The sequence below is a fragment of the Pavona decussata genome, unplaced genomic scaffold, assembly GCF_977016875.1.
Source record: "Pavona decussata unplaced genomic scaffold, jaPavDecu1.1 SCAFFOLD_184, whole genome shotgun sequence".
NCBI classification, from domain to species: Eukaryota; Metazoa; Cnidaria; class Anthozoa; order Scleractinia; family Agariciidae; genus Pavona; species Pavona decussata.
Genome location: NW_028145593.1, coordinates 1,826,902 through 1,898,574, shown reverse-complemented (window position 1 = coordinate 1,898,574; position 71,673 = coordinate 1,826,902). Strand labels below are relative to the sequence as shown.

Here is a 71,673-nt window from a genome sequence, read left to right as displayed (position 1 = left end):
TCATGGGCCTAAACATATTACAAACAATTTAATTTAATTAATTATGGTTTTAATGCTATAGAGAAAGACTTCTTCTTTCGCCATTGATCCACACACAGAAAAACTAATTACAAACAAAAAGACAAAAGACCTGTGCAAAGAAAATTATCGGTGCTCAGGGACAACGCTGGTCGCTCCAAAATATGTCGGTTGCATGCTGGAAGCCGTGGATTTAGTGGCACGGCGCTGAACCAAAAGGAGATCTGAGAAAAAAACTCCAGACTTTTTACACGTTTGTTGAATTTAAAAAATAGTAATATTTGATAATAATAATAATAATAATAATAATAATAATAATAATCATCATCATTACAGTTAAGACGCTATCCAGTCATATTTAGATTCTTTGAAATGTAAATACTTAAATTCATATGCAGAGGAATTAATATTTAGGAAACTGGTAAGGATATTTTATTATATCGCTTCGGGCAATACTCACCTTTGAGTACATTGTTTTCCATCGGAAAAGACTATTTCCACTTCTAGTGTATAAATTGAGCAATTAAATTTGTCGGTCGAGGGCGCCTTCAGTGTTCTCGAACTCAAACGGATTTTAGTTTTAACTAAATATAATAAATTTGATGAGCGCTATCGGGCCGACCCGCTCTTATGGCCCATATGTCATTTCAACGTAAGAACGAGATGTTATTCAACAGTTAGTATAGATGTTGACACCACGAAATGTAACATTCTTGAACAACTTTAATCAATTGGCGCGTATTAAACTGACTTTAGCATCTACAATTTTGGAGCACGAAGTAAGACATGATGTAGGGTCTTTGTCTCTTATTTAGTCATTTCTTAGCATGGGCAATTGAAAATGATCAATTAGCGTTTGCCCTGTCTAGTGCTTTATAATGCAAAATTTCCATTCTTTTTATTTTTCGGATTGGATGTATCGAAAACTGACCTTCCGTTAAGGTGACTTCCTATGTTCGACGGGAAAAATACGAGCAAAAATTTTATTCGACCAAAAATAAAGTTTAGTGTTAAATCTAAAATTTCCAGAAACAAAAATTTCAAAACTTAAATTTATATTGGAAATGCAAATGAAGACATGACAAAGGTGTCATTATCTCCTAAAAAAACCACCAACCCAAGAAAAGGGTGCGAAGAAATCAGCCGTAATAAAACCTCTGACGAAAAGGTTGCATACACTAAGGTCATTTTCGACTGATAATTGTTAAAGCTTGTCCCTTCATTTAAAAGTAAATAAATTTTCTTCGATTGGCTTTGGTCAATGGTCAATATTTGGCTGTCACGCTTTGTGCAAGTTCCTCGCACGGCTTTCGTGTTGTGCAATTTCACAAAGGGCAGTTTTGTTTCAAAACTTAACCCCCGTTATTGTTCGATGTCAACACGCTTCATTGTTTGACTTTGCCTGCTTCATTTTCTGAAGTATGTCATAAGAACAAAAGAAATCACTCACGAGATAATAATTATTTTGTTTCCAGGCTCGTACCAAGGCTAAAACAACTGAGGGGGCCGAGCAAGTTGGTTAAACAAAACTGCCCCCCCCCCCTCCCCGCCTCCCTTGTCACTAAAAAACCCCAGACCGATTTGGGAATTTAAGATGCAACGAGAACATCAAGAAAGCAGTAGATTTCGTAAGCTTTTTGCTTTTTTGGTCATCCTTTGTCGAAACAGCTGTGTAAAAACCCAAATTTCTGCAAGGCTGATCGGACTGCGAAGAAAACTTAACACGACAGCGACATGATAGAGACCAAATCGAGAATCAACAAAATACGGCAACCGTGGACAGCTGTTTAGAGCTGGTTGGCTCTCGTCAGCGCGGTGTAGCACAGCAAAAAGTAGAGCAACCAGAGCGAGCCGAGTGGTCTACCAAATGCACGTGGTAGTGATTTCGCATTCTGTTGATTCTCGGTTTGGTCTCTTTCATGTTGCTGTCGTGTTAAGTTTTCTACGCAGTCCAGTATCAGCCTTGGAGAAATTTGATTCATTTATATTTTTGGCTGATAAGATCTTTTACAAATCCTGCGTATACTTGCAACATTTTTGTGTGCGGTCCCTTGCTTATTGCTTACTTGTATAAAAACCAACTGTTCGCGAAGGAAACTGACAGAAAGTAAACAGATTATTAAAGGTTATGAAAAGGCACAGAATTCGAGACTGATGACGCACTTTAGCTTGTTTTAATTATGTATTTTTGGCACATTGTTTTTTAACTTTCAAAAATTTACGGGGGGCTCAAGCCACTCCGCCCCCCCCCCCCCCCCCTTCCCCTGCTACGGTTTTAGGGTTAGGGTTAGGGTTTCCAAGTGGAAGCGTGTTGTAAGCGTGCTCTCGCATTCATTTCAGTGAAATGAATGTGTTACTGTTTTCTTTCTCCGTTGACATGATCCACAAAAAGAAAAAAGAAAAAAGAAAACGAAATACGAACAACACAAAAAAACAAAAGACATGTGAAAAAATGACTATGGGTGCTCAGGGACAACGCTGGTCGCTCCAAAATATGTTTCATGCTAGAAGCCGTGGATTTTGTGTAAGGTGCTGCACCCAAAGGGGATCTGACAGAGAAGACTCCAGACTTTGAACACGTTTGTGTGAATCGAAAAAATTTTAAGAATAATCATTGCAGTTATATCGCTTCGGGCAACACTCAACTTTGAGTACATTGTTTTCCATCAGAAAAGACTGTTTCCACTCCTAGTGTAGAAATTGTGCTGTCAAATTTGTCGGTCGAGGTTCTCGAATTCAGACGGATTTTAGTTTTGACTAAATATAATAAAAGTTAATGTTAAAAAAGAACGACGTCTCCACCGTCCGACGGTCATTTTCAAGTTCAAGGTGAGAAGTGAAATTAGCATGTGCCTTTACACAATTGTGAAAGGACTAATGAGATACTGACTAGGAGCTTCACGATCTCTTCATCGAAACAATACAAGAAAATGATAGCGTGAATGGAAAAAAAAAAGGAACGCATCTCTCTACACAAGTCAGAAGATCAAGGGAAAAATCAAACCAAAGGAACATAAACCTCAATTTGTGAATAAACAAAACGTTGTTTATTATTTTAAGTGCGGACTGTGCGATGCCGACTATGTTGGCTTCACGAGTCGACACTTAACATCAACGTGTGGAGGAACACAAGCGATCAACAATCGGCAATCACATAACGGATAAGATGGAAAGGAAGGGGTATAGAATGGTAAAATCCGAGACCCGCCGAGACGCCGAGACCTTCATTTAAAATCCGAGACCGAGATTTAACTACTTTTTCTAATTCCGAGCCCGAGACGGTATTGCAAGCAACTTTAAAATCCTAAAACCGTGCCAGAGTAGACTCGACTGCTCGAGGAATAAACAATGCGACTCGATCCGTGCGAAGTTATTTGTTTAATTATTTCACTATTAAATACCTTTTATTGTTTTTAGCGTTCCATTTTAATCATTCACACTATTATTTTACTGTATTGTTTCGATATAGATATCTTGGAGCTTTTAGTCAGTATCTCATTAGTCCTTTCACAATTGTATACAAGCACATACTAATTTAAGGACGTTCGCGCTAATTGTTTATGCGCATCTTTAGTGCGCAAGTAACGCACACGCCACGCAATGTCACGCGCAATTCAGGGCTGACGATACACGGAGAAAACACACATGTCGGCCGATGTGACAGCATTAAAAAGGGGAAAGGGGGGAAATTCATTTCCGTTGCACAGTTTTAAAAACGAAAACTCGACGTGAAACGATTAGACGGGTTAAGGTTGCAACAAAAAGTTTAAGAAAAGGCGTTGGTACGGTCCTGCGGCTATTTCGCGCCAAGAGATTTATATATTTACTTGACTCTCGATATAACAAAATAATTGAAATGCAATACTTTATGTAGTCTATTCGTCAAACGAAGTCACCGGCTTTAAGCTTTTTAAGTTTTGATAGTAAACGAGAAAGTCTTACCTTACAAGAGAGCAATTTTATTGATCACCAATCCCGTGTACAATCAATCTCCACATACCCATTCTAGGTAAATAAATAAGCTTACTTCTCACATTTTCGCCTCGCTAACAGCTATAGATGCATTTTCTTGGCATTGGCTAAACAGCTGTATATGTTTTGAAGGTAGAATAACAATAAACAACTAAAACGATCAGAGTTTTGACAGCACACTCGAACGAAAACATTGACTCGAGCAATCATTGTGAGCTGTGCGTGATGGGATAGATATCGCTGTTTAGGTTCCAGTGCTTCTCTGACCTGTCACGAAAAAACGTGACTTTGGAATCTGTCACCACAGCGGCTAGCTTGTCTTCATTATAACTCTCTTAGATGTCTGGTGACCCCCACTTTTTTTTCAATTGATCACTTTCTTTATCGATTGTCTACGTTTTAGAGAAAAATGAAAAAAATCTATGGGGCAGAAGTTTGATTATTTTCTATTTTTCTGTCCACGCGACATCGAATTACACTCTTTTTTGTCTGTGTGACGATCGCGAATGTCCTCTTTGAGGGCTACATTTAATTACAAAGATGACACCAGTTGGACTAATTTACGAAACATATACGCTTAGATAAAATTTGACTAAAATAGTTTGTCTCCAGTTACTCATCTTGAATATTTTGAACTTAAAACTGTGGAGATCATTTTGAGTTACGAAGGCCCAACTTTTCAAAATCAGGGTATTTTTCCAGCGCTGTATCTCTGAAACGAAGTCGGTGACCCCCAATTTTTTTTGCATTTCTGACATCAATAAGTTATTAGCTGACCATACCTAAAGTATGAAAAAAATCTGTGCGGCAGAACTTTTTCGCGCGAACGTCCTTAACTTCTTACCTTGAACTTGAAAATGATCGTCGGACGGTTAAAACGTCGTTCTTTTTTAACGTAAACTTTTAGAGTTGTATCCGTTTCGAAAAATTTGTGGATTCGTAAATATAATAAATTTGTTGAACGCTATCGGGCCGACCAGCTCCTATGGCGCATATGTTATTTCAACTTAAGAACGAGATGTTATTTAATATTCAGTATGGATGTTGCTACTTCACCTTGCCGGGCCGGCTGTCCAAGACATCTTTGCTGCCTTATCTGACACTGAGACTAGCTATATGGAGACGCTTACCGCGCTGAACACTCACTTCACTCCTCAGAAGAGTTTACGATTCGAACGACACAACTTTCGCCAGGCTTATCAAGCGCCCAATGAATCGATTTCTCAATACGTAACACATCTACGTCGACTGGGAGAGCACTGTGACTTCGATAAATACTCGCTCGACGAGGCTATTAAGGACCAGCTAATTGAACATTGTCACTCCAACACACTTCCCCGAGGCCTCTTTCGAAAAAAATTATCTGTTTCTCTCAGTTCCTTGTTAGATATTACTCGCTCCATAGGGTCGGCCAATTTTCAGGCGGCGAACATTGAAAATGCCGCGTCCCAGGAACACTCGGAATTCGCTCACCAACTGACAACACCAACCATAAGCAAAGAAGACCAAACGAATTTTACTTCAGACAAACGGCAGCAATGTACACATTACGGTTGACGTGAAAACTGCAAAGGACCGCGAACGATAATGCTGTCAGTTGACGTAGGATCTAGGGCCGTAGGTCTTTACAGATCCGATATGCTGTGCCTTTTAAGCATGGTTTTGTCCATGCGTTTCAATGTTTAGATGGTTTTGGCCATCTACATTCAGTTGACTTTGCGAGACAGGAATTCGATGCTTTGTCTGCTTTCTCCCTGGGGCACGTGGTGTGGCAACGCGTGATTCGGGGAGCGGGCAGGTTCAAAGTACGAAACTTGATAGGACATGGGTTTTGTTGCATTTTGTTTGAGCTGGCTCTGTCGCTGGTTTCATATAGAACTGCTACACCGTGCTGACGAGTTCCAATAAGAACGAAACAGCTGTCCACGGTTGCAGCCCTGTTTTGTCGGTTTCTGTCGGGTTGTTGTCTCGCAAAGTCAACTCTTTCACGTAGTATCAGCCTTGCAGTTTGTGTTACATTACGGTTACCAGCCCGACCACCAGCCACGAACCCCCAGATTCCCTGCTTTTCGTAAGACGTTTTCCCAGTGCGGAACCCTACACCATTTTGGACGCGTGTGTATGAAAGAACCCCAAATTTAGGTCGCCCAAATGGCAAACAGGTGGGGCTACCCAAGGCCCGGTATGTTTGTTACTCTTCGGGTGACGACTGGAAAGTCACGTAGCATTTCAACTCAACCCTAACCAGGAAAAGTTAGATATCACAGTTACCATCGAAGGTACCCCAGTCAAAGTCTGCATTGATTCTGGTGCCACAGCAAACACCATTGACGATACCCGAAAATCTGAAACTTCGCCCTTATGGAGAAGATAACCCTGCGCCAATTCCCCTTGCCGGATCGTTTTTCGGACTGATCAATACTCCATCCGGGCAGATGGATCTAACAAGGCTCCTGGTGCTCAAAGCACGGAATGCTGGTTGTCTCCTGAGCCGTGAAACATCAACCCGGCTGGGAATGTTGCATATTGCTGCTTCTACCAGTACTGAGCATCCACCTGTACATGGTCAATACCAGTCTCTTTTACGGAAGTTCCCAGCAGTGTTTAGTGAACGGAAAACTAAAAGATTACCAACTCGAGCTCAACATTGATACAACTGTCCCATGTTGTAGTGAAAAATTCCCGCCCTACACCCTTACACTACCGTGGAGGAGAGCAGAAACAGCTTGAAGATCAAGATATCATTGAACAGGTCACAGGTCCAACACCATGGGTGTCACCACTCGTCATTGTCGATAAGCCAAATGGTGACGTAAAACTGTGTGTTTACATGTGTAAGCCCACTGAGGATCTTCACCGTACACACCCCCCATACCCAACATCTGAAGAAATTCTACAAGACCTAAACGGCTCCAAGTTCTTTTCCAAAATTGATCTCAAAGAATGTTATCACCAAATTGAACTAGCTGAATCATCTCGTTACCTGACAACATTCAAACCACACGTTGGCCTCCGCCGTTACAAACGTCTGCCATATGGAGCACCAGTAGGCTCTGAGATATGCCAACATGTAATTGGGCAGGTCCTCGAGGGATGCCATAATGTGAGGAATATTGCTGACGACATTCTTGTCCATGGTACCACTAAAGAGGAGCATGACAGATCCCTAGAAAATGGATCGCTACGTCTCCATGAGACAAAACTCACAGTCAACCCAGCCAAGTGTTTATTTGGCGTCACTGAACTGGACTATTATGAATTTCATATCTCAGCACAAGTTGTATCCCCCGACAAGGATCGCATACACGCAATCAAGCAAACGGAACCGTGGCCCGTTTCGTTCCAAACCTCGCTGCTATGACAGAGCTTATACGAAGAATCACACACAAGAACTACCCATGGTTGTGGGGCCCGGAGCAATCTAAAGCTTTTTAACAAACTGCGTGACCTCATGAGCGACACTGTTCTGACCCATTTTGACCCCCGCCCCTCCCCCACCCAGGTATGCTATGATGCCTGCAAAATTGGAATTGGTGGTGCCTTGACTCAGAAGCACCCTGATGGTTCTGTATGACCTGTTGCATATGCAAGCCGTAGTCTGTCACCCGTTGAACAGCGATATAGCCAAACTGAAAGAGAAGCTTTATCCGGAATATGGGCATGTGAGTTGTTTCATTTTTACATCCATGGCAGCCAGTTTGACTTAGTGGGCGATCACAAACCACTGGAAGTTCTCCTCCTGATGACCGTGGGAATCCTTCTCCAAGAATCGAACGTTGGCGGGTACGGCTTCAGAACTACAGCCCACGTATTGTCCACCAACCTGGTATCCAAAATGCTGTTGACTTTTTGTCGCGCAAACCTGTTGCAACCAACACACCCAGAGATCCTGTTGAGGAATACGTTAACTCCATTATAGTTGACTCCCTTCCTTTAGCCATCACTCTTCAACAGCTTCTTCTCGCTCCCGAATGTGACCCTACTTTAAACACCATCAAGAAGGCCCTGGACACTGGCAACTGGTCAGCTGCACCAACGCCCTTTGCAGATATAAAGGATGAACTTTGCCAGAAACGTGGGATGATTCTGCGGAACAATCGTATTGTTATTCCCGATGCACTGCGTCCTAGCATTCTTCAGTTAGCACATGGGGGGCACCAAGGCATCACTAAAGTTAAATAGCATCTCAGACAAAGAGTTTGGTGGCCTGACATAGATAGTCAAGCTGCGAGATATGTACGCGAATGCCTTGGTTGCCAAATTGTGGGCCCCACCCTCCCCCAGAGCCCCTCCGAATGACAGATCCACCTAAACAAATATGGCACACAGTCCATGTTGACTACTGTGGCCCATTCCCATCAGGAGAGTATCTTTTTGTCGCTGTTGATGAAACATCAAAGTATCCAGAGGTCCACATCACACGCTCAAGTTCGGCAGCCACAGCCATTACACACCTTACCCAGATGTTCGCAACACACGGTATCCCCGAAGTCATTACATCTGACAATGACCCTTTCGGGTCAGAGGAGTTTACAGCATGGTGTAAGCAAATAGGAATCAAGCATCGTAAAATTACGCCCCTGTGGCCAGCGGCAAATGCCCAAGTGAAACGGTTCAACAAAACCCTGGAGAAGACCATTGGCATTGCTTTGGTAGAAGGGAGGAACTGGCGGTCTGAACCGTTTGTGTTTCTAATGAATTACCGAAATACTCCCCATTCCTCCACTGGGGTATCACCCGCATCCCTTACTGTAAAATATATTGTATTTCGTTGTAATAAGTGTAAATAAAATTGAATTGAATTGAATTGATGAATCGTCATCTTCGGACCAAGATTCCCTGTTTGGATCTCTCTCACCCCGCCAAACTCCTCCAAATCGCACGCTCCAATGACAATTTGAGAAAGTCAAATGAAAAGTTATACATGGATAAACAACACAAAGCAACCCCTTCAGACATTCGGCAGGGAGATCAAGTGCTGCTGCTTCAGAAGCGTCCAAACAAGCTAACCACAAGATGCGACCCAAGGCCCTTTACCGTTGTCATTAAAAAAGGTCGTCAGCGTCGAACTTGCGGGAGGAGGAACATGGCTGGTTAGAAACGTATCCATGGTCAAGAAATTAAAGTGATTCCCACTGCAAGGAACACCGAACCCGTCGGAAGACCTACCCAAGGAGGGAGCGTCCCCAGTCATGGGAACATTACCTTAGAGAACAATGAATGCTTACTCAAATTCTTTTGTGAGCCTAGTTGAGTTTAGTAATGCTATCTTTGTTTTCTGTTACCCGTCCATGCCTCCATAGGAAAGGGGGGATATTGTATACGCATTGCGTAACTAGAGTTTTGTGCGCATGACTGAAAAAAACACGTGCTCGCCCGTCATTGAGGACAGTTGAAATATATAATTGTGTTCTGCCAAATGCTTTTGCTAATGCTTTGTGTTACAATACCTATGACAGGCCACAATCTGTTTACTACTCGATGAAACATAACCGAACTTGATAAACTTACTAAGGGGGTGTCGCACCGGTGCGAGTTTCATAACTGTATGGCATTGTGTTTTCACACCGTGTTTGCATTAAGGTAAGAGATCTTATTCTGTTTTTACATGAAGGGACACTTCATGTTGGCGGACGCCATTGTGACGCCATTTTGGATTGGATGTCGAAAATTACGCAAGCGCTACCCGTTCCAGTCTCCTGGGAGAGTGATTTCATGCCAGAAAGAACAGTCGCACTGCATTTAAATGACATCGGAAAAAGGTTTTCGTAGCGGGATTCAAAAACTTGCCAAACTCTCATCTGCATACACGCTCTGGTATGAGATTTTGTGCTTGTATCATGTAAACGAATACAGATCTAGACCTACAAGAAGGAACCGGATTGAACTCGTACCACCATCATTTTAACACCCCTTTATTTTTGAGTTATCTTTCTGGCGATGTGGTTCATTTCTTCATCGGGCGCAATTTGAACCATGTGTTAACTAAAGCCCAATACGTTTGCAAACTCCGGACAAGACAATTAAAGCGGCCATTTAAGGCCAGTTGTTTAAACAGAGTCTAACTTGGGCCTGAGACAATCGGTGGGCCTCGAAATCTGTTCATAAGTGGTTGATTTTACGTAAATAAATAGTTTCTAGTCTGGGATGCAACCCTTCTTGTTACCGTCAGCAGCAGACAATAGTGAGCTAGCTTACGCAACAGGACGGCTGAAGGAAGGGGACGGTGAAATATCGTTGGGTGACCAACGCGACATCTCAGTACCTTCACATTTTAGGCGATTTTCTCCTAAAACCGGTGTTCTCTCATCTGTGACAACCTGAGAACCCCGAGCTGTAGAAATGTTACAATCCATAATCATGAATACTTGGCCGTCACGTTCGTCACACAAGCACAATTTGCCGTCCCACCACATCAGCCGTCCTGTTGCGTAAACTCGCTATTGTCTAGATACGACTGTTGGCAAAATTGAAAATGGCTTAGAACGTGGTTTTTTTAAACACCGTCTAAACTGTCTTTTAATAACTGACACTTAGAGTTTATATCATCTTAGTGTTACAGCCTTGGTTTAAATTACACCTTGATCAAGTTTGGTCGTTGATCTGCCGAGGTTTTATGAAAAATATAACATCGACCAGTATCTGATTTCTCCCTTTAATATCACAGATTGAATAAAGCTACAGGTAACGAGAATAAAAGAAATCATCACCAAGAGCTATAATGTTTTGCGCTGCCTTCGAGATAAAAGGAAATATTTTAATTTTTTACTATAATTCTTTTAAGAGACTTTTTTGAAATTTTACCACTAGTCGAAAGTAATTTTTATTAGTGCTGTGTTAATACAACATCGAAGGAAGAGTGTCATCTATTTTTATTTAGTGTCACTTTAAATAGGGAAAAAAACATTGCATCAATGGAAACGTTAAATTCAAGTTCAAGTTCAAGTTTATTAAAAGATTTAAGAGTGCGTGCACACAAAAATCGAACATTGTGCGGCAAACTTTCAAATTTTAAAAATAGCTGAAACTTTGGCTATTAGTAGTCCATATTGAGTTATTCATTACTGTGTGGTCCATTTGTGAACTAACTTTTTGATTCGGCAGAAAATGACGAAGATTGATTCATAGCCAGACACGAGAAAATTTGGGTTGAAAAATCAGTCATTTTGAAGCAACCCACTTGCCCTACTGATAAAGCTAGAATACATCTATTTGTTATCAGCTTGTTCTACATTCTTTTTCGGTTTTATCTTTTTAATTCCCATCAAGATCGATAGAGCTTGTAACACTGAGTCCGACCAGAAAAAAAGGGACCCGTAACTCTATAGAAATCGCTTGCAAAATTGAAAACGTAATTTATCCTACTACCTTTATCACAAATCAAATAAAACTGTAAGGGTGAAGTAAGGAGGAAATGGGCTTTCAACTAAAATAAAAATTTTTCTGGGGAAACTTAATCGTGCTCTGTGAAAGAGCGCTCAAAATCTGACAAAATCGCAAATTCAAACCGAGATTGCGTGACGCAACGTGACAGATATTGCGAACGTATTTCGGGAAACATTCAGACATACATTAATGGCCTTGTTATTGTATCTGATTTTTATTATTCATCATTTTGTTTGATAAATAAAATGTTCAACAGCATAGTTTTTTCATTCAAGCTTTCCCTCGCTCCCTCCCCAATTTTCACGTAGCCAGTAGTGCACATACTTGTCTCTTTACTTGGATGATTAGGAGTTTCTTTACGAGTTCAAAAAAAAAAAAAACGAATGTCGATGATCACAAATTATAGAAAGCCGGAAAAACGGAGACTTCAAAATTTAAAGTCTCTAGTTTTTTGTTTAATATTAGACTCGGAAATAATTATTTTGCTGACTCTTGAAATTAACTATTTGAGCGTGTTGCTATACTGATAGCCAATTATAAACGAGTTCCAAGCAAAAGTTATGGAATTTTCCCACGGAACTTTCTTACTCAGAGTGATGAGCTTTGTAAAGTTAGCTAGTTTTCTTGTATTGTGCAGCACTAACCGATAGGAGCATTCACATCCGATAATATAGTGACTCCTACGATATTTGTGAGCTAGTTATTAACTCCAAGCTTAGCTCACTTTCAGTGTTAATGTGAAGCCTTCAGACTTGACACATCAGAAGTTAAAGTCAAACGGAAAAATGCATTCGTGGACATGATTTCAAACCTGGTGCAGGGCTGCAGTTATCAAGCCAGCAAATGCTTGTAATGAAAACACAAACCGTTTTGTAGATGTGAGGGTTCATTAGTAGTGAGGGGCGCACCAGTTAGGCCTCTTTTTCGCGGGGGAATCTCATTAATACGCGGGGGCATAAATTAACGACGATGACGTCACCGCCTATTGTCTTGATCACGCATTATAGGATGACGTCATATTTTAGTTTAGTCTTACCAACAGGTTATGAACTGGTTTGACAGGTTGATCAATGATGTCATGCTCTATTTTTAACTTATGGCAGTCATGGTCGGTATTACCGGTTTGACAGGTTTTTGAAGTTATTTTTGGATACATGACATCATAAAGTATATTACATACATACTTTATTGTATAGCTCCCCTTGGGGGGGTTTTTTCTGTCATACATGAAAATAAAAATAATAATAATGAAAACTATTTACATTTGGATGATAATATAGAGAGAGAAAAGAAAATACGATAATAAAAAAAAACGATGAATTAAAAAATTCTTAAAAAGTCTTTTTTTAAAAAAGACGCTGCGTTTTCCCGTGTTTCTGATATGCTTCAATAAATGATTGTAGATTTTTTTGCTCCACGGAAGATGAAAGCCCTTTGGCCCTTTGCAAGCCTACACTTGGGTAGTGTGAGGTCATTATTTTGCCTGGCGTTCCTTTGGTGAATTTTTGAACGGTGTTGAAGTCATTCTCAAAGATAACCGGGAGTTAGGTTGTTCATTCATTTGTATGCAGTAGTCTATTTTCATTGTCCGTAAGCGTATGAAAAAGCGATTACTGCCAAGCACATTATTCACGAATTGTGAGTTTCAGTAATAATCATACATTTTCAGTGATTCTATTTTGGATGAATTTGATCGAGATTGTGATTTTGTCGGTTATAAAAGATGAAATCATACATCAGACATCGGACGCGTGTTTCGATTCACGCACCGTTAGTTAAGCTATTATGTTAATTAAGTTGAGCTTTGTCGAGGATTAAACAGTAAAAACAGTCTTTTGTTCTCTTTGTTTATCAAATTGCTCCGAATAAGAATATTATTACGGTTGATCGATTCCTGGCTGCTTAAATTAATTTGCATGTTATGTTTGGCGCGCACTGAAAAAAGTAAACACTCAGAATTTACTGAAAATTCTTTATTTAAATCGTTCAACAATTCAAGTACAAAGCAAAGATCTTATGACAGCGTTAATCATCGTTATCCTCTTCATCGCTAGGGCGATAGAATGTCATTTTTGATGTCCTTTCATCCTTGTGTGTGATTGCGCCACAATCATAACATCGACGGAGAGATTCTTTCGCGTGCTTTCGTTCAAGAGGAATCTTGTGATCACATATAGGGCAAACTTTACAGTTATCTTCCCAAAAGCACTTAGGACATTTCATGACTACGGTATCATATCCATGTGAACTGTTGCAGTGTCGGCACGGATCACGAACTTTTGCCTGAACTATCGTTGAATTTTCAACTGAGTCGCTACTATTCTCGGCCTCGTCTTCTTCCCAATCACTTTCCAGGTCGCTGTTATGAGATACTTCGGATTGACTATTTTTAGAACTGGTTTCCTCTTCTTCACTGCTGTCCGACAAGTTTTCATCATTAGCCTCATTACCTGATTCGTCCTCTTTATCCTGGTATCCTCTTTCTTTTTCTAACAAATCGCTTAGAAGTTTTTTATTTTTTATCAGTCGCTTATTCACTCCGAGCTCTGCCAGCCCATCTAGGAAAGTATTGAGCGCACGGGGTTTGGCGACATCTTCGTTATGAGGGAGTAACACATACTCGACAAGCTCTGAGATGTTTGTTACTGGTATTGGGCGCTGGTTTCGGAGTAACAGTCCACTAGGTGTCCAGAACAAGATATTTTTAGAAGCAGCCATACTATGCAATAGTTCAGAAGCGTGCTTTCTGGAAACGGCGTTGGAAAGATTGTTCAAGACATCTTTTATCCGGGGTTCTTCTTCGTCACTTTCCTCATCAGAGGTTGAGTAATCCTCCATTTCACTTTCCTCCTCTTTATCCCAATCCATCTTTCTTTTCATATCGACCAGCACTCGTTAAAAAGAGAGACACAAATGACCAACATTCAGAATCCACGGTCTCTTTTATAACAGAAGATACCCCAAGCTACTAATTGCAGGGGTCAGTAATTCTTGTATAAACCCACTGCCCTCTTGCACAAGGATGCGTTTCTTTGTCTTGTAAGGAACATTTCGCTGAGCAAGATTTAGAAGAGCATCCTTATGCGAACGCAAGAAGGCCCTAACTTCTTCAGACACTGGTATGTTTTCTGTAAGTACATTATAAATAACTTGCAATAACGCATGCAACTGTTGTGGAGTAGCTGTTCTCAAGAGAAACTGACGCTGCTTGGAAGGGCAATCAGAAAGGAGCTGAAGGAAACCTCGGTTGTTCTTTACAACGCGAGAGATGATCATGGAATGAGTTTAAGAAAGTAAGTTCCCCCTTTTATTGTGTAGGATGTGGGGGAAGCAATAGACTTGAGGAGAAGGAAAACACTAGAAATAAGGAGGAGGGAAAACAATAGAAACGTGGTGGTGGAGGTGGGGGGGGGTGGTGGTGGTGGTGGCGTTGGTGGTGGTGGTGTCGGTGGTGGTGGTGGTGGTGTTAGTGGTGGTGTTAGTGGTGGTGTTGGTGGTGGTGTAGGTGGTGGTGGTGTCGGTGGTGGTGGTGGTGTTGGTGGTGGTGGTGGCGAGAGGGCGTAAACAATAGTCTTTTGGGTGTGGTTAAAGCCTATATAAATCTGAAAACATTTATCGTTTTCTCAGTTCTCGTCAAGTTTCCACAGAGTAGACATGAGTTGGACCTGTTCTGTTTGTCAAGAGAATTTTTCAAGGAAAGATAGTATGCGAAGACACATGAGCCGCAAACACCGCAATGCTGGTCTCACTCCTTTCAGAGCTATGCCGTTTTCTGTAGAAAAGTGTCAGCGGTTTCAATTTGTGCATCCATTTACTTGTATGGTTGCTGGGATGACCGGATCAGGAAAGACTGTCTGGGTAAAATCTTTGTTGCAACAGGCTCAAAGAGCAATCAACCTACCACCAGAGAGGATTGTTTGGTGTTATTCGCAGTGGCAGCCCGCTTATCTAGAATTGATGGCAATAATGCCAAATATAGAATTTATCAGAGGTATTCCTTCCAATCTAGAGCATGACTCCTATTTTGACATCCACCAACGCAACTTAATGGTGATCGATGATCAGATGGCTGATGCCGGTGAAGACAAGCGAATCGTCAACCTGTTTACAAGAGGATCCCATCATCGCAACCTAAGCATAATTTACATTGTGCAGAACTTATTTCATCAAGGAAAAGGCAGTCGAAGTATCAGCTTAAACAGTCACTACTTAGTCCTTTTCAAGAACCCCCGGGATAAACTTCAAGTGCTGACCCTGGCTAAGCAAATGTATCCCAGGCACACCGATTTCTTTATTAATCACTATGAGCAGGCCGTACAGAGGCACTTTGGTTATCTCCTAGTTGACCTTAAAACCACCACTCAAGACAACTGTAGATTGCGAACGAACGTTCTACCTGGCGAAGAACGATTTGATAACGTAGCGGTACCGGACAATATCTCGCAGGAACTACTACAGTACCTCAAACAACAGAACGTAATGACTCCCCCAGTAGTTCCAGTAATGAAGAAATTACAAGATTCAATGGATGGTCTTCTCTCACGATCAGACCTTGGAGATGACGAAAGAGCAAAGCATTACATGCAGCTGCAAAACAAGTATTTGACGTTTAAACAACAGTTGAATTCCAGACTCAAAGAATCAAATCCACCCTACTCTGAAGAACAGAGACAAATTTCTAGCAATCATATGCCAGATCAAGAACCAGTGACTGTACAGGCGGCCGCTGTCCAAACTCCCACGGTTATACAGGTGACCGCTGCCCAAGAACCAATCGCAACACAAGCGACGCCCGTGGAAGCGTCACTTCCCTCGTCCATCTTAACACCCCCTCCCACAGTACCCTCACCTACGCAGAAAAGAAAAAAAGCACCTCGAATTCGGTTTAAAAACTACCTGGATGACGATGATCGTCCCTCAAGAAGATCCCGGCGAACTCACAGAAATCATCCATATAAGGCTTCTCAAGAGGATGAATTTTAATTAAATTGTGGCGCAATCAGACACAAGGATGAAAGGACATCAAAAATGACATTCTATCCCCCTAGCGATGAAGAGGATAACGATGATTAACGCTGTCATAAGAACTTTACTTTGTACTTGAATTGTTGAACGATTTAAATAAAGAATTTTCAGTAAATTCTGAGAGTGTTTACTTTTTTTAGTGCGCGCCAAACATAACATGCAAATTAATTTAAGCAGCCAGGAATCGATCAACCGTAATAATATTCTTATTCGGAGCAATTTGATAAACAAAGAGAACAAAAGACTGTTTTTACTGTTTAATCCTCGACAAAGCTCAACTTAATTAACATAATAGCTTAACTAACGGTGCGTGAATCGAAACACGCGTCCGATGTCTGATGTATGATTTCATCTTTTATAACCGACAAAATCACAATCTCGATCAAATTCATCCAAAATAGAATCACTGAAAATGTATGATTATTACTGAAACTCACAATTCGTGAATAATGTGCTTGGCAGTAATCGCTTTTTCATACGCTTACGGACAATGAAAATAGACTACTGCATACAAATGAATGAACAACCTAACTCCCGGTTATCTTTGAGAATGACTTCAACACCGTTCAAAAATTCACCAAAGGAACGCCAGGCAAAATAATGACCTCACACTACCCAAGTGTAGGCTTGCAAAGGGCCAAAGGGCTTTCATCTTCCGTGGAGCAAAAAAATCTACAATCATTTATTGAAGCATATCAGAAACACGGGAAAACGCAGCGTCTTTTTTAAAAAAAGACTTTTTAAGAATTTTTTAATTCATCGTTTTTTTTTATTATCGTATTTTCTTTTCTCTCTCTATATTATCATCCAAATGTAAATAGTTTTCATTATTATTATTTTTATTTTCATGTATGACAGAAAAAACCCCCCCAAGGGGAGCTATACAATAAAGTATGTATGTAATATACTTTATGATGTCATGTATCCAAAAATAACTTCAAAAACCTGTCAAACCGGTAATACCGACCATGACTGCCATAAGTTAAAAATAGAGCATGACATCATTGATCAACCTGTCAAACCAGTTCATAACCTGTTGGTAAGACTAAACTAAAATATGACGTCATCCTATAATGCGTGATCAAGACAATAGGCGGTGACGTCATCGTCGTTAATTTATGCCCCCGCGTATTAATGAGATTCCCCCGCGAAAAAGAGGCCTAACTGGTGCGCCCCTCACTACTTTCATTTAGCAGTAATTTTTTATTGTATATATACAATTTAGCGGTATGAGTCCCTGACGAAACAAATAGTGTTCTAAAAGAGTACCCGTCCTTCGAGTACCCGCCTCCTTCCAGGAATCACTCCTCTTTGACGGAAATATTTCAAATAATCGCCTTCACCCCACCCCTTCCGGAATCTCCTTTTCTTTATCCAGCAAAACTGATCAGTGACGATTCAAGCTCAGACGCAAAGGACTTTGACATTGAAAATTAATCAAGGAACCAAATTAAAAACACTTTAAAAGCCTATTTTCAGTTTATTTGATGCGATTATTTCCTGATCGGTCTAAGAATAAAACAAAATATGTAGCGCACAAATTCTAGAGAGCAATATTTGAAATAATCGTCTCCGTCGAATATTCGCCTTCGCTCGAATAATTGCCCTCTTTTAGTGTGGAAAAAAATCGCCCCGGCTATTGCTCGAGGAAATACGGCATTCAGACACAACTCAGAGCTGAAATTTTGTTGCCAATCAAAGATGTCACAAGTAGGTAATGATGGCATTCAGTGTCATGATCAGATCTCGTGCTAAATGAAACGAGTGAGTTAGTAGTTCTCACAACCGAATAGAATAAAGACAAAGTACACGCAACAAAGAAAAAGGTAAGCTTCGAAAGGAAACTACAATTAAAGCATTGAGGGGTCTGAGACAAGAACACTTCCCGATGTCTCGCGATGTCAGGTCATAACCTTTTTTTTCCTTGGGAGTTATGAATTTGTTTACACGAGGTACGAACGAAGTTTCATATAATACGGGAAAACCATTACATTCTTAAAAGAGAATGCTGTTGTTTTATGAATAGCATTAATATCGAGTTCGGGCTTAAATATCCGTAAAACACAATTGTAACCTCTGTCACGGTCTGTCACGCAATCTCTTATTTGCCTGTATTTCAGTGGTTTTTAGTGCTCTGTTATAGACAACGATTTAATTTCCCCAGAACAAACGTTACATCAATTAAGAGCCCATTTCTTCCTAACCTTACAGTTGAAATTTCACCTCATTCGTGATAAAGGTAGTATGGTAAATGATCTTTTAAATTTAGCTCGTCATTTCCATAGAGTTACAGGGGGATTTCGTTCAGGTCCCTCTCGATGTCATGGTTTAAATCGTTGAAAAAATCTGCTGAATAGAGAATACGAATATTGGTTGCATCTAATACATGTTTGGACGATTTCATAATATGTTAAAAATAAGTGACATTCTACAAAAAGTTATCTATGTTTGAAACATGACATATTTTCAAGTCTGGATTTCGACGTTCGATTTAATGGCTTCATGAAAACAACTTCAAAGAGTTTGCGTATGCTTAAGATAGCCAATCAGAATTATTCAAACGATATTACTGACATTATCAATAACAAAGAACAATTTCATGGTTATAGAGAAAGTCCTTCGGGCATTATAAATGTTTTATACCGACAATAATCATAAAAAAAGGTCCAGTTAGCCTACATCTCGAAAGAATGTACCGGAAAGCAGAGAGAACAATGAAATTTGTAGCAGCGTTCCTTCAGTTTATTTACCTTGTAAAAGCACTGAGGCTCTCCGATCAGTTCGTACAAGTCCGATTCCAGTCTGACGACTCTCTTTATCTGAACGTTACACGGCTGAAAACGACTTTTGTCGATGACATCTTGGACTGCAGCTTCACATGCCTTCAACAAACTCGTTGTGTTTCATTCAACGTGGCTGTCTTCCCTAACAGTGAAGGAAGATTCTGGTGTGAACTTCTTCCATCAACCAAATACAGCAGCCCCCGGAAACTAACTTCAAACAGCCAATCTCGCCATTTCTACATTCAGGTTTGTAATTTGAATTTCGAATTTCTGGAGTTTTAATTTCTGCCAGCTTATAATATGAAAAATTGATAAATATTTCCCTCTTTGGGATGCTCGATAGTGATATATTATTGTTTACATTTTGTTTTCTTTCACACAGAATCCATGTTCCAGCGGGCCTTGTCTGAACAATGGAACATGTTCAATGATCTCGTTCCGAGATCGAACATACAAGTGCAACTGCCATCTGGGATACCTCGGCAATCGGTGTGAAGAAGAAGAAGAAGAAGAAGAAGAAGAAGAAGAAGAAGAAGAAGAAGAAGAAGAAGAAGAAGAAGAAGAAGAAGAAGGTAATAACAAAACGTTAGAATTGTCGCCGCAGATAGAACGTTCAAGCAGCACTAAAACTGCCAATCAGAGATTTAACTTATCTAGACTAAGATAGGAGGAGAGGTGGGGGGGGGGGGGGGGGGGAGAGGTGGGATTGGAGATGAAGGAGATTATAGACGCCACTAAACGTTACAGCTTTTCTGCTGTTTAAACTTTAGGGTCGTGTGATAAATATTGCGTCACTTATCACCGGCATCCATAGAGTCGGCGATCAACTTATCCAAACTCAACTTAGGTTATAGCCACGTCTTAACAAAAACATCGCTCATAGCCTTCGTGTTGTTCGTTTTATAGTTTTTCTCAAAAGCTAGATGACTTCTCATGGCCTAAAATAATCACAGCATAAGAGTAATGACATGTTTTGTTCTAAGATGTCGCTGTAGCTGTTCCCTCACCTTGTTAATGACTGTTTTATTTTATGTTTATTTTCTTTCGGTTCAGGAACCTGTGACTGCTGGCGTAGCCAATCCAGGAGTGCCTCAAGGTCATGGGGCTACTACAGTGAACGGGTTAACGCCATCGATTTCCAGACCAGCGGTGACGTTATTCTGCAGGGGTACCGCCTGTGGGGAGTGAATACCGGCTCAACTAGTTTCCAGGTTACCATTGGTTTGTATTGTGGAAGTACCTTGATTGCGCAAAGGAATGGATCCTATCCTACCAGTTCAAGTGCCAAGACGTTCGAAGTGCGTTTTTCTCAAGGAATTTCGATCCGTGCCGGTGTTAGATACACTGCGACTGCTAAAATAACAACAAGTGATCGTTCACACGCCCACACTGATGGCATGGCAAGCAATTCATGTTCTGGTGTCACAGTCACCTTTAAATCTTCATCAAAAAACTCGAACGGTTCTGGCGTGTCTAGAGGCCAAATTCCAGCTTTGATTTTCCGCTCATCACAGTGTTAGCGCAATTCGTGTTTAAAACACAAAGCGGTAATGCGTTTTTTTAAACGTCAAACTTTTCATGAACTGCATCGTCGACACAAACTATAACATTCTAATGAAATTTAATCTAATCTAATCTAATCTAATCTAATCTAATCTAATCTAATCTAATATTTGAAGATTTGAATAGTGTAAGTCCGCTTACTGCTTTGAACATTCACAGCTCTGTTAATATTTAATCGAACAACAGGATGCTTTGTAACAACAGTTTAGCATGAGAGAGCTGATTGTTCACTCGAGTTAATGTTTCCATGGCAATAAAAGTCTTCTTTTCAACATTTCGATTGTTTTAAACCTCTTCATGAAAAAAATATTCACTTTCTAGTTAAACTTACACTATTATAGCATTCCTTATTGGTTTTGGATGTTTAAATAACATTTCGCTTTTCTATAATCTTCAATAAGTAGGCGGTCAAATAAGTAGGTGTGAAAATACACTGACTGATTTATTATACTAAGGCATTTAAGCGACTTTTTTTCTGGATGTAAATAAAGCAAACCCACATGGCCTTTTGACACGCCGCATTTACTTGTTGTTTGTGTGGTTATTGGGTTATAACCTCCAACAGCCCATCGTACAGTAGCCGTAGATTAATTTCCGCGCGCTCTCATTGGACGAAACATGTCACATGGTAAAATATCGGACAGCCTTTATCAAACGATAACAGTCATCCTATTTGATATCCGTCACCCAATCTATCAGAGAAGATTAAATCTTTACATTTTCAGTTCTAATTTGTTTTAGTCTTGTCGTAGTATCATAAAACCGAGTAAAGCCGCAAAACTTCGACATCCATGTCATACGGTAGAATTACTAGTCGTGTTTTAGGTCGTTAAGGACGGTGCCTACTATTGTTACTGCGCATATGTTCTGCGCATCTCGAGATACTTGGGTTTCCTGTGGGTGGTACCTACTAATACAGGAATATTTTTGCGCGGTTTAAAACTATGCGGAGAAAGCAGAACTTAGCAAACGTTTTTGGGATCTCGAAAGAAAATTGGGGGTAACCATGCATTTTTCAGAGATAATTAAGCTTCAATTTAGGAAAAAAATCCCATACATTGCTTCATATTTTGGCGCTTTTTAGAGATATTATTGCTTAATTATCTCTGAAAAATGCGTGGTTACCCCTAATTTTCTTTTTGGATTCCAATAGGCCTTTCTAAGATCTGCTTTTCCCGCATAGCCATAAACCGCACAAAAATACTTCGATATTAGTAGGCACCGTTCTTAAGTCATCACTTTAACACAAAACATACCAAAGTATTTTTCGATCGATGTCTTTCGATTAAGTTTTGAAACTTGAGAAAAAATAAAGATTTTCAAATTTTAAGGGATTTTGGGCAGATTTTCTAGCACACTTACTCAAATGCTAGAACCACCTTGTCCATCATAATACCATGAGTAGGTAGGAGTACAGGCCCACAAATGATCCCCGGACCAGTGATGTGAGGGCAGGTAAGACAGATGGTCCGCCTACTGGGAAAAGTTCCCGGCTGGTGCGGTGGGTGCCATCTGCCGTACTTGCCCTCACATCACTGAGTCCACCTCAATTCCAGCACCAGGAGGACCCAAAGATCTCAGGGCATTTCACGTGCATTTCAGAAAACATCATTTACTGTATATCCTACCGGAAATGCCCCAAGGCGGTCTTCATTGGGGACCGGAGACGGGACGCAGATTGGCTGACCGATTCAGAGAACACTGCCTAGATGTGCTGCACAATAAGGAGAATCTGACTGTGGCGCAGCATTTCAATGGCCCCAGTCATTCACTGGAGGACATGCGTGTTGCGGTAGTGAAAGGGGGACTGGTGCAGAGGGATCTCAGACAGCGCGAGGGGATGAGACTCACTTTTAAGTTTAGAACACTTGCCCCTCTCGGGATAAACCGCGATTTCTCATTCTTATGATAGCGCGCGCATACATCTTGGCAGGCGCTCACAGTTTGTATTATTTGCATACGACGGCAAATAACGAACTCCACTTTCAACATGCCACCCTTAAGAAGGCAGCACTGCCGAAACGTTCGGTGAAAATAAACCGAACTTAATAGCGTTAAAGAATACCAAAACCGTTTGTATCACCTGAACAAGACGCTAGGCAGTTTTAACAATATTATAAACTCTAAACTGACCCGAACTTTATATTTAATTTTCTTGCGCTTGCATTTAGTATTAAAATCTTCGTCTCCTCTTGTTCTTAATTGATCTTGGGCTTCAAAGCTGAATCGAAAAACTGAATCGAAAAAAAAAGCAGTTTCAATGGGCTTGCGTTTAATATCGTGGGGAACTTGTAAGTAAAAGATCTGTTCCAGTTAACTATTTTTTAGTTGTGCTGTTAAAATTTATTTCGTACTGTTAGCCATATTTGAAACATTAGGAGTTTGCTGACTAATTTCTTACACTCCCAAAGCTTACATTCCCTGATGCAGAAGATAAGGGTGAAGCCTGGGTGTTTTTCGGGGCTATGTTTCCTCCTTGCTGTAGGTGAGAGTCTAGGTGGTGCATTGAAAGAAGTACAAACTGTTTGGACAAGGATCAGTCAGTGTATCAGCCGGCATCGAAGCTCTTTATTAAGGCTCGAGTGACTGCGATTTAATCTTATACAAGGATTTTCCAAATGAGTTGAAAACGTCGACCAAAAAACGTGATATTTTGGGTTTTGCTTTGCATCTTGGGCAGGCAGCTTTTAAAATTAACTGTTTTTTCCTGTTGCATCAGGTCGGGTCTGGTGATTCACATGTACAGAAGGAGTATCCCATCCAGTCACGACTGTTGTCAACAATTAATGTTTGTTCTTAATCGTGCGCCGTTGAAAATAAACAACTGAGTTACAATCACAAAAAAGGCACCTGAGTATAACGCAAGAAGAATTATGATCGCTTGATTCGTTCCACTTCTAAGCAAAAGCCGACACTGTAGAATCTTTTCTTTTAAGCAGTCTTTCTCTTCATTGTTTTGTTTCGTTTCGGGGGGTTTTGTGTTTTGTTGTTGTTGTTTTTGCCAAGAGTGGGTTTTTTTATTAGCAAAAGTTACAATATACGACCTCTTGCTATCAAATTAACAACTAAATCATGTATTAGCATAATCTGATCAATAGTTATTCCAGTCCCCTTTTCTAAAAATTTTAGTACACCTGGGCGTGGTCCAGCGTGTAAACGTCCGAGAACGACACAGCTTTGCCTACTGCAGCTCGGTCGTTAAACGTTTTGAGTCTTGGAACAGTGGAAATCATTTTGAGAAAATACAAACAAACAAACAAACAAAAAAGCAATTAAATAAATAAATTAGTAAATAAATAACCACCGTCGATATGCTGTTACTGTACGTAGTTCTCTTTCTTTTCTAAACGAGAGAGCACTCAATCCCCACTTCTTCCAATATAATATTTACACGTGAAAGCCCGACAGTTTGCCTACTGTCTGGGAAACAAAACTTCATGCAGACTGACTTTTGCACAGCAAATCAGTCAAAAATGGATGCGCACGAGTTGACAAACTCGTTAAAACTGGTGACCTACCTCCAAGAATTTGGAGGTGTCTAAAGTGCATGCTCAACGGGAAATATAAGCGGCTTGGGGCAGAGGTTTCTCGCAGGGAAGTAAACAAGTCGACTACGTCAAATACTAGAGATGCGAACGACTTCATACATGCTAAAAGATGTGCCAGAAAGAAATCTCTGCTAGCAGGATATATGGCCTCGAGAAGGATTAGAATGATACAAAAGAGAGAATAAAGGAGAAAATAGAGAGAGGAGCGGGGAAAAGAGTTCACAACCATAAACCATTCGCACTGTGCACATTGTTCTAGAAGCATGATTTCAGCCGGCTCTTTTTACAAACTGGTCAGACATTTGTGTGATGTATATTAATTTTATGCATGTAAAGCAACAGCAGCCTTTTAACCAGCTATAGAGGACTAGAGGACGCATGTACATGTATGCAGACTGTAATGGGTGAGTGTGAGAACAGGTAGTTAAATAATAAGGATAACTAAGATTCTACACCTGTATAAAATTCACTCTCATGTACAAATTTCTTTCCTACAGTTCTGTGATCAGGAGTTGTAACCTCTGCAAGAGGCTCGGCTTATATTGAGATGAGGAGAACCAAGATAACATGTGCTGTGTATCCTTATTCTCATTCTCATCCTTATTCTTCCAAATCAATACATATTGATCTGCCGTGTAGCACGAACATTTTGCGGGAGTTTCTTTTTTGCGGATTGGCGATTGTTTGTGGTTTGCGGGAACAAATTTTTGCGGCTCGAGATGATGACTAAAATTTCTGCTGGGAACTAATTGTTGTGATTCTCTCTTCAAGGAGCAGAACATTTATGTGGAAGAAACCTTAACAGTGTGGAACACCTTTAAGGGGCAGACACCTTTAAGAGGAAGAATAATAATGGTGCGTGAGCCTTACTAGAGAAGCGTAACATCGTAGAAGTTGTTGCGCCAACAAATACGTACCACCACGCTTAACTAACCCCTTGATGTATCAATTAGTTGTTCCTGTAAACATTTCATGAGAAAAACATTTGAAGGATGGTATGCTGGAGAAGTTGAGAAGAAGATAAAGGCTGGGCAAAACACCAGTGACACTGCAATTGAGATGGGCATTCCAGTTATGCGTGAGCTTACATTGCGTTGGTTGATTAATGTTAAACACTAAATGCAGAAAGACCCAGCAATCATTGAGAATGGATGGAAAAAAATATGGCATGGCAGACGCCCTAGCTAATGGTGTTCCTTCAGATGACCCATTTGTGCCAATCTATAATGTACTGAGTTGCTGCACACTTGACATTTTCTGTGCTTTACACAATTGTTTTGTTTCCGATACAGACTAGCGTCTAAGCGCTGTTTGCTTTTTCCAATGGAAAATCGTGTTAAATTAAACGTTTAAATGAATGTAAATATATGAAACATATATTTTGAACTGCGGATGAAAGATCAAATAAAAGAAAGAGCCTCGCAGTTAGTACGTAACTTAAGCAGCTACGAAAGAAAAGCAAGACGCGGCTAAATTTAAATCGTGAGCTTCTTCAACGAATTTGAGAAAAACACTTTTCTGAACTGCTCTAAACATTTAACACCACTTTTACTATGTTATGATTTATATACATTCATTGCAAACCTAGTGAATTAATCAATTTAGCACTCGACTTTAGACAGTAAGTTTTACAATATCAGAGATACTACAGACAGAGCAACTCCCCCATTCAACGTCACATTTATTGTAGCTGAAACAAAATTTTCACTACACCAGGACGATTCCATTCTCTTTCGTTTCCTTTAGGTAAATGTTGAAAGTTTACCGAACATTTTAGTGAGCGTTTTCCCCCAGAACAACGAGAAAATCGAAGAAAAGATTGCATTGTTACTCGGGATTAAACTTTCGACGCCAAGCGGACGGGCAACGGGAAATCCTGAGCAGGCAAGATAGTTCCATCGTGCCTGCTCGGGTAGCCAATCACAGCGCAGGATCTGACTCATCTGGCCGGCGCTCGCGGAGCCAGCCATATAACAAACAGTCTTTATACTCCGGTATCCTTATACATCGGTGCACTTCTCCGTACACGTGATGTATACGGACTCCTTATACCATTCATGGATCAGTTTAGTTTAACGAAGTGACGGATAATCCATCTTTTGTCCGTCTTTAAATTATACGCGAACTAACAGACTCATGATCAGACGCCCTAAATATGTTTGTAAACCAAAGTTCGTTCCTCAGCGGTCCGTTGTTATACCACTCTCCTGTTGTGTTTCTTGATCGTGGGCATCCACTCTTCGGGAATTTTAATTCCGCTAATCCCAGTTAATGTTTTTAGGGTAAAGTCTTATGTGGATAGCTTCCTTGACCCTACGGGTGTACCAGTAAGGGTCACGATCAATAAACTTTACTTCGTTCCAAAGTGAATAAGCTCCGAAACTGCGGAGGCCTGGGTGCGGGCGAGTCGTATATCCCTGTCGTGCTCTTTGATTCTCTCGTGCATAGATCTCCCTGTTCTCCCGATGTAGACTTTACCGCATTCAAAGGAAACCCTTCAAACCACGCCATCTTGTTTATCCGGATCGACAGTGTCCTTAGGTTGCACCAAATGTGACCTAAGTGTTGTTTCTGATTTGAAGACGGTGCGAAAGCCTTGTTGTTCTAGGCAACCGCGAAGAGGCTCCGATACTCACTGTACGTAGGGTAATTATAAAACAGCGGTGGATTTGAACTCTGCCACGGGCTCTTTCCTGGGGGCTGTTCTTGCCTTGGTGATCTTCTGCACAAAGGAGGAAGGATATATATCCATCAGAGACCAGTACAGGTGACAGATGCTTTTTGTCCTCATAGATGACTGATGGTTTGGTCACGAGACGTTTCGCCCGGTCGTACAGACACTTCACAATACTGCGTTTTATTGATTGAGAGTGGTGTGAATCATACGCTAAGTATTGATCAGTGTGAGTTGGCTTCCTGTAGACGATGGAGGTAAGACGGTCTTCTGGTTCTCTTGAAAACTGACGCGTCGAGAAAGGCGATCTTGCTGTCATTCGCGGTTTCCATGGTGAAATGGATGGTCGGTTGTTGACTGCTGAGTTGTAGAAAACTGTCAACTCTGTCTCAGTCCAGTCTCAGTCCAGGATGGTGAAGGTATCGTCCACGTAGCGGTTTGCAGGGCGCGGAACAGTGAGTATCGAAATGCACCAATCACAGCCGACCATCGTGATATAAATGGTGCCGCGTAACAAGTCGACCTCATCGCCTGATTAAGACTAGCAGTAAGCAGTAGAAATGTCGCGGTTTACATCTCAGTGACTGCATCGTGAGACAAACGATAATACACTTATTGTTATTATACTAATGTTCTTTGTAATAGCAGAATGCTGGCTTATAATTGTCTTGAAAATTATAACATTGATCAGCATCTAATTTCTCCACATGATATCACAGATTAATTAACCCACAGGCAACGAGAAAAAAAGAATTGATCACCAAGAGATAAATATAAAATCTTTTATGATGCTTTCGAGGTAAATGAGGAAATATTATCATTTTCTAATATTCTGTCACGTAATTTTTTAACATTTTAAAACCGGTTTGAGAGCAGTTTTGGTTAATGTGGTGTTAATGAATTGTTGAGCATAGCATTTTAAAAATCCACTCGAATTGAAATTGAAAATTAAGGCCCAATTATACAGATATCACTATTGGGACTTTTGTGTAGAGAGATGTTTTTCACAAACAATAAATTAAAACTAGAGTGGTAATTTGACACCGATAATAATTCCTTAATTTCCATATGTCTCGAATGCCCTGGAAAAATACTCGCGTTGAAACTAGGAGTTGATTATCTCTTAAAACAACTACATCGTAGAAAATCATTTAAACAACTTTAAACAATCCAAGAACGTACAAATCGCCGTCTGACAGTGGATTTAAATATTTGGATTTGTTGCTAGGCAACTTACCTTTTTAATATTGCCTGTTTGTCTTATTACGGTTATTAGTTTAAATTGTCCTGTCGTTGAATAAATTATACTATTTTAGGACGAAGGTTAGGGAGAGAAATGGAAGAAAGAACTTTTGGCTCAGTGAGGAGAGGCTACTGTGCAACAAATTTATGAAGAGACTGCCCATGTAGAAACAATGCTAAACCTCGAAAGACTTTTTGCAGTTTTTTACAAGACTAACTATATTAACCTTTCGCTTGTAAACTAAAACCTTACTTACTGTCGTCAACTTTAAACAACACGTTAATTACTCACTGACACATGTACCGAAACAACTAGAATGTAGACCCGCACCATTTTAATTAATATGCACAACAGTTTTAATTTACATCTGAGAAAGAGTAACTACAAAGTTTTGTAAGTTTCATCTCAAACCTGAAAACTAGTAAGTTGATACTCGATTTTTTTCCCTCAAACTAAAAACTTGGTATATAGGCCAGTTTCCAAGGGAGGCAATTTCCTGTCATCTGTTGGTATCACACAAAGATGTTGTTGACATGGTTGACATTCTGCTTAATAGCTCTTAATGGCTTCATGAAAATAATTTCAAAGAGTAGATGCGTATTGCTAAGATAGCCAATAGGACTTGTAATCGTACCATCATCAATAATGAATTAAAATTTCATGAGGAAGTCCTTCAGGCATTATAAATGTTTTTATACCGACCATAATCACATAAAAAGGCCCAGTTAGCCTACACCTAGAAAGAGTGTACCAGAAAGTGGAGAGGACAATGAAATTTCTAGCAGCGTTCCTTCTGTTTATTTTTCTTGTAAAAGCCCTGAGATTCTCCGATCAGTTCGTACAAATTCGATTCCAGTCTGGCGACTCTCTTTATCTAAACGTTACACGGCTGAAAACGACTTTTGTCGATGACATCTTGGACTGCAGCTTCAAATGTCTTCAACAAACTCGTTGTGTTTCGTTCAACTTGGCGGTCGTTGCGAACAGTGAAGGGAAATTCTGGTGTGAACTTCTTCCATCAACCAGGTACAGCAACCCTCAGAGACTTACTTCAAACATCCAATCTCGCCATTTCTACATTCAGGTTTGTAATTCGAATTTCTGGTAATGACAATCTTCCATACTGCCATTCATTTGCGAGTTTTAATTTCTGCCATCTTATAAATGAAATTCTTAAACAAGTAAAATTGATCAATATTTCCTCTCTTTGGGATGCTCGACAGGAAGTTCAAGGATACATGATTGTGAACATTTTGTTTTCTTTCACGCAGAATCCATGTTCCAGCGAATCTTGTCTGAACAATGGAAGATGTTCTGTGATTTCGTTTCGAGATGGAACATACAAGTGCAACTGCCATCCGGGATATCTCGGCAATCGCTGTGAAGAAGAAGAAGGTAAAAATCAAACGTTAGAATTTCGGCCGCAGATGGAACGTTCGAGCAGCACTAATTCTGCCAATCAGAGACTTAACTTATCTAGACCAAGATAGGAGGAGAGGTGGGGGGAGGGGTGGGGTGGGAGGTGGAGATGAAGGAGATTGTAGACGCCACTAAACGTTACAATTTTTTTGCTGTTTAAACTTTAGGGTCATGTGATAGATATTGTGTTGCTAATCACAGGCATCCATATACTCGGCAACACATCCAAACTCAACATAGGTTATAGCCACATCTTAACAAAAATATCATTCATAGCCTTCGTGTTCGTTTTATAGTTTTTCTCAAAAATTAGATGACTTCTCATGGCCTAAAATAATCACAGCATAAAAGTAATGATATATTTTTTTTTCTCAGATGTCGCTGTAGCTGCTCCCTCACCTTTTTAATGACTACTTTGTTTTTCATGTTTATTTTCTTTGTTTAGGAACCTGTGACTGCTGGCGTAGCCGATCCAGAAATCCCTCAAGTGGCTGGGGATACGGTGGACCTACTGACGCAATCGATTTCCAGACCAGTGGTGACGTCATTCTACAGGGGTACCGCTTGTGGGGGGTCAATAGCGGCTCAACTTATTTCCAGGTCACCATTGGTTTGTATCTTGGAAGTACTTTAATTGCACAAAGGACTGGGTCCTATCCTACTGGTTCAAATGCCAAGACGTTCGAGGTGCGCTTTACTCAAGGGATTTCCATCCGGGCAGGTGTTAGATACACTGCGACTGCTAAAATAACAACAAGCTCTCGTTCTTTTTATCTCACAGATGGCATGGGAAGTACTTCATGTTCTGGTGTCACAGTCACCTTTAAATCTTCATCAAAAGACTCAAACGGTTCTGGCGTGTCTAGCGGCCAAATTCCAGCTTTGATTTTCCGTTCATCACAGTACTAGCGCAAATTGTGTTTAAAACACAAAGTGGTAATGCGTTTTTTAAACGTCAAACTTTTCATGAACTGCATCGTTGACACAAACTACAACAGTTCTAATAAAAGGGGTATTGAATGGTCTTTGTGAGCATTTACGAGCATGCGAGCAGTGTGATTATTTTTGCGAGCACGAGCAGTAGACAAATTTTTCTTGCGAGCAACGAGCACTTTAGAAAATACAGATGGCGAGCGTCTTTAGAAAAATACAGATGGCGAATAGTATACGTTGTTTTGCGTCAAGTAATAGCTAATAATCAGGCCGACACCTCCAAAACGGAACAAAAGTTACAGGCTGAACTCAGTTGAAGAAAGACTGAAGCCAGAGGTAAGGATGTTTCAATCTTTCTGTTTTAACCATATCGTAACTGATTTATCGTTTATATATGTATAAAAATAACTACAAAGGAGGATTAACGAAATTTCGAGTAATCGAGCACATGTTAACGAGAATGTGAGCATGCGAGCAGTTGCAAAAAGTTTGCGAGCACGAGCAAGCGAGCACCCGTGTAATTTTTGCGAGCAATTCGAGCAGAGACCATATTTTGCGAGCACTTTTAAATTGAATGAGACCATTCGATACCCCTAATAAAATCTAATCTAATCTAATCTTTGAAGATTTGAATAGTGTTAGTCCGCTTACTTCTTTGAAGATTCACAGCTCTGTTAATATTTAATCGAACAACAGGATGCTTTGTAACAACAGTTCAGCATGAGAGAGCTGATTGTTCACTCGAGTTAATGTTTCCATGGCAATAAAAGTCTGACAAATGTGTCTTCTTTTCGAAATTTCGATTGTTTTAAACCTCTTCATATAAAAGTAATCACTTTCTAGTTAAACAGTTTACACTATTTTAGTGTTCCTTGTTGGTTTTCGATGTTTAAATAATATTTCGCTATTCTATAATCTTCGATAAATAGGCGGTTAAATAAGTAGACGTAAAAATACACTGACTGATTTATTATACTAAGGCAATTAAGCAACTTTTTTTTCTGGCTGTAAATAAAGCAAACCCACATGGCCTTTTGACACGCTGCATTTACTTGTTGTTTGTGTGGTTATTGGGTTATAACCTCCAACAGCCCATCGTACAGTAGCCGTAGATTAATTTCCGCGCGCTCTCATTGGACGAAACACGTCACGTGGTAAAATATCGGACGGCCGTTATCAAACGATAGCAGTCATCCTATTTGATATCCGTCACCCAATCTATCAGAGAAGATTAAATCTTTACATTTTTAGTTCTCATTTGTTTTAGTCTTGTCGTAGTATCATAAAACCGAGTAAAGCCGCAAAACTTCGAGGTCCATGTCATAAGGTAGAATTACTAGTCGCGTTTTTGGTCTACCACAAAAAACGTACCAAAGTATTTTTCGATCGATGTCTTTCGATTAAGTTTTGAAAAATGGGAAAAAATATCAAATTTTCAAATTTTTAGGGATTTTGGGCAGCTTTTCCAGCACAAATGCAAATGCTACAACCACCTTGTCCATCATAATACCATAAGTAATTAAGAGTACATGCCTACAAATTATCCCAGCACTGGAAATGATCCCCAAATTGGACTGCAAGTAATTACCGGACCGCAAATGATCCTCGGACCAGAAATGATCGTGAAATTGAACCGCAAATGATCCCTGGACCGGAAATGATCCCAAAATTGAACTGCAAATGATCCTCGGACCGGAAATGATCCCAAAATTGAACCGCAAATGATCCCCAGACCGGAAATGGCCCCCGCACTGGAAATGATCCCTAAGTTGGACCACAAATGATCCACGGACCGGAAAATGATTCCCAAATTGGACCGCAAATGATTCCTGGACGGGATATGATCCCCAAATTGGACCGCAAATGATCCCCAGACGGGAAATGATCCCCAAGTTAGATCGGAAATGATCCCCGGACGAGAAATGATCGCCAAATTGGACAACAAATGATCCGCGGACGGGAAATCATCTTCAAATTAAACCGCAAATGATCCTCGGACGGGAAATGATCCCCAAACTGGACCGCAAATGATCCCCGGACGGGAAATGATCCCCAAGTTAGACTGCAAATGATCCCCGGACGGGAAATGATCGCAAAATTGGACAACAAATGATCCGCGGACGGAAAATGATCTTCAAATTAAACCGTAAATGATCCTCGGACGGGAAATGATCCCCAAATTGGACCGCAAATGATCCGCGGACGGGAAATGATGCCCAAATTGAACCACAAATGATCCGTGGACCGGAAGGATCCCCAAATTAAACCGCAAATGATCTGGGGATCGGAAATGATCCCCAAATTGGACCACAAATGATCCCCTGACGAAAAATGATCCCCAAATTGGACCGCAAATTATCGCCGGGCGGGAAATGATCCCCAAGTTGGACCTCAAATGATCCTTGGACACGAAATGGTCCCCAAATTGAACCGCAAATTATTCCCGGACACGAAATGGTCCCCAAATTGGACTACAAATGATCCTCGGACGGGAAATGATACCCAAATTGGACCTCAAATGATCCTCGGACACAAAATGGTCCCCAAATTGAACTGCAAACGATTCCCGGACACGAAATGGTCCCCAAATTGGACAGCCAATGATCCTCGGACGCGAAATGGTCCCCAAATTGAATTTAACTGCAAACGATTCCCGGGCACGAAATGGTCCCCAAATTGGACTGCAAATGATCCTCGGACACAAAATGATCCCCAAATTGAACCGCAAATGATTCTTGGACACGAAATGGTCCCTAAATTGGACTGCAAATAATCTTCGGACGGGAAATGATCCCCAAATTGAACCGCAAATGATTCCCGGAAACGAAATGATCCCCAAATTGAACTGCAAATGATTCCAGGACGGTAAATGGTCCCCAAATTGGCCCGCAAATGATCCTCGGACGGGAAATGGTCCCCAAATTGGACGCATGCAAATGATCCCTAATTTAGAAAAATGAGGAGTTTCGTACAATTCGAGCACATTTTAGGCGTTGTGGTGGTTTACACTTACGTAAATTATATACTGTCAAGAAAGTCTTGACACATGTACAGAAACAACTAGAATGTAGACCAGCTCCAATGTAGTAGATTCAATTTATATCTGAGAAAGAGTAACCATAAAGTTATGTAATTCATTTTTGTCGCAATTTTGAGAACTTTTAAAATTACTGTTCTTTCTTTTTTTTCCTTAAACAAAAAACTTGCTACAAAGTATTGACGGTGGCGTATAATTTAATTTAGGAGGTTCACAAACAAGTTTGCACGGAAAGTAATTTCCTGTCACCTGTTGGTATGAAACAAAAGATGTTGTTGATATGGCTGGAAGATATTGCAAAAACAAAGTTCACGTTGTTGTTTTGAAACCGAACTAAAAGAGAGATGGAAAGAATGAGACCAATCTCCTCAATCTAAAAATATAACGGGAAAAACTATTTCAGTAATATTAGCTCTTTCCGTTAGTATTACTGGCATAGCACTTCTTGCAGAGAAAAAAGAGAGAGGGAGAGGGCGGAAGGTGAGGAGACCGAAATTCTTCGTTTAGGACCAAAACATCTGGACGGGATGTTTTTAGTTTTAGATTCTTCACTCCCGGACACGCAATGACGTAAGTCGGAAGGAACTCTGTTGAATACAAATTACGAATATTGATTGCATCCAGAACATGCTAGGACGGTTTTATAATGTGTTAAAAAATAAGTAACATTCTACAAAAAGTTATCTATATTTGAAAAATGACATCTTTTCAAGTCTGGATTTCGACGTTCTATTTAATGGCTTCATGATCGAAAACAACTTCAAAGAAATAAAGCGTATTGCTAAGATAGCCAATCAGAATTATCCAAACGATATTACTGGCATCATCAATAATAAATAACAATTTCCTAATCTCTTAACACAGCTACATCGCAATGAATCGCTTTAAAAATAATCCAAGAACGTACGACAGGCCGTCTTGGAGACGATAGTACAAGGAATTGGATTTGTTGCCAGGCAACCAACCTTTTTAACATTTCCTGTTTGTCCCACTACGGTTGTTAATAATGTACAATGTCCTGTCGTTGAATAAATTATAAATTATACTATTTTAGGACGGAGGTTAGGAAGAGAATTGGATGAAATAACTTTTGGCTACGAAGAGGCTCTATAACGGCGCAACAAATTTTCCAGAGACTGCCACTGTTGAAACAGATTGCTAAACCACGCCAGAATTTGCGCTTTTTATAAAAGACTAACTATTCTTTTCTCTTATAAGCTAAACACCTACCTACTGCCGACAGCTTTTAACAATACGTTAATTACTCACTGACACATGTACAGAAACAACTAGAATGTAGACCAGCACCAATGTAATAGATTCAATTTATATCTGAGAAAGAGTAACCATAAAGTTATGTAATTAATTTTTATCGCAAATTTGAGAACTAGTAAATTACTGTTCTCCCTCTTTTTTTCCTTAAACAAAAAACTTGTTACATAGTATTGACGGTGGCATGTGATTTAATTTAGGAGGTTCACAAACAAGTTTGCATGGAAGGCAATTTCCTGTCACCTTTTGATATAAAACAAAAGATATTGTTGACATGGCTGAAAGATCTTGGAAAAACAAAGTTCACGTTGTTGTTTTTGAAACCGAACTAAAAGAGAGGCTGAAAGAATGAGACCAATCTTCTCAGTCTTTACATAACGACAAAACTATTTCAGTAATATCGGCATTTTTAGAGTATTACTGGCATAGCACTGCATGCAGAGAAAGAAAAAAGAGTGGACGGAAGGAAGAAGATCGACATTCTTCGTTCAGGACCGAAAGGCCTGGAAAGGGTGTTTTTAAGTTTTAGATTATTCACTCCCACACACGAAATGATGTATATCGCTAGAAGATCTATTAAATACAAATGCGTCTAGAACATGTTTGGACGGTTTTATAATGTGTTAAAATGTGTGACATTCTATAAAAAAGTTATCTTTAATTGAAAAATGACATCTTTTCAAGTCTGGATTTTGGCGTTCTGTTTAATGGCTTCATGAAAACAACTTCAAAGAGTTGATGCGTATGGCTAAGATAGCCAATCAGAATTATCCAAACAATATTACTGACATTATCAATAATAAATAACAATTTCATGATTATAGAGGACCTACGAGCATTATAAATATTTTATACCGACGATATAAAATCACATAAAAAAGTCCACTTAGCCTACATCTCGAAAGAGTGTACCAGAAAGTGGAGAGGACAATGAAATTTCCAGCAGCGTTGCTTCTGTTTATTTTTCTTGTAAAAGCTCTGAGATTCTCCGATCACTTTATACAAGTTCGATTCCAGTCTGACGACTCTCTTTATCTAAACGTTACACGGCTGAAAACGACTTTTGTTGATGACATCTTGGACTGCAGCTTCACATGCCTTCAACAAACTCGTTGTGTTTCGTTCAACGCGGCTGTCTTCCCTAACAGTGAGGGAAAATTCCGGTGTGAACTTCTTCCATCAACCAGATACGGCAACCCTCGAAAACTAACTTCAAACAGCCAATCTCGCCATTTCTACATTCAGGTTTGTAATTCGAATTTCTGGTAATGACAATCTTCCATGCTACCACTCATTTGCGAGTTTTAATTTCTGCCATCTTATAAATGAAATTCTTAAACAAGTAAAATTGATCAATATTTCCTCTCTTTGGGATGCTCGACAGGAAGTTCAAGGATACATGATTGTGAACATTTTGTTTTCTTTCACGCAGAATCCATGTTCCAGCGAATCTTGTCTGAACAATGGAAGATGTTCTGTGATTTCGTTTCGAGATGGAACATACAAGTGCAACTGCCATCCGGGATATCTCGGCAATCGCTGTGAAGAAGAAGAAGAAGGTAATAATCAAACGTTAGAATTGTCGCCGCAGATGGAACGTTCGAGCAGCACTAAAACTGCCAATTAGAGACTTAACATATCTAGACCAAGATAGGAGGAGAGGTGAAGGGAGGGGTGGGGTGGGAGTGGAGATGAAGGAGATTGTAGACGCCACCAAACGTTGCAACTTTTTTGCTGTTTAAACTTTAAGGGCCATGTGATAGATATTGTGTTACTAATCACAGGCATCCATATACTCGGCAACACATTCAATTTCAACTTAGGTGTTCGTTTTATAGTTTTTCTCAAAAATTAGATGACTTCTCATGGCCTAAAATAATCACAGCATAGAAGTAATGATACATATTTTTTCTCTGATGTCGCTGTAGCTGCTCCCTCACCTTTTTGATGACTACTTTGTTTTTCATGTTTATTTTCTTTGTTCAGGAACCTGTGACTACTGGCGTAGCCGATCCAGAGATCCCTCAAGTGGCTGGGGATACGATGGACCTACTGACGCAATCGATTTCCAGACCAGTGGTGACGTCATTCTGCAGGGGTACCGCTTGTGGGGAGTCAATAGCGGCTCAACTAATTTCCAGGTCACCATTGGTTTGTATCTTGGAAGTACTTTAGTTGCACAAAGGACTGGGTCCTATCCTACTGGTTCAAATGCCAAGACGTTCGAAGTGTGTTTTACTCAAGGGATTTCTATCCGGGCAGGTGTTAGATACACTGCGACTGCTAAAATAACAACAAGCTCTCACTCTTTTTATCTCGCAGATGGCATGGGAAGTACTTCATGTTCTGGTGTCACAGTCACCTTTAAATCTTCATCAAAAGACTCCAATGGTTTTGGCGTGTTTAGCGGCTAAATTCCAGCTTTGATTTTCCGTTCATCACAGTGTTAGGGCAATTTGTGTTTAAACACAAAGTGGTAATGCGTTATTTAAACGTCAAACTTTTCATGAACTGCATCGTTGACACAAACTATAACAGTTCTAATAAAATCTAATCTAATCTAAGCTTTAAAGATTTGAATGGTGTTAGTCCGCTTACTGCTTTAAAGATTCACAGCTCTGTTAATATTTAATCGAACAACAGGATGCTTTGTAACAACAGTTTAGCATGAGAGAGCTGATTGTTCACTTGAGTTAATATTTCCATGGCAATAAAAGTCTAACAAATGTGTCTTCTTTTCGAAATTTCGATTGTTTTAAACCTCTTCATGAAAAAATATTCACTTTCTAGTTAAATTTACACTATTATAGCGTTCCCTATTGGTTTTGGATGTTTAAACAATATTTCGCCAGAGTGTTTCGCTTTTCTATAATCTTCAATAAGTGGGCAGCCAGATAAGTAGGCGTAAAAATACACTGACTGATTTATTATACTAATGCATTCAAGCGTCTTTATTTTCTGGATGTAAATAAAGCAAACACACATGGCCTTTTGACACGCCGCGTTTACTTGTTGTTTGTGTGGTTATTGGGCTATAACCTCCAACAGCTCATCGTACAGTAGCCGTAGATTAATTTCCACGCGCTCTCATTGGACGAAACACGTCACGTGGTAAAATATCGGACAGCCTTTATCAAACGATAACAGTCATCCTATTTGATATCCGTCACTCAATCTATCAGAGAAGATTAAATCTTTACATTTTCAGTTCTAATTTGTTTTAGTCTTGTCTTAGTATCATAAAACCGAGTAAAGCCGCAAAACGTCGAGGTCCATGTCATACGGTAGAATTACTAGTCGTGTTTTTGGTCTGTAAGTCATCACTTTGGCAGAAAACGTACCAAAATATTTTTCGATCGATGTCTTTCGATTAAGTTTTGAAACTTGAGAAAAAATAAAAATTTTCAAATTTTTAGGGATTTTGGGCAGCTTTTCCAGCACACTTACTCAAATGCTAGAACCACCTTGTCCATCATAATACCATAAGTAATTAGGAGTACAGGCCCACAAATTATCCCAGCACTGGAAATGATCCCCAAATTGGACCGGAAATGATTACCGGACCGCAAATGATCCTCGGACCGGAAATGATCCTGAAATTGAACCGCAAATGATCCGTGGACCGGAAATGATCCCAAAATTGAAGCGCAAATGATCCCCAGACCGGAAATGACCCCCGCACTGGAAATGATCCCCAAGTTGGACCACAAATGATCCCCTGACCGGAAATGATACCCAGACGGGAAATGATCGCCAAATTGGATCACAAATGATCCGCGGACGGAAAATGATCCCCGAACGGGAGATGATCCCCAAATTGGACCGCAAATGATCTGCGGACGGGAAATGATCCCCAAATTGAACTACAAATGATCCGTGGACCGGAAATGATCCCCAAATTGAACCGCAAATGATCTGGGGACGGGAAATGATCCCCAAATTGAACTGCAAATAATCCCTGGACCGGAAAGGATCCCCAAATTGAACCGCAAATGATCTCCAAATTGAACCGCAAATGATCCGCGGACCGGAAATGATCCCCAAATTGGACCGCAAATGATCCCCTAACAGGAAATGATCCCCAAATTGTACCGCAAATGATCCCCTGACGGGAAATGATCCCCAAATTGGACTGCAAATTATCGCCGGAGGAGAAATGATCCCCAAGTTGGACCGCGGATGATCCTCGGACACGAAATGATCCCCAAATTGAACCGCAAATTATTCTTGGACACGAAATGGTCCCTAAATTGGACTGCAAATGATCCTCGGACGGGAAATGATCCCCAAATTGGACCTCAAATGATCCTTGGACACGAAATGGTCCCCAAATTGAACCGCAAATGATTCCCGGACACGAAATGGTCCCCAAATTGGACTACAAATGATCCTTGGACGGGAAATGATACCCAAATCGGACCTCAAATGATCCTTGGACACGAAATGGTACCCAAATTGAGCCGCAAATGATTCCCAGACACGAAATGATCCCCAAATTGAACTGCAAATGATTCCCGGACACGAAATGATCCCCAAATTGAACTGCAAATTATTCCCGGACACGAAATGGTTCCCAAATTGGACAGCCAATGATCGTCGGACGCGAAAAATGGTCCTCAAATTGAACTGTAAACGATTCCCGAGCAAGAAATGGTCCCCAAATATAACCGCAAATGATTCCCGGACGCAGAATGGTCCCCAAATTGGACGGCAAATGATCTTCGGACACAAAATGATCCCCAAATTGAACCGCAAATGATTCCCGGACACGAAATGGTCCCCAAATTGGACCGCAAATGATTCCCGGAAACGAAATGATCCCCAAATTGAACCCCAAATGATTCCCGAACGGGAAATGGTCCCCAAATTGGACCGCAAATGATCCTCGGACGGGAAATGGTCCCCAAATTGGACCGCATGCAAATGATCCCTAATTTGGAAAAATGAGGCGTTTCGTACAATTCGAGCACATTTTAGGCGTTGTGGTGGTATACACTTACGTAAATTGTGTACTGTCAAGAGAGTCTTGATAAAGTTTAAATATAACCACTGGTGTTCAGTAGGAACTGTCCAAGTTTGAATTCATTCCGTTCTATGTCCAGTATGGTGAGGCGATCGGGGATCATTTGCGGTCCAATTTGGGGATCATTTGCAAGCCTGTACAGTAATTATCCTATACTCTTTATTGGCCAGTTTAATACAAGGATATCTTTTTTATTAGGAATATATTTTTCAGTGAGTGACACAGGCATACTCAGAAAACGAAAATCCGCGTTCTCCCAACAGGAGTCCAACCAATGGCCTTCCAATTACTGGAAGCTATAGGGCCATTATACTCCGTTCACGTGACAAACATCCCGCATACTGCTAGGATTTGAATGTCGATATGCATGTGGCATATATGCCATCACTATGATGAATAATCACTGTTTCTAATTATGTCAAAAGGCGGGAAATCTCAAGTTTACAGCTAGCAAGAAAAGCGTCACCACAGCTTTGACCCATCTCACTTAATTTTGGCTATTTATGTTATGCCCCACTGAAAACCACTTTTCTGACGTGGACCCTCTGTCAACAGATTACTGCCACCATCATCATCATCATCATCTGACCATCCCTCTTTCTTCGGAAACACTCAGTAAACATGCTAGAAAACAGACGTGGTACGACGTTTTCATGGTTTATTATTTTGTTTAATTTTCTGAAACTTGTTCAGCTCTCGGAGACTTTGTAAACAAACGCACTGCACTCTCTTGGCATGTCTTCCTTCTCATAATGAGGAACTTTCCCTTCACTAAAGATTTTCCACCTTCCTTGATTTTCTAGCTCGACCATTTTCTCTCCGTACGCTTCTCTATCGGCTGAGCGCATGCTGAAACAAATCAGTCCACCTGGCGCGATCAGGAAACAAATGCAGATATCAAAATCCAGTCACTGTTATCAATGTACAATTGAATTTGCATTTTAGACGCTACACGGAAACTGCAACAATGACGATGATTGATACTCATCCGCCTACGTTTCGTACTTGACCATTTATATATGTATGTTTGGTTGTATTAACAAAGTTGGTAAGGTGATTTGGTCACCGTAAAGAGATTCGAGTGCTGACGTTTCAAGCGTTACCTCAAAGGCGAATCATTTCATCATTGAATCAGAACAGATTCGCTCTTACGCTCTTACGAAAGGGAACCATTTCTTCATTGAATCAGAACGGATTCGCTCTTACGCTCTTACGAAGGGCTAACACTTGTAAACGTCAGCACTCGTATCTCTTTACGGTGGCTGAATTACTGTATCAACACTGCTGTGAAAAAATAAACATACGTTTGTCCTCCCCCACCCCCACGACGCAGCGACACAGTTTCTTTATAAACTAACCCTCTTATCCATTTATATCCATTTATAAAAACTCATTTTTATTGACGGACTTTTTAGATTCTTCCCTTCTCCCAATTTTAAACATTTTTTAAAATTATCTCTTATTTATTCATTTTTTATTTAATTATTAAATATGTCTGTAAATAGTTGATGGTGCTTAATTTTTAAATATTCTTTATATTTACAAATGTATGTAAATAATTATAACAATTCAGCCTTCTGGCTGCCATATGATTATCCACAATCTTTATCTATCTCTATGCGGGCCCATTACAAAGTTGCCAACATTTAAGCTATGCAATGATTGGGGCAGGTCAGTGAATTGCATGTTACTTGAGATTTGTAAGTTAGAAACTGAGGATGTATTTGTAAGTATGAAACACAGAGCTGAGGGTTTTCAAGATAACGGTTATATGGTAAAAGATAAACTTGCATTTCGAGCCTGTTTTTTTCCTAGATGAGATGCTAGTCCATCGATATAACCTCAGCAGCATGTCACTTAAGTACCCTGGGTGAAGAGACACAATAATGTGGAGTAAACTGGCCTGGCTAAGAAAAACAATATGCCACAAAGACAACAGCGTGTGAGCCGCGTATCACCCATGAGAGGTAATAGAATTCTAATTGAATTTCTAATGCATGGACACCCGCGACCCTCTGGTCTTCCAACCCAAAGTCCCAATGGACCGAAGCGCTATTAAATCACAACACCACCGCGCCTCTATTTAACAATTATCCTGCGAAATTGCGCGGAATATCGCCTGATATTTGAGACATTTAGCACCAGGCTTTTCGGCAAAAACTTCAGACGGCGAACGGCTAGAGATCACGTGACAAGGCTCTGACGTTACGTTTGCGGTTTTCAACGTGCGTTTTCAACGTGGAGAGGTAAGTTTTCACGTAAGTCATTTACCTCAGCGACAAGAGTCGCACTTTTCAATTTTTTGAAACGTAAAAATGTCAGATTTGTATGTAGCAAGTCTTTATGTTGATGTTTAGGTGTAAACTAACGCGAAAGAGCGAACATGGAGCTTTATGTTGCTGTATGAAAAAGAGCGCTACTGCTGTTCGCAAATTCAATATGGCGGCCACTTCAAGTGATCGGTGTAGCTAAAGCGGTAGAAGCCATAAACGTCAAACGCCAAACGCCTAACCTGAAACTGCAGTTTCCGGTTTGCCGTTAACGCAAAAACCCTGGTGCTAAATGTCTCTACTTAGCCGACGAGGCCTTAGGCTGAGTTGGCTAAAATCAGGCGATATTCCGCAAGATTGAGCGGGATAATTGTTTTATAATTCAACACATTGATAACAAAGCATAGGCTTATAGCAAAAAAGATGGACGCGATCTTTATTTGTCAAAAAAAGAAACTTGAAACATTTTCCCGCCCGCTGACCGGCATGAATGAACGCGGCAGCTTTGTTCAAGTTTAAATGAAATCGAGAGCGTTTTGCATCAAATTAAAAAAATGAGTACTCGTCTAGTGCGCCAATCGCTCCGGCAAAATTGTCCACAAATTTCTTGCCTCAAAAGCTAAAACCAGACAGTATTTTGAGGCTGCGGAGGATTTGTTGTGTCAGCCGGGCCGAGCTGAACAGACTGGAAAAGCTTTTCAACGAATTTTCTCGGGTGAGTGTTTCTTTGTTTACTACGCATTGTACGCAAGCAATTTCACGATCTTTCCTCAGTGTTTTGACAAACGCATCTAGTGCCTTGTTGCTTGCAAGAACTCTGGATCTTTTATGAAACTAAACGGTTTTTCAAGCGGCTCTGATGCTTTTGAGAATAATTGCTTTGTACTCCGTCTCTTTTTTGTCTGACAGAAAGCGAAAATTTCTCGAGACACTTCAGTGCGAGCTCAGATTTTCTCAGGTGGTTTTCTCCATCTCTTCATTGCGAGTCGAGATATATTTTAACGGTTGCGAGAACCAATCTAAGGAAATACATGTAATGTTTGTAATTTCTGAGCCCTATAACACGGGACAATCCAAAAGTCTAGCGAAAAATATATCAAACGTTTTTGATGAACTGTAATTTGCCAGTTCATAAACAGAAAGGTAATGCACCAGTCAATGTCCCCCCGGCCGGGACATAGCGGGGCATTTGCGGGGAATTTTCCGTTATTTGACGAGCGAAAGGGCCACAGGTATCGGGGACTTTGACCTCTTTTGCACACCATCCAAGAACAGCGGGGGAGTGGACGGGGCATTTTCCACCGAAATGTCAATGTCAATTCTTGACTGGGTCAAGAATCGCTAATCCAGTAAGATGGCGGTTTTTGGCCTTGAAAAGAAGGTAAGAGTCGTTTTATCTTAATCACCTTATATCTTTGGCTGAATATACCATCCATCTTTAAGGTCGTTGTATACCGTTTTTTCATTCTTTTCCTTCCTACCCTATTTCATGTTTTCCTTGTCTTTTCTCCTGTGTTGCCTTTCAAGAAGCTCAAAAAAGTTCTTTATTATTTAAGTCCTCCCAGAAACCTTTCCTTATTCTTGTATCTTTGATCTTATAGCTCAATCTGCTTTCTTACTTAGCAGTTAAAGTCATTCTTTCTTTTTGTCATCCTGGCCGTCCTACCTGCGGCGCCAAGAAATTGTACATGTAAATTTATACAAACACCTAATAAAGTTGAATAGTTGAATGAGCACTTGAAAAGCATTGTATGCGGTGACGCGTGTTTCTTGACAAATAAAGTTTAAACCATTTACATTAGCCTGTGTCTTCCACTTTTTTTCAATAATAGCGGGGGATATGAGCGGGGTCATTAGCTTCAATTAGAGGAAAAACCTGACCTTGGGGTGCGGGGCATTTTGCAACTTTAGCAGTGAACGCTTGTCAAATGCCCCGCTATGCTCCGGCCGGGGGGATGCCGGGGTTTACATTGACTGGTGCATAAGCAGTCGATTTTGCACTAACCATTACAATTCTTAACAGCAAACTTGGTTGTCTTCTTTATGTTCAGTACAAAACAACGTTATAAATAGTTTGGTGTTCTTGCGAGGTCGTTACTTTTTGAAAATGCTCTGCAATTTTTCTCAATCCCCGACGCACGAAAACTACGTATATCGCAGGATATCTGTTGAGTGCGGGCGACGTATATTGAGTTCACCATGACCATATTTGGGCAGTGTCACAATCTGTTGAATAATAATTTGAGTTTTACAACAACTGTCAAAATTCTCGCGCGCTGATTGGCTCGTAGCTCTTGTCTAAACTAATTCCGCTCGTACTTTTCCACGTTATTGTAAAAGAAAAATCGACAGCAGATTTCTATTGTCTATACTCTTATAGACATCAAATTGACGTTCAAAACTTGGCAGTGAAACCACTCGTCTGCGGACTCGTGGTTCCAACTTGATTTTTGAACATTTTTTGACGTTATTTTAAGATTTATAAGAGTATGGACCATCAAATTGACGTTCAAAACTTGGCAGTGAAACCACTCGCCTGCGGAGTCGTGATTCCACTTGATTTTTGAACATTTTTTGACGTTATTTTAAGATCTCAGTATAAGAGTATTGACCAAACAAAAACTGCCGTCGATTTGTTAAACAACAGAGTTTTGCTGATCTTTTGTTGTTTCGCGAAACGGAAAAATCAGTAGCCAGATTCACGGGGCCCTCCCAAGTTAAGATATATTCCAAATATTTTTTTTTGACGAAAGTCTATCGCCAGTCCAGCAATAGTCTACCGTTAAGAAGCAATTAATTCAGATACATTTAAACTTGGAAGAGGCTTCATGAATTTGGCCTCTGCGCCCTCCCCCATTAGCACCCTTTCTTTACTCACCATTCTTAACCATTCTAATCATCTCCACAAAAGCGGTTGAGCGGACATGCGCAAACACAAGCGTTCCCACACAGATCAGAGCATCATATTGACCAGTCTCGACAGCAGGAGTCCGTTGGTCACTGAGGGCGGCGCAGATGAATTTCTTGTAGACGTTTTTCTTTTTCGCCTCGTCTAACATCGCCTGTGAAATATCCAAAGCATCCACGTTGCTGTAACCTTGTTTATGAAGCTCAACACCGACCAGGCCAGTTCCAGCTCCTGCGTCCATTATTCTGATGTCGCTTTTTGGTTTGTCTTGGAAAGTTTCTTTGATAGCAACATCTAAACAATCTACCATCGGTTTGTGAAATACACAACAAGCTGCGCTTAGATCCTGCAATCAAATCACAGGACTTCATAGTTACTGTAACAAAATAATTAAAATGACGGCAAAGGGGTAACCATGTTACCTTAAAAAGGGCGTTTAACTCCCCCATCTCTAATAAGTCATTAAAACTCCATGGGAAGTTGAGTTGCCCTCCCTCCCCTCCCCCAATATGCTTAAGCTGTGTTCACAACTGTGATGGTCTTGCATCTGTCCAGTCTTTACTCTGCAGTTTACATTTATGAAATTTCAAAGTTTCACATCATCTATTGATGTCATTTAGCCAAACAAGAGTATAACCAGGGGCCCATTTCTCGAAAGTCCCGGTAACTTAACGGGCCCGATAAGTCTATTTTCAAATGTTTTTTCGCCGGTTACACAGTGATTAAAGACATGGTACTTGGCCAATGTTTTCACAGAATTATAAGATTTTAAAATTTAGTATTCAAAGCTAACAAAAATTGACTTCTTTTAAGAAACATTTATCATCAAAATCACTTATCGGGCCCGGTAAGTTACCGGGACTTTCGAGAAATGGGCCCCTGAAAGCTACAGTTCAAGACGATTCTCTGTTGCGGCACCCATACTCTGGAACACGTTGCCAGATGGGTTTACAGACCAAATGCCATCCTCGGAAACCCAGGGGCAGGCTAGTCGGGTGGAAGGGATTTTCGTGGGCGAACATTTACTATAAACTTTTCGCCCACGAAAATTCGTTCCACCCGACTAGCCGCCCCTGGTTCTCAGATAAACTAGCCGCCCCTGGTTCTCAGATAATGACCAAATTTTCTAATTTTCTTAGACATTGTAAAGCGCTTATGGGCTACATGGAATCAGCCCTGTATAAATGGCAATTATCATCATCATCATCATCATCATCATCATCATCATCATCATCATCATCATTATTATTGTTTTTATTATTATTATTAATATTATTATTATTTATGTCCTTACCTTGTCATACTCGACTGCCCAATCGCTATAAACATCTCTGATATCATCGTCAGTTGAGTTGTCGGTTAGATTTGACAATCGTCCGCTATAGTGCTTAGCATAAGCAAAACCTTCTTTATAATCCATTGTTTATGACAAGTATATTTCCTAACATTTGTAAAAGAACAACAACTTGTAAATAATTGAATAAATAAACCAGGGTGCCTTTTTTTGAAAGGGGGGGGGGGGGGGGTAATTCTTGTTCATTGTAACTCGTTGAAATATTGACTCAAATAAATAAGCCCTTTGCCGTAGTGTCTGCCTTGTCATCAATTTGGTCTGTTTAGGCGTAAAGTGACGTCTGGAAAGTGCATCTCTACTACAAGAGATCCGGAAACGAAACGTATTCAGAACAGTTTATTTGTGCGTCGTGTGGTCCTCTGCAAGTTTCGTCATTTTTGTTCTTGACAACAGGTAGCCTAAGTTTTAATCCTATTTGCTCAAATTCTAATGCTAGTACTTGCTTTTAATTCACTGGTTCGTTCCCAGACTTTTCCCTTGTAAAGTCGAAACGGGGTTTCTATCCTTAATTTGCTCCAACAATCTACTTTATCGACCCTTTAAAATACTGAAATTTTTAATTTCACTACCCTTTCGACTCTTTCGCAATGGTGATTCCATTCCTTTCGAGCGAAGCCCCCTTGACATCCCGGCCAATAGAGAGTTAAAGCAGCTACTACCGTGACGACGACGAAAACGTCACTTGAAAATATAAGTTCACGTTACTTGAACAAATTCTTCGCAATTATGGCAACACGTTCAACTTGTAACGAGACTCTCCAGGAACAGAATAAGTAGGAAGAGCGTTCCAGTTAAGACAGAGAATGGAAAATTGCCGTGTGCTCACCGGCAATTGTCATTTCCCAGGCCGTTGTTGTTTGACCGAGAACAGCAACGAAATGTACCAAAAAGCCAGTTGTATAAGGGCCATTGTTTTGCTAGATGATGTACATTGCATTGTTAGATAATTTACATTTGTATTGTACTTTGATTAGTTTATTATCTATTGTAATTATTCCGAAAATGCTTGTAAAAGTCACGAAATTCAGTGTTTTATCTGCAAAAGTATCTTCAATAAAACCAGTCAGTCTGTCTTTCTGATCATTAAATTCCACTGTTTTGCAATGTACTCGTTGTCGTCGCCGCAGAAAGAGACTCTGTACAAAGTAGATGCAATCTCGTACCCAGAATCCTCTGGCTTTTTGGTCAGCGGGTGGTCGCCAGTAGAGACACTGGGATAATGGAAAAATATAATTTTTTTGATTGGTCATCTGCATAACAATGGAAAACCGACAGGAAGTCCGTTGGCCATTTGCGGAAGTTAACCAAACCGGAACCCCCCCAACCAACTTCCTTGTTTTGCAGGGAGATTTGAAATGCCAAACCCTGGTTTTTGTAATTTTTATGTGTGTATCACGGTTTTTTTATTTTTTTTTTCTATCGCCTCCATTTTTAAAGCACACCAAAAATTAGAAACACTCCACTTCAAAGACGGGTTTTGAACTATGTCAGTGTAACAATTTCTCGCCGACAAAACATCAGCCGTTTTAGCGTAGGAAGTTTGCCACCACCGTCATACGACGGTAAAACAAGGCAAAATTCAAGCAGCTTAAACTGATTACTATCGCCGTTGCAAAAAATTATTTTCGGAAAAATCATTATATCAGTCAGTTTTGGAGCAAAAGTCGTAGGATAAGGTGTTGGTGAAGCCGTTCGCAAGTGAGGAAACAGAAACGTAATAGAGAGGACATTGGTGTCGATTCAACTAAAATATGTCAAGCATATTATTCACTAGTGAGGGTTATCATGGAAAAATAGAGAAGTTCTCTAACATCTATAAACCTAATTGTGGATGAAAATTTGTTAATGAAGTGATATGTTGTGGAACGGAGTCCATCTCAGGCTGACGTTTACCCTTCGGTTTTGCCACAAGGGAAACGCTGAAGATATCTCCAAGAAGACCAAACGCCGCACACGAGAGCAAAAGTTTCACTTTTTTCAGTCACCGCCCATCTTGCCAAAGCCTAGCTAACCACTCAGAAAAAAATTCCCACATAGAGGCGGAGGTAATCTATTTTATTTTAAGCATTATAATGGGGCGTGGAACATTTTTCTCAAATTTTGAGAGATTTTGTTCTGAGAGATTTTTTGAGTGATTTTGAGAGATTTTGTCAGATTTTGTTCTGATTGTTCCACTGATGTTCCATGCAAAATAAGAATAATTAGTTACTTGTCCTAAAAAGTGTAAAAGGCCGTGGTTTATACATTGTAGATTACCTTCAGATGAAAGTTTAATCTGAAATGTAATATTAGATACAGATTTGAAGTTTACTTTTACAGTAGAGGGGCAGTAATGAGAATAAAGACTTGTTGTCTGCTACTTAAAACCATCTTCTCTGCAAGAAAGTAAACACCCTGTGACAGTGAAGAGCCACCCAACTTCACCAGTCTAAAACAGGTGTAGATAATACTGAAGAAAGCTGAACTTCGAAATGTTTAGGTACTTTAAAAATCTTTACATTTATTTATTTCCCACACGTACACAGACAAACAAATAAAAGAAAAAATACACTGAAGTAGTGGAGAGGAGGCTTAAAAGGAACCATGGCGCTTATGAATATTAAGTCTCCTCAATCTTAAAATACAGAAGTTATTTTATTGCTTGGAGTTTTTTTATAACCAAACATATAATGTACACTGAGTTTAAAATTAAGATGGCGAAATTTAAAGGTAACGATAGTTTAACTGTACTCTGTTAATGTGCTGTACATTAATATGTAAGTAAAAATGATCTAACTTTTCTGTTTTCCTTACACATATGTAAAATGCACTTGATCATCTTTAGGGAAAGTTGCACAATATAAACTTTTATACTGTTATTATTATTACTAGACAGTCAGAATATTAACAAGAAATTTGTCGTAGCCAGCAGATTTGACCATAAAAGTTTATACTTCCCAGTCAATCATATCGTTTACTGTTATTCTGCACTGATAAACAAACAAAAGAAAAACTTTCAGACACTACAAATTACTGGCTTGCAAAAAAACCACGTTCAATATTACTAAAGAATAACAAGTCTATAAAATATATATGTTGAACATTCCAAGGATTCCAATGGGTCCTTTACTCCTTTCCCCTTCCCCATTGCGGTTAACTAACAAAAATTTGTAACCATTATCTCATCAAGTATAGTATTGTTAAGTATAGTTAAAAACTGTTAATTATAGAGTGATTTTGCTTAACTCATGAAACATAACGTTTTACAGTCAAATATGCTTTTTAGACCCCCCCCCCAAAAAAAAATAATAATTGCTCTTTAATCTATTTTATGGGTTAAAGAAACATCACTAACCTTATTGTTTATTCTGCTAACCAGCTAAACAGAAGTTTGAAACATCTTTAGATATAGTTTTGTAACTGATGATATAACAAATTTATATGATTTTGAATTTTTATTTTGAATGTGTATTTCTATTGTTCTAGACCTTTGATCAATGCAGCTCACTAGGCTTCCCACCAAACATTACACAATATGCTTCATGACCTAGATTGTACCCTGGTAGACCATCAGAGTCCAGGAAGGGCTTGAACTAAGAGTCACATTTGACAATTTTGATTTTTAGGTCTTAGCTAACATTATTATCAAGGGACAACAAACTTCCACAAGCGCTGGATAATTTACGCAGTTCATTACTTTTGACAGGGTGTCCAGCAAAGGTCTTAACAACACTGTGCCCATCATTCAGGATATTGGGGAGATTGACAATAGTAATTATCTGTTGTCAAAGCAAGAGCTGCAAGATCAGAGAAGAGATTATATTATACTATTCAGCAGAGTGTTGGTTGAGTACTTCCCTTGCCTGAAGTCAATTAAAAGTGTGATGTACCTAATCACATACAGTGTATTTGCCATCCAGTACTCAAAAGACGTGTAGCTACTTTCGGTAGTACGTTTTCAAATAGTTTATTAAACAACGTTTTAAAGCATGGTTTTCTTCCGTTCAATAGTTCAAAAGATATGAATTTTCCAACTTTTGGTTACACTGACGTTAATGACTGACGCATAATTTCCATGCGTGCAAGATAATAAAAAACTCGCTTGAATTTTTCAAATGAAAATGAAGTTCAAATCGACATTCTATTATACAAGATTGAAAATAGAATATATAAGGCTTTCAATATCAATTTAACTACGTTTGTAGCATTAAAAGGATAGGAGTTTCCCACTTTTCAAGTTGAATCAGTGAACAGAAGAAGTACTTTTCAGTTGTAGCATCGCGTTTTTGAGTTCTCTTTCGAGGAGCTCGTTTACAGCTTTCTCAGGAGCCTTCGTGTGTGCAGTCCACGAAACATTGCTCACTGGTCTAGGAAGATTCAAGATACTTAGCACCTTCTGTGCTGCAAAGTGATAAGAAATTGACTTGCCTATTTCCAAAACCACAGCACTCAAACTCGAGTGTAAACAAAAAATGCTAATAAGTTGAAATGAAGCCGTTGCCGCGAAAAGGTCGCTGGGGAGTCCACGCCTTACAGAGATTATGTCACCTTGAAAACTTATTAACTTTTTTTACGAAAATGCCTTTTTCTCAATGTTCTCGCGCGTGTTTTAAGATTTTAAATAATTTGTTTTGAAAATGTAAGTTTAATTAATTAACTTTAATTTGATCGAAAAATAAACATTCGGCAAAAAGTAGCCCCTCGAAGGTTTGGAGTAACCTTAAGTCCAGAAAGGATGAGGAATTCGTAAGGTTATTACGTTCATACGGAAACCATCAGCAAAAATTCTGTTAAAAAGTAATTTTGGAACTCCACCAGGCTAAATATATACATGCATGTCTTCTTTTCTTTATCTACTGTTTGAAGAACCGATTTCAGATGCGTTTCAAAATCATCAAAATTGTTGTTAGGTGGTCTATAAATGGTCTCCATGACAATTTTGTCATTGTCGTTGATGTGGGTCTCTATAAAAATACTCTCAAGGGCATTATCTTTTTGAAAATTCAAGTCATTTCGAACAGTATACATCTGATAGCCCATGTTTTCCTGTTGTTTTTGACAAACGAGTAACATGGTAAACGGATTAATGTCTCACTGTCATTGTGGAGCCACGTTTCACTGAAAACTTATATTTCAGTTCTGGTAAATACTGATGCAGATCATCCACTTTGTTTAACAAGCTTCTCGTAAATAGATGAAACAGTGAAGAGTGGGATTCCTCCGAAAAACGACTGGATATTTCAGTTTTGAATTTGTCCCCAATATCGTACTCGCATTTCTCAAAATCGTTTTTGATTACATTATAATAGCTTAAATCTTCTGATTCCGTCATATCTGAGTATTGTGAAAATGGATCGAATGTTATATTTTTCAGTTTATTAAGATCAGTCTCTTTCTCCAACACTTGGTGTGTGATCTGATTGGAGTTAAATATTTCAGTAAAGTCATTATCCTTCATATGTAGTGGCTTGCTTGCCCGGCAAATAGTTCAGTCAGTTAGTTCGTCAAAAATATCACAAGCAGTTTTTTAACTTGCACAAATGATTAGACTGCAACCAACATGTGACCAGTGAGTTCCGGTATAACTTTTCATGTTTTTTATCTCTTTTAATAATTGGTACAAATGATAAGATTAGACATTGCTCGTAAGTATAAGCTTGATTTACTAAATTTGCGCGACTCACAAGTCGATTGTGTCGTCTGCTGTCGGGAATTATGCGATGTGTCGTTAGGATTGATCTTTGTTGCAGATTACGTGATTTTGTCTTTGTTTTGATTATAAGCAATGTGATTTGAGAAAGTGTTAAGTGACAGACAACGCGTGGAAATCGAATAGCCTTGAACTTTGGAACCTTTTAATTGAAACCCAAGACCAGATGATTGATAGTGATAGAAAAGACAATAGAAGACATTAGAAGGAAAACCTACGATGGCCCAGTGGGGTCACAGTCCAGTTTTAATTTTTGACAGTTCAGTTTTATTTTTTGACAGTTCAGTTTTAATTTTTCACAGTTCAGTTTTATTTTTTGACAGTTCAGTTTTATTTTTTTGACAGTTCAGTTTTATTTTTTTCACAGTTCAGTTTTATTTTTTTGTCACAGTTCAGTTTTATTTTTTTCACAGTTCAGTTTTATTTTTTTCACAGTTCAGTTTTATTTTTCTGTCACAGTTCAGTTTTATTTTTCTTGACAGTTCAGTTTTATTTTTTGAGTAGTCACCAGATCTCTCTCGATTGTGTTGCACTGTCGTTTGGTTGGCGGCCATTTTGTACGATGGACGCGATCATAAGACAAACTGTGCGGGAGGAATTGAGGCGCTCCAATTCTAGTGAATCAGAAACAGTGTCTTCTGCTAGCCAGCATAATAGTGGTCAAAGTGACGAAGGATCGGTCTCGCCGGGATCGACGCCGAATACATTTTCATCGCGAACGGTCACCCGGCTATCTGGTCTTCTGGACCGAATTCGGCATGGCAGTAGTGGTAAAAGTAATTCAACCAAGAAGCGGAAAATTGAAAAGCAGCGTAGGGTACAGGTACGATGGATGCATTATGACCAAATTAAGGAAAAGTTTGTTGCTGTTCGACAGAAGAATGGCGGTGGGAATCGCTTTATAACATATACTGATGCAGACCCACTGAAGATGGAAGAGCTTGTGGACAGGGCGTGTGCGCTGTTTTTCCCGGGTGGAAAGAACAATTTTGCTGGTCATATAGACGAAATGAACAAATGGATCTGTGACACAACGGGAGTGGCAATTTTTGATTTTCCTGGCAAAGGAACTGTGGAAGACTACCTGAAGAGTAATGGATTGTATCCTTCCTCCACTTATTTTTACCTACGCACCCAACCACGACATCTTATGAGTGATGAATTTGAGGACAGCAATTACGCTGAGGCGACGAACACAGACAACACGTCATCCACACAAGTAAGTTCTGTCACAGTATCAGTAACGGCATGTACTACTAAATCTGATGACAGGGATGTGTGCAATGTATGTAGCTGTTCTTTTGAGAAAGGACAAAACTGTCTTCGTTGTGAGCAGGACCTCGAGTACCAGCAAAGTCTCATGGCCGATTCAGTTGACAGTGAATCACCTGAAGAGTTTCAGCCCGAAAACGTCCATGCAAATGATCAGTTGACTTCCTTTACTACTCCAGTGTCTGTGCATGAAATAAGAGAGCTTCGTTTGGCCCATTTTCAACAAGACACCTGTCATCCACCTGTGCAAATACCAGCTAGAAGTCAAGATAATCACGATCAAAGGCTTGTTCCTCCAAGACCAAGTGAGGACGAAGTGTCCCCTAGCACTGTGGACGGATCTTGTGGAGTGCTTGAAGAGGGAGGTTATGTCCAGTTACCTACAGTTGGTATGCCAAGAGAATCAGCAGAATGCATGGGTTCAGAAAATAGTGAAATTGCAGGGCAGGTGCTTTCACTAACAGTTCACCGTTCATGTATTTGTAAAGATATGATTGAGCATTTTAAAGATGAGAAAAAGTTGCAATCTGAGTTAGTGTTTACGATTATCAATGAGAGGGGGCAAAAAGAAGAGGGTGTGGGTATCGGAGTTTCAAGGGAAGTTTTCTCTTTGTTCTGGAAGGAGTTTGCAAATAGCATGACAATAGGGGAAAGGGAACGAGTACCCTCTGTGAGGCATGATCATTTCATTAAGGAGTGGGGAGCTATTGGGAGAATCTTAGTGAAGGGGTTTAGATCGGTTGCCTACTTCCCTTTATTCTTATCAAAGGCTTTCATGTGCTACTGCCTGTTTGATGCAGAAGTTCCTGAAGGCATTGTTCTTGAGTCTTTCATGAAATATTTGTCTCCTGTTGAAGAAGAGCTGGTTTCAAATTTTCTTGGAAAAGCTGACTTTGCAGATGAAAATGATGAGTTGTTTGATTTCCTAGAGAGATTTAATTGTAGGTCACAGGTCAGTCCAGAGAATTTCAAGAAAGTGCTTGTAGAGATTGCCAATCAAGAACTGATACAGAAGCCTCATGTCATGGTTGCCACCTGGCAGCCTATTGTTCAAGAGCTTAAACAGTATCCACAGTTTCAGACCATTGCAGGTATTCAAGGCTTTTATGATAGAATTAATCCAACAAACAAGAAAGTTCTCAATTCACTTGAAGCACAGCCAAACACTGAAGCAGAACGAGATGCGCTAAAATTTCTGCAGAGATACATACGAGGATTGGACAATGCAAAACTAATCCAGTTCTTAAGGTTCACAACAGCTTCTGATGTCTTAATTACCAACAAGATTGAAGTATCCTTTACCAGACTGGAAGGTGCTAGTTCCAGACCTATAACTCACACGTGTGGGCCGCTCCTGGAACTGCCTTCCACCTATTCCAATTTTGTTGAATTGAGACAGGAGTTCAATAATATTTTGGAAAAAAGTAACTGGGAAATGGACATTATGTGAGTAACTCTTCAAGCCCCATTGTCATCATGGAAATTCACACTCCCAACTACATGTAGTATTAAACATTTCTTATAGTTTTACTTTAAGGATGGGAAATGCCTCAATGAATTTCATACTATCAAATTGTTTAGAACCTTGATTTTCTTCCTTGATTTGTACCTGGTTGTATTAATTTTGGTTATAGTAGAAATTATTGGCCTGTTAGTAACCAATTGATCTGACATTGTTGTGTTGTTTCCTCTGCACCTTCACCCAAGGAAGGTTGCATGGCCATGTGATCATGATGAATAAGGGCATTTATTTATCTGCTCGTGTTGTCTTAGCTCAATTGCCTACTTTTGCTTTCGCTCTTTGTTTGTTTGTTTGCATGTTTTGTTAAAAGATTGGGAGGGAAGCGAAGCTAACCATGAAAAGAATTGACCGACTAAAGAATTTGTTTCCCAAGTCAATCCTTTCATTATGTCAACTTCCTTTCAGTCCATACTCCGAAAAAACAAACAAACAAGCAAACAAGACAGAACAAACATTGTTGTGAAGCACTGTTATTTTATCTGCATGTTACAGGTTTTCAATCATGAGAAAGATAGCACTGTTTGCAATCATATGATTTTTACTCCCATATGTTCTTTCGGGCTCTCTTACTGTAAACATTAACACAAGAACAATGCCTCACATGTTGGGTTTGTTTATTCATCAATTAGGTAACTAAGAAGTATGTTATACATGTCCAGTTCACATTTGATTAACTGACCCAATTCATTTGCCTTGTTGTCCCTTTCCAGTTTATGTGACTATTACACAATGCTTCAGTTAAAAATGATTTGTTGCCTTGAAAAGACTTAAGCAAAGCAAAGCTTTAATTTTCAGGAGAGTTAGGGAGGGAGAACGTGAGGACAGATGGCTTGGTGCCAGTTATTTTAAATTGTTGGAAATTTAGTTGTCAGTATGCACTTGGGCAGAATATTCCAAGATGTGTATGTTATTATTAAAGGATACTGAGATTGTCCAGTGTTTGCCTGTTGTTTTATTTTCATATCATAAGCATTCTGTTTTTACAGAAAGAAGTACAACAATAATATAACTCTTGGCAAAAGGACAGGTCGTGAAAATGATCTTGACATAGACTGGGATAAATGCACAGGAGAGATATTAGATACTTAAAAGTACCTCTCCACTGTACGTCTATGTCAAAAACATTTTCACGGCCTGCCCGATGGGTCAGTTGAACCAAGGAAATCTGGAAACCCTGCACTGTATTAGAAAAGCTCATTTTTTATGTTAACTTGTCAATCTCTTGAATTAGTCGCAGATAGAGATCAAGTCCTTCATTAACATCTTGTGGTAAGCTCAGTCCAAGAGCATTCATAACTGTTAAAGCAAACTCCTCAAACTCTTCACTAAAATCTGCGGAACACATGGTTGAGTTATAATTAAACTCTTCTACTTCATGGAGATCAATGTCTACTTTGAGGTCCTCTGTGTTGTAGAGGTGGGGCAGGAAATACATGCAGTCGGGTTTTCTTCTAGGACCACTGCTGTTACCAAATTTGCTTGATGCTATTTGATGTTGATTCCACATTTCAGCAACTTGATAAAGCTCTTGTCTGAATATGTTCATGAAGCAAAATCGAATACAATCCTGGTGAGCAGGGTCAGAGCCATTAAATAGGCCCAGGTCTGACAAATCTTTGAAAAAATTTATCCACCAACCAGGGCCATCTTTTACAAGTTGGGACCAATAGGCTTCAATTCTTTGGTTTGCTGTTGATCTGCCAATGACAAAACATCTCTCACCAGCATTATCATCGTTGTGTGAAGACCTAAGGTAAGTATGTATTGCCTCGATGACACTGTTTTCAGTTCCATCATCCGATCTGATCTTTCTTGGTACTCCACCTGACTGCTTTACAGCGTCCAGAGAGTATTTTGCAATCACTTCTGGGTTTTTGTTTGTGGAGCCCACCACCAGCCAAATAAGCCTTCTTGAAAAGCCATCGATACATCCGTGCACGCTGAAGCCATATGGCTTTAATTTATCGTGGCCATCGATATGCCAAATGAAATTCGGTCCTTTCGAGTGGTAAGCCCTTCGACGCAGCCTCTTTTTTCGTCTGCCATCCACGCCATCAGGATCGAGTTCTCTGAGACACCTCATGACCGTTGCTCTTTTAACAATAACCCCCTTCTTTCTTAGCCTGGACTACATCTTACGGTATCCCACAAAACAACCACTTTTCCCTAGTTCCTTCTCGATGGCATTCTTCAGGTCGTCATCAGATATGGTGGATCTTCTCGACAGGGCTAAGGATCGAAGACGTCTTTTCAGGGTTGATAAACTGATAGAAATGCCGTGGAGTTTCAAGAATTCAAGTATTTCCAGATTGCTGTAGCCTTGTTTGAAGTACTGTGATACAAGTTCCAGCTCATTTCCATCAGAATTATTACTGTCCCTCATGCATGGCGTATATGTTGGTAATGGCATTTTGCAGCTCAGACGTTTAGAGATTTGTTCTTTGAAATCAAAATGGCGGAAATTAAAATTCCCGCCTTTTCAGCGTACAACGAAGGAGATGGTAAAGACTTGTTTCCATACCTCAAACTGCCCTTGGACATTTCCTCATGAAGTAGGCTCAGGTTAGGATAAATAGCAAAAAATTTCCATATCTTGGAAGCGAGTCCTTGGTGGACTAGTGGATTGGGTCACTGCCTAGTACCCTGACAGCCCGGGTTCGAATCCCGCTCTATTTATATAACTTCTTTTTCTACTCAAAAAAAAACTGAACTGTGAAAAAAATAAAACTGAACTGTGACAGAAAAATAAAACTGAACTGTGAAAAAAATAAAACTGAACTGTCAAAAAATAAAACTGAACTGTGAAAAATTAAAACTGAATTGTCAAAAAATAAAACTGAACTGTGAAAAATTAAAACTGGACTGTGACCCCACTGGGCCATCGTAAAAACCTTTGTAAGAACTTGAGCAAAGGAGGAGAAATCAGGTATCCCATGAGTCTCCGCGAAAAATTATCGACCAGAAGGTGTCAAGTATCGATGCGAAGGCGAGCGCGCAGTCCGAAATCGACTGAATTTCAAGTGGCTATTTTTCCTTATTCAGGATCTGAGAATGTAAGGTAAATCGTTTTGTGCATTGCTTTGGCAATTAAGTTCAAGCTTGCATTACAATTTCGCAGCTAATTTGCCTAAGAATAAAGAAAAACACAATTGTTTGGAGTGGTATGCATGATCGACTCGCTTTGTTCGTTCGCGGCTCTCAAAAGCTTGACCCAAATTTGACCCTAGCGAGTTCAATCCTGGGTACATTAGCGTGAAATCTTGCCTGTTGATGCTCGAATAGTATCTCCTTTGAATTTTATTCAAGGTCCCCTTAAGTCCCCATGTTTTAAAGGAATTTGTGTTCGTTGAAGTTTGCCTAAATTGGCGCCAAACATGTAAACAACTGCATAATGCTTTTATAGTAACTGCTTTTGAACGATCACTCGTTTTCCCGGTCGAAATGAACAGTACTTTAAGCACGATTCTGTTTGGTTCTATTCGTGTAAGGACATTAAGTGGTGACATAAATGCTTCCTTTTACGTCGATATTCAAGCAAACGGTAAATGCATGGAAGAAGTCGAAGAAGAGTCGAGTAGCAAGCGGCCGTTCAATGTTTCTGATCGCACAAACAAGCAAAGAAGCCGCTCTCGTAAGTCTTTTGGAAAACTAACGTGTCCCATGACCGTTAGAAACCGACAACAGGCTAAGTTTGACGAATTGACATAACTCTGACTGTCTAAATCTAAGCAATTCACGTAAAGCAATAGCGACGGAGAGGGCAGCTCAACGTTCACTCCGAGAAGCCCCATCGCAAATGCAAGATCACGTATCAACATCGAGTTGATAATATAGATGGAAGCGAGGCATTGTGGGATACCTGAATTTTCCTCCTTTAACTTGAGCTTTAGGGAGAGATCTTCGTGGTGAATAACAAAGAAGAAACAAATCGGGATTTTGTGTGAGTGTGTTGGGCTTTAAATCTTGGAGGCAATTCCCAACACTGCTTGACGAAAATGTTGTTGTTTTGTTTTTTTTTTCGGAGAAAAACGGTTCTTGTGTAGGTAAGAGTTATGTCTTCAATAATCTGATCTATCATCAGAAGATTCATGCCTATTTTTTGGTTCTTTTTGGAGATAATTAACTTTTGAATATAACAAGGGTCGTTTCCCATACTAACAGTACCGCAAAAAGCACAGTTTTCAAAGTGAAAAGTCTACAACTTGTTTTTGTTATTTTTCCTTTATGCTTGATTTTTCGCTAAAATGATAGCTGGAATGGACTTTCAACTACAAAAAGCTGTTCTATCATCTGAAGAAAAGTACATTTTCGTACTGCGAAATGGCGGTTTCAGCGAGCCTACGTCATCAATTTGCTCTAATTGCGGAGCTTTCAGTCAACTTTTCTGCTCTCATGTCTCATTAATTATTTAATATGCGTAAAACGACCGCCGGTTTCCCCATAATGTGATGCAATTTACGGACCGTATTAAAACTCTTCCTTACGGACCGTGAGTGAAGTTCACGGACCGAACGAACTGTACGGACTGAAAACATAGTATTACGGACCGTTTAATACAGTGCGGGTTTATTAGACAACCTTCCTGTGATAGAAAGAAGGCGAATATGCTTCCGGTATGCTGCAATAATATATGGCCCGGAGCGAAAAAGTGGCTTGAACCCCACGAGGAAAAGGATTTTATGAATTTTCGAAGCAAAGAAATATAAAACTTACCTTGTTACTTTAGAAAACAACTGTAAACAGTGTACTTTCGGTTGTGAGGAAATCGGCTGTTGTCATGAAACTGTACTGACTTCGAAGTGAATAATATAATTTACGTTACTTTTCCCACAGGTATTAGGTAACCCAAGCTCTATGACCTTTGTAACGTCACGTTGTAATTTGAGTTTCACGATGAGTGTTACACAATAGACCTCTTTCATAATGGAGGGCATAATTAGTATTCTTTTATGTGCATGCAAATAAGCCTTCTTGACCTCGCTTTTGAGTGAAAATACTTTTGTTTTTACACATGCTAGCGAGGCCAGGAAGGCTAATTTAAATGCATACAAAAGAATAACAATTAAGCCCTCCATTGACGAAAGAGGTCTATGGTGTAGCTTGGGCTTTCTCTGCTTTTCTTGATTTATGTCAGAAACCTATCATCCATAATCTATTGCGCTAATTGCAGTCACGAGACACGCACGAATTGTTTTGTTAGCTGTTTCTCTGTCCTCCGCAGACTTCCGAAGGGGGGGGGGGGGGGTGGGGTTACTCCCAAAAATATTGGATAGGGGTGTGCGGCCCGCCTCCCAAAACCCTTACCCTGTTTATGACCAAAATCTGTGATTTTCCCTACCCTATTTATGACCTGACCAAAAATTTGATACCCTATTTATGACCTGATAGTGTCTGGTCAACTTCAGTTCAATAATCCCTGGAGCCCAGCGCGTGACCGGAGCGCGTGACAAGCCGTTGCAGCACGTATACAGTTGCCGTAAACATCATGATAAAGAAGCAGCTTCTTCAAAAAAAGAAAAAAAACAAAAACAAAACAAAAACGAATTCAAGACTAGAGTGCAAAAATCGACACCCTATTTATTACCAAAATGGCAGCAAAATAGCTAAAATCGATATCCTATTTGTGACCAAAGCGGCTGAAAAACCCCTTGGCGCCGCACATACCTATATAGCCCATATAAGGGAGTGTCCCCCCGGGTGCAGACTCCGCAGCGCAGAGGCCTCTTTCGCGCTCGAGCGGAGGCAAAAAAGAGCCTGGAGCGAGTGGAATAACAAGGAGCGCGGGGGACGATGGGAAGAGGACAAGGACCTCAAAGGCCATGCCAAAAACATCATTGAAGTAGAGTGGTTCAAAGGGGATTCACGAAACATTTTAAAAAGTATGAAATGTCACGTAAGTACGATGATAACCGTTGAGTAATAGGCGAAATTATAAGCTTTTATATGGGAAAAACGTTTCCTATTTGAAAGCAAAATTACGAATAATAAAACCACAGGCATCCCAAGCTAAAGCTGTGAGCGATGAACATCTTTCGTAATTATAGCGGTCACAACCTGGGTTTCAGGCCTTCCTAAGGGGAGGGGGAGTGGAGAGGGACGGGAGGGAGGAGGAGGAGAAGAGGCTCTTGCCAAATTTAGAGTTAGAAACCACAACCTTCAAATTGAAAAAGAGCTAAGGAGCTGCGAATGCTGCTATTCAAAAAATGTAGATAAGTACCATTTCTTTTTCGACTGCGTCTCATATGCTGATTTACGGAACAACTTATTTTACGATATTAGAAAATATTGTGAAAGTTTTAAGGATTTATCAGACGAAGATCTAAATGCATTTTTCTTCAATAGCGTAGACCCCGTGATTTGTAAAAAATGAGCCATTTTAAATATCAAGCATCCTTGAGGCGTAATGATTTGTTACTCCGTAACTTATAATTAATGGTAATTCATAATTAAAAATCTGGGGTCTTTGTTTTCGTACCCTGGTCTTAGTTTTCGTAGTACCAGGGGTCTTTGTCTTCGTACTACGAAAACTAAGACCCTATGTCAGCAAAAAGAACTGCTGACTTTTTATCGAGAATTTTCCAGCAGACAAGCCTTATCGACTGTTAGAATCTATTTTAGCTACAACATACATAGACGTTAATTATTTATTGACAGAATCCCAGAGTCATTTTCTGCAGAGAACGCGTTCTTTATTATTCTGTCACGCAATCCTAATTATTCTCGGTTTTCACTGTCACGCCATTGAAAAAAAAAATCGAAACCATTCCATGAACGAAGTCAAGAAATTGACATGGTACAGAGGATAAATAAATTAGGCATCTGTCCAAGTGTCAGGTCTGTGCGGCATTCCGTACTGGAGTTATTTGACAAAATGTTCCACGTAAATTTATAGAGCTTAGTATGGAGACGCCATGTTTGTGTCCCTCAGAGGGACACAAACACGGCGGCCGGAAATACGAAAAAACATCTGGAGTTCACTTTTGCCACAAAAGAGGTTTGTTTGCCCTTAGGAATTTTCGAATGTTGAGATTAATATTTCTCCTCAAACTTAAATTGTTTAGAATGCTGAAAATCACCCGAAGAGTCATTTTCAAGATACGGAAAAGCTCTGTCACGGCCGTCCTCCTTATGTCACGCACGATATAAACTCGGAAATTGAAACTGTTCTATTTTCAAAAGGAAGCACGACATCGAGCTAAGAAATTGTGAAAAGACATAATTTTAAGTAATCTTTCCTTGAATGAAGGTAAAAATTTTGTAGGCCTCCCAGTTTTGAATTCTAGAATTTGGTGACGTCACGTGAAAACCAAGAATAAATCAAAGGCGGCTAGCGTTCGGATTCTGCCTACTGATCCAGAATAATATGCGTGGTAAGTTTACCCGAGGAAATCCTCAAGAATTTCACTACCAAATTAGCTCGCATAGCGAAACAGGACGGATAAGACGGGCCAGTAGTACTAGCAGTATAATAATGAAAAGAAACGCATGAAGTGTAACGTCCTATTATATCACTAAGCCTTGCTGCTGCTGAATGTGTGTTGAACTTGTAATTTCTACGGTTTTCTGTTTTACAGGGTCTTAGTTTTCGTAGTACAAAAACTAAGACCGGGTCTTAGGTCTTAGGTCTTCGTTTTGGAGGGTCTTCGTTTTCGTAACACCCGGCACCTGTGATCTGTTTAGCCTGCTAAAGATGAATGATGCAGGATGTGTGGGACATTCTCATCGCTCATTCAAACAGTACAAGAGAACGTTTAAATTATGATCTAGTGGTATACACTTGAATTCATTCAGCACCTGGGTGTTTGCTTCAAAGTTTGTGAGTTATAAATATGCTAGAAACATTTGAATTTCTAATGAATTGCCGTTTTCTGCTTCTAACGATTCAACATGATTTTGTTGAGGATACGTTCTCATTTCTTCCATGTAAACATGTGGCTTTAATAAGCCTTTCTTAATATAACAAGCCTACCTAATTAAATACATTGATGGGGTAGTTTTCAGAATACCCGGCCAACTTGGTCCATGGACAGTTGACAGTCAACTTAAAACTCTGCGGCCCTTGGTTGTAATCTACCTCTAGTCCCGATTTGGGGTGCATTCTTGTTTTTAGTCTGCATCAAAAAGGCCTTTTGCAATTTAACTGTAAAATTCTTGCATGTTGATTGTCTCGTAGCTAGCCTATTGTCTATAAGAGTACAGACAATAACATTGACGTCAGTTGTAACACGCGTGCTTTCTCAATGGGAAATATAGTCAATTCCGCTGGTACTTTTCAATGTTATTGTAAAGAAACAAATCGATGCCGATTTTCCATGATCTAATTACTCTCAATTAACTATTTTAACCACTAATATCAAAGAACAATTTCTCCTATCTTGTCCTCACTCATACTATTCTCATAAAAGTATTAATGTCAAGTGTTTGCATCTTTTAATTAAGTTTTGCGCTCGAATAGCTTTCAAAGTCAAATACCCTGCCATCAGAGGTTTCTTTCTGGCAAGTCTTTTAGCGTGTACGAAGTCGTTCACGTCTCAATTATTTCGCGTATTCTGTTTGTTTACTTCCCCGAGGGAAACAAGTAAACAACCCGAATACGCGAAATACTGGAAACGCTAACGACTTCGTACATGCTAAAAGACTTTCTAGAAAGAAACCTCCGATAGCAGGGTATCTGTCAAAGAGCTTCAAAGGGATTAAGTCATCATATAATCGAAAGCGTTTTTGTTATGGACTCCTCCCGGACAAAACGGTGTACTTTTGTCAGGGGCACCCAACGGATCGTTTCGGTAAATTATCTGTTCGGAAGGCTCTTAATCCCCCACAATTTTCTAAAAATAATTTTCGCCTCGAACTTTCGTGATATGGGAAATTTAAGGCCTGGTGTTTTCGGATTGATAAAAAGGAAAAAAGGTCAGCTAAGATTTTCGGAAAGGAAAAAAGACCTAAGTTTTTTGGGAAATGGACAAAAATGCCCTAGTAATTTCGAAAAAACTCAAGTTCCCCTAGAATGACCGAACAGGTAAAAATATTATAGCGCAGCTTGAAATGAATCTATAGAGCTTTAAAGGCACTCCAGATAGCCTAAAATAGCGTTTCAAAGGATCTGAGAGAAAACTCCCATTGGGTGCACTTGTTTTGTTTGAGTTAGAGTTGATGTTAAGGTTTTCAAGATTTAGTAACGGGGATAACAGTTACTTATAAATGCACAGAAGAGATCCCTACATCATATCCTCAACATCGGCAGCCCAAGCTCACGTTAGGAGACTCAGTTACGAGTGGTCGTTGAGAATCGGAACGCTAATATTGTACCAAAGTTAATTAAGGGACTGGTTATGAAACCTTGTCATGAAAACAATGGTGCTACAATTCACGTTGGAAGGGCCACGACCCTGCACACTCCTTTGTTTTAACGTTCACACCACAGTTGAACATCTTAACAGGAACGTTTCTATTGGTCAGCTGCTCCAGCACATTTCAAAATCTATTGTAGTTTGTGCACGGTCAAGGCCAGAAATGCTAACAAAAACATATAACGAAGACGTTTGCCAGGCTTCATAACCATTGCCTTTTATTAACTATGGTTGTACTTAAGACTTTGTGTGGGGAACAAAATACAATTAGTATTGTAGGTCACGAACGCCAAATAAAGCTATATTTCATCTTTCTTTCCATAAAATCAATGAAACTGTCTCATCTCCAGCGTAATCTTATATGATTGAACTCTGTACGACCACAGCGTCAAACCGATGAGTGGTGCCGGATCAGTTGTTCAACACCTATGTGTTATACTTGACGGTTACAAAGGCTACGATATTTTCTAAACTAAGTGAGTTCTACTTTTCATCGGTAGGTAAATTATCATAATCCAGGTGAGTGTAGTCTTGAGAAGCACTGCTTCAGAGATTGCAATCCTTCTCAGGGCTACACTCACCCGGATGATCACAATTTTCGTACTTATCACATGACTCCTGGGTTCAAACCATTTACAGCTCTACTTTTATTAAAAAAAATGTCCCCTAATAAATCACACGTTGAAAGAGTAAAATAAGATCGCGGTCAACTCAATTAAAGTAAATGTTTCATAAACTGAATAATATAAGTATACAAAATAATACTGAGGTATTTTTGCGCAGTTTATGACTGTGCGGGGAAAGTAAATCTTAGCAAGGGCTATTGAAATCCAGAAAGAAAATTGGGGGTAACCACACATATTTCAGAGATTATTAAGCAATAATAATTCTAAAAAGCGCTAAAATACAAAGCAACGTATGGCATTTTTTTCCCAACTCGAAGTTTAATTATCTCTGAAAAATGCATGGTTACCGCTAATTTTCTCTTTGGATCTCAATCACCCTTGCCGAGATATGCTTTTCCTGCAAAGTCATGCATAAACCGCGCAAACATATCTCTGTTTGAATAGGCACTGCCGTTGAGAAACCCGACTTTCTTGGACCATTCCGAGATGCGCAGAACGTATGCGCAGTTGCAAAAGAAGACACCATCCTTTGAAAAAAATTAGGCGGAAGTAAAAGAATGAAAAATTAAAAATGTTTCCTTTTTATTTTCTTGGTATACAACAGATTAACTAATCGCACGTTGACACCGATCTAATTTTAGCAGCACATAACTTGTCATAGAATGGCCGGCTTTCCTCAATAGCTTTAATGACGTCATTAGGATACGTCACTTCCGGCTCACTAGATGCGTCAGCGGTTTTGCTCATACTTGGCTTGAGAAAACCGCTGCTGTTCATGGCGCCTTGCCGCCAGGCTTGTGCCCAGCCGTCCTGCCGAGCTAGAAGAACTTCATCTGCTTTCCATGACGTCATGTGATCTTCATATAGGATGCCTACTCCATCACAATAAGCCTTCATGATCTGCTTTGGTGACTCAAGCAAATCGTCGGCATTGACAATAACAGGATTGGGGTCAAGGTTCTCTTTAATAAACTCGTACATCTCGTGAAGTTCCTTGAAGCCAGCCTCATTCGGTTCAAAGTAATCCCACCCAGAGGATCTGATTTCTAGATTTTCACTCATACGGTAAAGCGAGGGGATTGACTTTTCGGGACCTCGAATGAGAAACGAATGTTTAGCGCCGGGAAAGAAATCCTGTAACATTTTCAATCTTCCTTTCACGGAATAAGCCATGTCTTTGATGAAAACCAAATCGACGTTATCGCTGGTAGATTGCTGCAATATCACCTTAGCCACGGCTTCGTAGCTTCGACTGGGGTCAACCTTCTGAGATTCATAGCGCCGGCTTTGTCTTTCTGGTCCAAAGTAATACGATTGTCCAAACGGAGGAGGGAAACTGAAGAAACCCTTGCGGGCTTTTACAAGACAGTTCCAATATTACAATACATATTAACTTTAAAATTAATTAATAGGTATCGGTACAGTACTTGTTAATGGTATTGTACGATATACGTTAACTATATGTAGCCAAGGCTTAATCTAATCATTATTTAAGTATTACCAGTAGCGAGTATAATAAAGTAAAATTGTCCAAAAGCGTTAAGCACCAGAAATCAAAAACTTTTTCATATTCTTGTTGAAAATAAAAACAATATTTGATTGCTTAATAGGTGCAGGAATATTATTCCAAGTATTAATTACTTTGTTGCGAGTTGAATAAACACTATAATTTGTCCTATTAAAAGTTTTATGTAGCTTTCTTGAACTTCTTGTATGATAATTGTGAAGTTCTGCATTAATAATACAAAAATTATTAAAATAAGGTGGAAGAGCATTGTTGAGCAGGTTGTAACTGAATGAAGAAATCAAGAGATCATTTATTTGGTGTATGTTTAGAATTTCCAACTTATTGAAAACTGGAAGAGATGGTGTATTATAAGGAGAGAAAGTGATGATTCTTAAAATTTTCCTTTGCAGCTTAAATAAGTTTTCTAACCGTGTAGGAAAGTTATTAGCCCAAACTATATTTCCATAGTGTAGGTAGGGGTATATTAAGCTATAATATAATAATTTTAGTGTTGATTGGTTCAGAAAAAAGCGAATTCTTCGTAGAATTCCGCAAATTCTTATTATTTTTAAAGTAACATAATCAATGTGATCTTTCCATGTCAAGTGTTCATCAACTATGATTCCCAAAAACTTCGTTTGTTTAACTCTTTCTAAAGTCTTGTTATTTAATTTAATATGAAGCTCCTTTTTGAGCTTTTTACTACGCGATTTAAAGACAATAAAATTCGATTTCTTAACATTTAGAGTAAGTTGATTGCTTATCAACCATTTTTGAACCTTAATTAATTCTCTATTAAAAAGTCGCAAGTGCTTATATAACTCAACAATGCACGAGGAACAAGTTTTTATTTCTTTTATAAAATATTAACTAACTGATCAGGCATAACCACTTGTTTGAGAGCAAATTTTAATCAATCAACACCTATTCTCTCCTCACATCAACAAGCCTTTTTACTATTGGCTTAAAACCTGAATGAAAAGAAAACGCTGCCCGTTTCGTCTCAGAATTTGGTTACAGCAAAACGACCTTTAAAAGCTTCGACTGTTTATGTAAAAAAGTTCTCAAGTAAAATAAGGGAAAAAGTTTGAGAAATGTGAACCACTTCACTCCTTTGTACTTGGAGGCATATTCATGTTTATTTGAACCGAGAGCGAATGGATATTACAGCTGCTGAACATTTCCTTGCCTGTGATGGTGGAGGTTGTTGAACGGCTGGCTGTAGCTGCCATTTCTCCGGAATGATTCTAATGGACAGGCTGAAAGTGTTGTGGAGACTCTTGTGCTGATTGCTTTGACACTTGTAAAGCCGATGACAAAACATTGCTGCATTTTCTGAGCTGGCTAGACGAAGGGCGAGAATTATAGTTCTGTAGACTGTTCGGATTTCTGTGACCCGAAATGTGGCAGATGTGGCGATCCACCAAACCGGCTTCAGACCACAAGGTAATGGCTGTGGCCCTAACACAGTGGTTTGTGTAGACCTTGGGAAGCATGGCCTTTGTACTTATTTCTCTCATCATATTTCCGAGCGTATTGACGCCAAGAGGACGGTTTTCGTACCAGATGTTAGATTTCATTTACCAGACAAGAATGAAGCCGAGTGCAAAGCTAACTTCAGAGTAGAAAAACACCATATTTCCCGACTAGTAGATGCACGTAAAATTTCTGCCGTCTTCACGTGTGAGTAAGGAACAGTCTGCGAGGGAACAGAAGGCCTTTGCATCTTGCTGAAGCGATTTGCCTACCCCTGTCGTTACTCCGACATGATACCCATCTTTGGAAGGCCAGTACCTGAATTGTGCATGATCAATAACACTGTGATGGATTTTATCTACGACAACCACAGACAGCGCATCATGGATTGGAATCCAAACGTCTTAAGTCCCATCACTTGAAGCTGAAGCTGGAGAATTATGCACAAGTAATTTCCAACAAAGGAGCACCATTAGGAAATTGCTTTGGCTTCGTGGATGGAACTGTCCGCCCTATTTCTCGACCAGAGGAACACAAAAGAATAGTTTACAACGGGCATAGGCGTGTGCATAGTCTTAAATTCCAATCTGTTGTTGTTCCAAATGGCCTAATTGCACATCTTTATGGGCCAGTAGGTGAATCACTCCTTATTGTTCCAAATTAAATACAACTATAATGAAGCATATTATGCTAATTGTACTGCATGTACAGTGAACTTTAAATGTTCATAACTTATACCGCAGTCCTCATAGACCCTGTCACTCACCACCCAGGGGCAGATCCAGGGGAGGGGTGAGGGGGTTGCACCCACCCCCCTACCAGAGGGTGAAAATGCTGAAAATGCCTTATTTATAATGTACATTTTCAAACTTTCTAGGTGTGCCATGTCTCCCCGGACCCCGTATTGACTTATACTGACTGACAGCCCCCCCTTTCCGCGCGTAAGATCCTGGATCCGCCCCTGCCACCCACCCAGAGTACTCTACCCTCGACCCTGTCACTTACTACCTCATGTATAACAATGTAGTTTAGAGAGGTTAATTGCTTTCTGCTCAACAGAAGGAAGAAAGCATGATGCAGCAATGCTAGGAGAGTGCAACCTGTATGACAGCCTCCAATGTGTATTTATGGGGATCCAGCATATCTTCTTAGGGTCCAATTGCAAGCAACTTTCCGGCATCTTGTGTTAACTCCACAGATGCAGGCTTATAACAGTGGCTATTTGGTGACATTATAAACTATTTCAAATTTTTGGACTTCAAAAAGAACTTAAAGATTGGTCTTAGTCAAGTGGGCAAAATGTATATCGTGTGTTCAATTCTACACAATGCATTGACTTGCCTCTATGGAAACACCACATCTCAGTTCTTTGACTTTGATCCTCCTTCAGTAGAGGACTATTTCACTTAATTAATTATTTAAAGAGTAACGACTGTGGCACTTTCTGAGAAGGCAAGTATACTCACAACAATACTGAACTGAAATTTCAAAATATTACAATCAGCACCTATGATCATTGTGCAAAATGTATAACAGGTTTCAACATGTCGTTGTCACAAGAAAACCAAACACTAGGAATGTTTGTTATGTTGGAAAGTAGAAGCATTCAGATGGGCAAGATGAAGTAACCAGAAGCTGTGGTTGGTGTTTTTTCTTATGGTTCTATCTAGTGCCCGATTGGTCGCAACACCATTAACATGTTAAAGTACTTAATCAATAATAATGTTTATAATTATTTTTCAAATTTTTTCCTACAAAAGGAAGGCTTTTAACAGCATCAAATGAATGAATCAAGATGTAACACAATAAATCTTTTGTTAAGGAAAATAAATGTTCAGTATTGATGAGGACCCCAACGAGTCACTTGTGAACAAGCTTTTCTACTATAGACATCAAGGCCTGAGTTATAAGAACAACAACACAACATTAATGACTACTCCAATGAGTCACTCTTTGAAAGTCACTAACGAACAAGTTTTTCTATTATAGACATCAAGGCCTGAGTTTGCTGTTGTTGCTGGTCCATCATGGCTTTGAACATTTGTGTTTCTGGAGTTTGGAGACTTTCTAGCCTCTCGTTCTCTCTCTTTTTCAACTCCAGCTCTTTTCCTTTAAATGCCAACTCTTGATCCGCTCTTTCTTTCAGATATTCCACTGCCCCACTTCCATTCCGTCGGCTCTTCTTTGCTTGAGTAGTTTCTTCTTCAGAATTCCTTTTCTTTGTTTCTCCCATTGTTTCCATCGCTTTCTTCCGCACATCCTCCGCCTTTTTCCTGTCTGCCTGTAGCTTCTCCCTGTTTTCATCATTTGCTTCTTGCTGTTCAGTGTCAGCAGATTCCTCAAAAGTTATGATTTGTTCGACAGCAGCATTCAGCTCTGTACGCTCGGGTGGTTTCCACTCTCTCTCAATTCTTGTGCTGGTTGTCTCTTAAATCGCTGAACTAGGTTACCAATATGATCACGAACAGATCTCTTTTCCACAGTAAAGTGTAGATCTTTTGCTTCGTTCAGATTATCTGCAATTTTCTGCCACAATGCGCTACGCTGCCCAGATTTTTTTTTTTGCACCGTAGGGGTTCACACATATTACTTCCTGGCATAAAACCAGGTCATGCAAGGGAGTCCAATTCATAATCCTGCAATGCAATAAATATACAGTGTTTTAATATGCATGTTTAAAAAACACTGTATATTAAAAAAAATTGACAGAGAAGGAAAATTTGGCTTGACGAAATTATTCCATAGATTACCAGTAGTAAGGTCGAATTTTGTACTTTCTGTTATGCTCTCAGTAAAAGGGAGGCAGTACTATCATATGGAGACATAAATTCATTAAATAAATTATAAATTACAAAATTCGCAGCTTATGTTTGGTGCATCTGAAGCGGGAATAATATTGAATTAATAGGGACCCTTTTCGGGAATGAAAGAATATCACAATAAACAAACCTTCGGGCAATTTTCCATGCTTCAGTAGCAGAGTTACTTCAAAAATTGACCTAACTTAAGGTTACTGCCATGTTTCGCGAGTGCCTTCAGGGAAATCTAGCGTACGCGCGCTGCTTTCGATAAAACCACGGAAAACTATATATCACTGTAAAGCTGATAAATTGAACTTTGCGAAAAATTCGATGTTTTTTTATTTTGTTGAATACATAAGCGCTCAGAGGCCCGTAAACTCAATACTAGACGTGTACTTAACTGAATTACCCACTCTCACGTAAAGGCGCACAACCAAACAGACTGCACAATATCAATCAGGAGATAATAGGCTAACAAACTGTGTCAGGCTTTTTCTTTATTCCTATTGGTTTGTGAAAAAATCCATCCTAAAGATGGCCAATGGAAAATTTTTGTGGTCGCGTCGGATGTCAACACGTCATGGGAAAAATATTTTGAATTTCATAAAAGCCTGACAAACTTTGATGCATTAATATCTGATGACCATTTTGGCCAAATTTCGTTGAAATCTGGCAAATCTACATACCTATTAATTCATTTGAAGATGGGGAATTCGCGCAAAAACAAAAGCCGTGTTTTCGGCCCTGAAACATTTCTGATATCGTTGTCGTTTGCTTGAGTATACAGAAAGTCGAAGTTGATGTTAAAGTGGGGAATTTCCTCAGCCATAACGCTTTCTGCGTTTGGCAAATTTTTGTGACGTAGCTTGCTTGCAAATGGTGCGCTATAATGCACTCTTGTAACGTATGCTGCGTAATGCTGCGTGCTTTATGGAGATTTAATGAACTCTCTTGGATCAATCAGAATCACTTTTTCATATTGGCTATTTTATAAACAATTAA

At 39.7% G+C, this 71,673-nt stretch overlaps 5 protein-coding genes and 3 pseudogenes across 6 annotated transcripts; 4 read left to right on the top strand and 4 right to left on the bottom strand.

Moving 5' to 3' along the window:
• Window positions 1-25,991: 25,991 nt before the first annotated feature.
• LOC146462893 (uncharacterized) lies at window positions 25,992-27,086 on the bottom strand (annotated as a pseudogene).
• Window positions 27,087-28,931: 1,845 nt separating this feature from the next.
• LOC146462892 (BTB/POZ domain-containing protein 6-A-like) lies at window positions 28,932-31,601 on the top strand. 2 transcript variants are annotated; one of them, XM_085085042.1, is made up of 4 exons: window positions 28,932-29,296; window positions 29,484-29,607; window positions 30,077-30,231; window positions 30,413-31,601. In XM_085085042.1, exons 1-4 carry the CDS (start codon window positions 28,982-28,984, stop codon window positions 30,515-30,517), a joined length of 699 nt encoding a protein of 232 aa, XP_084941168.1. In that variant the 5' UTR covers window positions 28,932-28,981; the 3' UTR covers window positions 30,518-31,601. The 2 variants fall into 2 exon arrangements, with proteins under 2 accessions (XP_084941168.1, XP_084941167.1); XM_085085041.1 differs by having other exon boundaries at window positions 30,077-31,601.
• A 2,929-nt stretch (window positions 31,602-34,530) lies between these two features.
• On the top strand, window positions 34,531-37,287 carry LOC146462891 (uncharacterized). The gene is made up of 3 exons (XM_085085196.1): window positions 34,531-36,118; window positions 36,306-36,432; window positions 36,860-37,287. Exons 1-3 carry the CDS (start codon window positions 35,804-35,806, stop codon window positions 37,285-37,287), a joined length of 870 nt encoding a protein of 289 aa, XP_084941322.1. The 5' UTR covers window positions 34,531-35,803.
• A 2,314-nt stretch (window positions 37,288-39,601) lies between these two features.
• On the bottom strand, window positions 39,602-59,711 carry LOC146462889 (methyltransferase-like protein 27). The gene is made up of 4 exons (XM_085085050.1): window positions 59,625-59,711; window positions 46,369-46,515; window positions 45,045-45,420; window positions 39,602-40,764 (listed from the first exon to the last, which is right to left on the bottom strand). Exons 2-4 carry the CDS (start codon window positions 46,492-46,494, stop codon window positions 40,586-40,588), a joined length of 681 nt encoding a protein of 226 aa, XP_084941176.1. The 5' UTR covers window positions 46,495-46,515; window positions 59,625-59,711; the 3' UTR covers window positions 39,602-40,585.
• Window positions 52,406-54,839, top strand: LOC146462890 (uncharacterized). The gene has a single exon (XM_085085014.1). The coding sequence runs from the start codon at window positions 52,680-52,682 to the stop codon at window positions 54,837-54,839; it is 2,160 nt and encodes a 719-aa protein (XP_084941140.1). The 5' UTR covers window positions 52,406-52,679.
• A 5,734-nt stretch (window positions 59,712-65,445) lies between the features above and the next one.
• LOC146462888 (uncharacterized) lies at window positions 65,446-67,185 on the bottom strand. Its single transcript, XM_085085060.1, has one exon. The coding sequence runs from the start codon at window positions 66,058-66,060 to the stop codon at window positions 65,497-65,499; it is 564 nt and encodes a 187-aa protein (XP_084941186.1). The 5' UTR covers window positions 66,061-67,185; the 3' UTR covers window positions 65,446-65,496.
• Window positions 67,186-67,551: 366 nt separating this feature from the next.
• Window positions 67,552-69,280, top strand: LOC146462887 (uncharacterized; annotated as a pseudogene).
• Window positions 69,281-69,833: 553 nt separating this feature from the next.
• Window positions 69,834-71,673, bottom strand: part of LOC146462886 (uncharacterized) — a 2,416-nt pseudogene continuing 576 nt past the window's right edge.

Excerpts from the sequence above, each read along its gene's own strand:
- LOC146462890 (XM_085085014.1), top strand. The coding sequence starts at position 52,680 with ATGGACGCGATCATAAGACAAACTGTGCGGGAGGAATTGAGGCGCTCC.
- LOC146462892 (XM_085085041.1), top strand. The coding sequence starts at position 28,982 with ATGAAATTTCTAGCAGCGTTCCTTCTGTTTATTTTTCTTGTAAAAGCC. Across the intron at positions 29,297-29,483 it reads CTCGCCATTTCTACATTCAG|AATCCATGTTCCAGCGAATC; the intron begins GTTTGTAATTCG and ends TCTTTCACGCAG. Across the intron at positions 29,608-30,076 it reads TCGCTGTGAAGAAGAAGAAG|GAACCTGTGACTGCTGGCGT; the intron begins GTAAAAATCAAA and ends TTCTTTGTTTAG.
- LOC146462891 (XM_085085196.1), top strand. The coding sequence starts at position 35,804 with ATGAAATTTCCAGCAGCGTTGCTTCTGTTTATTTTTCTTGTAAAAGCT. Across the intron at positions 36,119-36,305 it reads CTCGCCATTTCTACATTCAG|AATCCATGTTCCAGCGAATC; the intron begins GTTTGTAATTCG and ends TCTTTCACGCAG. Across the intron at positions 36,433-36,859 it reads CTGTGAAGAAGAAGAAGAAG|GAACCTGTGACTACTGGCGT; the intron begins GTAATAATCAAA and ends TTCTTTGTTCAG.
- LOC146462889 (XM_085085050.1), bottom strand. The coding sequence starts at position 46,494 with ATGGATTATAAAGAAGGTTTTGCTTATGCTAAGCACTATAGCGGACGA. Across the intron at positions 45,421-46,368 it reads GGGCAGTCGAGTATGACAAG|GATCTAAGCGCAGCTTGTTG; the intron begins GTAAGGACATAA and ends ATTTGATTGCAG. Across the intron at positions 40,765-45,044 it reads GATTAGAATGGTTAAGAATG|GTGGACTGATTTGTTTCAGC; the intron begins GTGAGTAAAGAA and ends TGATCGCGCCAG.
- LOC146462888 (XM_085085060.1), bottom strand. The coding sequence starts at position 66,060 with ATGGCTTATTCCGTGAAAGGAAGATTGAAAATGTTACAGGATTTCTTT.